The sequence below is a fragment of the Artemia sp. Qi Xiang Cuo genome, chromosome 21 (assembly GCF_049724085.1).
Source record: "Artemia sp. Qi Xiang Cuo chromosome 21, ASM4972408v1, whole genome shotgun sequence".
NCBI classification, from domain to species: domain Eukaryota; kingdom Metazoa; phylum Arthropoda; class Branchiopoda; order Anostraca; family Artemiidae; genus Artemia; species Artemia sp. Qi Xiang Cuo.
In genome coordinates, this window is record NC_142814.1 from 51,428,620 (window position 1) to 51,500,708 (window position 72,089).

Sequence of the window (72,089 nt, forward strand, 5' to 3'; positions counted from 1 at the left end):
AATTCAAGAAATAATGAAAAATTATCAGTCTAAGTAGCAAATTCTTTCTTTAATTCAAATTTTGTATAAACAAAAAAAAAACAAAACAGAAATTTCGTTCAAGGAATTATGACAAAACTCTAAGCAAGTAACAAACTTTAGTGTTTTCACGAGATAGATATACGATGTAGAAATTAAATTAATGAAATTATGAAAAAATTATGAGTAAGTAACCATTTCTTTTTTGAAGTCAACTTTTGGATACACAATACGGAAATTTCATTCAAGAAACTATGAAAATATTTGTATGTAAGTAACAAACTCTTTATGAGTTTCACCTCTTGGATATACAGTACAGATACTTCATTCAAGAAATTATGAAAAAATCACTAGTAAGTAGCTTTTTTTCTCTTTATAACAAAAAATTTTCAATTATCTACGCGATAAATAAATTTAATTCAATAAATTATTAAAAAATTCTCAGTAAATAACAATTTCTTTCTTGAAGTCAACTCATGGATACACACAATAAGGAAATTTCATTCAAGAAATTATAAAAAATATTTGTAAGTAAGTAACAAGCTCTTTATTGATTTCACCTCTTGAATATACAGTACAGATACTTCATTCAAGAAACGAGAGTAAACACGTTTTGAAACTAAATGCTATTTGTATGCCTTTCCTTGGCACCTTTCCAAACGAGCGGGGATTCTCCACTGGTTCCTACACATTGCAAGAAGTGAGCAGTACGAAAACTCCACGTTTTCAACCAGACTGGTTTTTTAGGGACCAATCAGGAGAGATATGCAAAGTCGACATAGCTTTATTTCATTTTTTTTAAGGTTACTTTAGACGAGGTTACGTGCGCGCCCGAACCCTCGTCGAACTGTACCATAAAAAAAATTAAATAAAGCTATGTCGAATTTGCATATCTCTCCCGATTGGTCCCTAAAAAAACCAGGCTGGTTGAAAACGTGGAGTTTTCGTGCTGCTCACTTTTTGCAATGTGTAGGAACCAGTGGGGAATCCCCGCTCGTTTGGAAAGGTGCCAAGGAAAGGCATACAAATAGCATGTAGTTTCAAAACGTGTTTAATAACGTTTCTTGAATGAAGTATCTGTACTGTATATTCAAGAGGTGAAATCAATAAAGAGCTTGTTACTTACTTACAAATATTTTTTATAATTTCTTGAATGAAATTTAATGATTGTGTGTATCCATGAGTTGACTTCAATAAATAAATTGTTACTTACTGAGAATTTTTTCATAATTTCTTGAATTAAATTTCTATATCGCGTAGCTAAGTGAAAATTGTTTGTGATAAAGAGAAAAAAAGCTACTTACTTGCGATTTTTTCATAATTTCTTGAATGAAGTATCTGTACTGCATATCCAAGAGGTGAAACTAATAAACAGTTTGTTACTTACATACAAATATTTTTCATAATTTCTTGAATTAAATTTACGTATTGTGTATCAAATAGTTGACTTCAAGAAATAAATGGTTACTTACTGAGAATTTTTTCATAATTTCATGAATTTTATTTCTACATCGTATATCTAACTCGTGAAAACAATAAAGTTTGTTACTTACTAAGAATTTTGTCATAATTTCTTGAACGAAATGTCTTTTTTGTTTTTTTTTTGTTTATACAACAGGTGAATTCAAGAAAGAATTTGTTACTTAGACTGAGAATTTTTCATAATTTCTTGAATTTTATTTCTACGTCGTATATCTAACTCGTGAAAACAATAAAGTTTGTTAGTTAATTAGAATTTTCTCATTATTTCTTGAACTAAATGTTTTTTTTTTGTTTATACAACAGGTGAATTCAAGAAAGAATTTGCTACTTAGACTGAGAATTTTTTCATAATTTCTTGAATTTAATTTCTACGTCGTATATCTAACTTGTGAAAACAATAAAGTTTGTTACTTACTTAGAATTTTGTCATAGTTTCTTGAACGAAATGTCTTTTTTGTTTGTCCCACAGGTAAATTCAAGAAAGAATTTGCTACTTAGTTACAATTTTTTTCATAATTTCTTGAATGAAATTTCCATATTGCATATCCAAGAGTTGACTTCAAGAAAGAAATTGTTACTTACTGAGAATTTTTTCATAATTTCTTGAATTAAATTTCTACATCATTTAGCTAAGTGAAAATTGTTTGTGATAAAGAGAAAAAAAAAGTTACTTACTTGCGATTTTTTCATAATTTCTTGAATGAAGTATCTGTACTGTATATCCAGGAGGTGAAATCAATAAAGAGTTTGTTACTTACTTACAAATATTTTCATAATTTCTTGAATGAAATTTCCATATTGTGTATCCAAGAGAATTTGCTGCTTACTTAAAATTTTTGATAATTCCTTAAATGAAATTTCTGCATTGTGTGTCCATGAGGTAACATGAGTGTGTTACCTATTTACAATTCTATCATAATTTTTTGAATGAAATTTCAGTATTGTGTATCCAATAGGTGAAAACAATAAAGACTTTATTACTTACTTGCGATTTTATTATGATTTCTTGAATTAAATATCTGTATTGTGTCCAGGAAGCGAATTCAAGAAAGCTATTGTTACTTACTTACAATTTCTTCATAATTTAATGAAATGAATAAAACTATTCTAAATAATAAAGACTGGTTAAGCTTAAAGATATTTATTGCTTAAACGTGTTAACATATTTTTGAAAGAATTTGCTACTTACTTACAATTTTTGATAATTTATTAAATTTAATTTATGAATTGTGTATCCAGGAGGTAACTTCAAGAAAGAGTTTGTTGCTTACTTAGAGTTTCGTCATAATTTCTTGAATGAAATGTCTTTTTTTTTATTTATCCAGGAGGCGAATTCAAGAAAGAATTTGTTCCCATGTGTCTGACAATAGATGTATACAAATTCCTTTTCTTACATCTCCGACGTTTTATTAGACATTCTAAACGTTTGATATGCTAGCTTACTCTAAAAATAATGAACACATAACAATGTAATGCATAATATATTTTTAATGAAATATTGCTATGTAGAATATTAATACAAAAATATATTATGATACATTATTAATATCAATGATTAACTTTGGACATTTTGAATCTGCTCCATAAAATAGGTCACCATGTTCTTTCTTGATATTATAGCTATTGTCTTCTCTTAGTTCGTAATCAGTAGAATAATCATTATTCCATTTTGAGTCATAGACAATTTTTACTGGTGTCTCATCAACAGGCTCAATATGCTTTTTGTCTTTGGTATTATTTGGTTCAATGACTGTTTGATCAATGGCAGTAACGTTTGCTGCTGCTTTGTTTTTCATCGATTCATCTTTATATTCCATAGTGATATTTTCTGACAATGCCCTTTTTATTTGTCGGGCAATTTCACTGTCTATTATCATAATATTTTTACACAGGTAACAGTTTCGGCACGTAGACAAGATATGGTTTACGATATTAGTAGAAGAGTATGCCTTTCTTTTATTGATCTTCCGTTGAATGCTAATACCCGAAAGGTGACGATTGGATGTATCAGTAGGTAATATGTTACCTACAACAGTAGCAAGGAGTTGTCCTCTATCATCAATGATTATTTTTATGTTGGCATTCTCTTTGAGTGCAATCATCTCTGGAGATCTCAATCTCGCATAACCACCAACATAAGAGTTGAATTTTTTCGGTATTCCAAAGAAATTTAATTCCTTACTGTCATGACATTGCATGCATACATTTCCAATAGTGCTACCACCTGTACTTGTTTAGAGTTTAAATACTTCTCTTTGTCAGCATTCAATGCTACAATAACCTTGTTATGTAAACACACTTTATTAAAATGCTCCATCTTCACTTTTTTTTTATAGATATGACTTATGTGTTTATCGTTCCACTGCGTAAAAAATACTGATTTAATACATGTAATAGATTAGGTAGTGTCAATAACCGGTCAGAGAATACCAGTGGGAAAGTCAAATCGTGTGTCTGACCAATCACAGAGCGCAATTGTTAGAACTGTGATCATATTTTGACATTTTAAGTTATGTACAAAAAGAAAAAAAATAAATAAAGTTTAAAAATTTATAATTTTTAAAAATTTTTTAATTAAAAACTTTTATGATATAGTGATTATTTACTGAACATAAGAAAAATCACACGGAATCAGGCAACTGAGTCTCTCAATCCCCGTAAAGCTCTTTTAAAAGATACAAAAACTACTTATTTAACACAAAAATTTCATTTTTAATGACCAGCAAGTAAAGAAAAATCACACGGAATTAGGCAACTGAGTCTCTCAATCTCCGTAAAGCTCTTTTAAAAGATAGAAAAACTACTTATTTAACACAAAAATTTCGTTTTTAATGACCAACAAGTAAAGAAAAAACACAAGGAATTAGGCAACTGAGTCTCTCAATCCCCGTAAAGCTCTTTTTAAAGATACAAAAACTTCTTATTTAACACAAAAATTTCGTTTTTAATGACCACCAAGTAAAGAAAAATCACACGGAATTAGGCAACTGAGTCTCTCAATCCCCGTAAATCTATTTTAAAAGATAGAAAAACTACTTATTTAAATCAAAAAATTATTTATTAATGAAAATCAATTAAATTAAATACAAAATGAATTATTCAACTGAGTCTATCAATCACATTAAAGCTCATTTAAAATTTAGAAAAACTACTTATATAACATAAAAATTTCGTTTTTAATGACCAACAAGTAAAGAAAAATCACACGGAATTAGGCAACTGAGTCTCTCAATCCCCGTAAAGATCTTTTAAAAGATACAAAAAATCATTATATAACACAAAGAACCCCCATGTAACTGAACCCCTGTATAACTGAAACCCTGTACAACTGAACCTCCGTTCTAAATTTCATTACTTTTAATATCTAGCCACCAAATGCTCCAAGCCTCAGAAGAAAAAGGGATTTTGAAAACAGGGAGCCCGATTTTCGAAAAAAGGGATACCCCCGTGCAACTGAATCCCCTTGTAACTGAACCCGTGTACAACCGAAACCCCCCGTGCAACTGTATCCCCTTTAACTGAACCCTCGTGCAAGTCACCCCTCTATGCAACCCATCCCCCTCAGAACACTTTTCAGCCATTTCTTTTTAAATTGACAATATTTTTCAAACGTTACTTATGTATTATACAGATCACATCGGCAAGGTAAAGCTAGGTCAAGTCACAATGTCATTCTATCGTTACTTTTCAATTAAGCTATTGAATACTTTCTAGCAATGTCTCTTGTAAACGTCAAATCTATTAAGTATCTGAGCTTATTCTTTGTATTGTTGATGCAAGCATCTCATTCTTTAATTACCCGTGAGGCATTCTTAACCTTCGCAATACCTTTACGTAAATATCTTTTCGCAAAAAAAATTTGCAAATCTCTTAAACTAAAAAAGTAATTACCATTTTCAAAAAACATTAGTCCTTCTATTAATGAATCCGTGAAACGAAACCAGTCGTATAGCATCACACACAATCACGCTCCTAGTTCAAAAAATGGAACGCATTTCGGGTTCGTAGCAAAAGTTTTAAAAACCTATTATCCAAGTTTAAAAAAAAAAAACCTACTAATCAACTTACAGGTGAATGACCACGGATTTAAACTAAAAAATATTCAAATCCTAATCACCAATCAAGTTATACTCGTTCCTCTTGGCAGGCAAATGACCCTGGTAACCCCAATTCGTTTAAAGTACACACACATATCCATGCCTTAGGCGTAGGGTTCAAATATATAGATGCCTGGCCCGTGGTAAGGCATATTACGCAATCACTGGCCGGAGTGCATTCAAAAAATGAGTGTCACATTAGAAAACCTGTCTTCTAAGGCATGTACCGTTCATAGTAATAGGTAACTGGACCGTGGTAAGGCATATTACGCAATCACTGGCTGGACTGTGCATTGCCTTACTACTCTAATAAACACTCACCGCAGCATCAAGCCGCCTGAGGCCAAACAGATCCGGACGCTCCTTCATCCCAATCTATTCAAAGCCTCCCTCTTTACAACCTCCCAGGAAGTTTTTTGCGAATTCTTCCCACCAAATTCGGGAGCGAACTGCTTTTTGTTTGACCCTGAATGGACGGCTCTATATGGATTCTAGGGCATAGATGTTTGGCCCTGGAATGTGTCTTAGCAGGATTGCTGTTGACCGATTGACTGGTTTTCACTTAATCTTGTTGCCAAAAATCCCCATTTTAATTTTTCAACAAATTCAATCATTTTTACGGATAGCAAAAAAGCAGTTTGGCTGCAGAATTAACCTAATAAAGATAGTATGAAATGTCAAAATGATACATCTTGAGATATTGTCATCCAGGTCTTTAAAGATTGGTTCAAATTCACAAAAACGTAGGGGGAGGGCAAAATATCTAGGAGAGGTTTCAAATCTAGGAGAGGGGGCATTTTGGTTGTTTTTTTTCGGATTTTCCAAGAAAAATATCAAGAAAAGGGGATTTTAAATTATATATATATTAAAAAAAAGTATTTTTCACAATCTAGGGTGGGGGGGGGAATACCCCCCCCACCTTCTAGACTTCTTTCTGTCATTGTTTGTGTAATTTTGGTCTTTTTCGGCAACTGCAGCCCAGAGCGACATTTCTAAATTAAAGCTGTTGTAGAATAGAAGAATGGAGTAAATAACAAAAAAGGGAGAATATATACATATAAAAAACAGAATCATTTAATCCAAACAGCTGTGGTAGACACATAAAAAAATGCAGTAAGTGATGCCCTTTTTACAATTACGCACGAAACCATTTCTTTTTATCTTCTTATAAACACTTGTAAAGAAAACGAACAAAAGCAGTGGCGCTAATTGGAGTTGATAGGGTGCATTAAACCCCTCCCTTTAGCTTGAGAACAAAGGTTAAAACAGATACACCCGGCTCAAGTTTAGCATTTTTTCTTTTGTTCAAATATACAAATTTTTGGCACATAACCTCTTTGGTATTTCTACTGTCGAATTGTCGTCAACACTTATGTCTACAATTATTGAATAAATGCATCTATTATTTATAGGTTGCGAGAATAAGGATTCACAGTGTAATAGCCTGGTGAATTTTAGACTTGACCGGATGTAAAGAGAAATACCACCAGAGGACTTGGTTAATTTTCTTTTAATATGAATAGCTTGAAAGCCAGGGAGGGAAAATTCATTAGTATCATCAATTTCTGAAAGCCACGTCTCCGTTATTCCAATTACGTCGAAAGGGCAGTAACCGTTAATTAAAATTAAATCTTTAAAATTTGTATAAGTGTCCACTAAAATGACTTTTGTCAATAAGCGTAAACCCTGTTTATCTTCAGGGCCGAGGAAATTTGTCTCCACGCAAGTGGTTACTCAACGATTATAAATACTAAGGCAACGCAATGACGTAGTTTCGCGAGTGTTAGTAAAGTCTTTGTCCTTGGATCTGAGTGGGTTATGTCATCTTTAGAGTTATATCTATTGGATCTTTCGGCTATTTTGAGAAACTGATCTATCTTGCCGTTTTGACACGATTCTACGGTATTGGGGCAAAAAAGGCACAAGATGAGGGTTTGATTGCCCTCTGATGATTTTTGCCTCTTAAGAGGCACTACAACTTTCTATTTCCAATCGAGTAAGCCCAAGTTTCTATGACCACTCCTTCCATATGAAGTGACACGGAGAAAAATACATGGAAGGTACTTTCGCACTTTACTAAGTCAACGCTAACGCGTTCTAATGTGTTATGGTAGTTTACTCTGGCCAAAATCAATAACCTAACTCAATCTATGTTGTTATTATGTAAAAAAGCAAGTTTTTTTAAACTGAAAGTAAGGAGCGACAATAAAATTAAAAATGAACTGAAATTATTCCACATATAAAAGGGCTGTCTCCTCCTCAACACCTTGCTCTTTAGGCTAAGGTTTTTTACTGTTTTAAAAAGTAGAGTTGCGAGAAAGAGTCAAACTTTACCGTAAAGAGCGAGGTGCTGAGGAGGCGACAGGCCCTTTTATATACGAAATAATATCTGTTTGTTTTAAGTTGTAATGTCGCTGCTTACTTTCGATTAAAAAAAACTTTTTTTACTTAATATATACATTATATCGAAATTATTTTCTGGTCTTGAAAAGGCATGGATTTTATCAGCAATTTATAGAAGGACTGATCGTATGAACTTTGGAGGGGGGTGTTTGGATTGTTAATCAGAAATTCTAGTGTCCTTTTTAAGATTCAAAGTGATCAGAGGAGGGATACTCCTCCCACTCCTCGTATTTGCCCGAAATGTATCTGATAAAAAGTTTTTATGGCTGTTTGTTGTAGTGAAAACTTTGAAAAAGACTCATTCAATTGGAAATTGAAAGGGATAGTGCCAGTTTTAATAGTCAAGAGTGATTTGAGGGCAACACGCATCTCCCAAGCCCATCAATTCCCAAAATATGCCTAATCATAATTTAGTGATAGTTATTTTGTTCAGCGTAGTTGAAAGGTTTGGAAATAATGTCTTTGAGGAACACAGCCCCCTCCACAGGCATCAGCGCAAGGGATGTAGGTTATGCCAAAAGGACATATAAGGTTCTTTTGGATAGGGTGGTAGTATAAACTCCGGAGGGGGCTCATTGTATAGGAAATCCGATGTTCTAGAGCTCTTTTTAAGAATCAAAGTAATTGGGAGCAACCACTCCCCCCCCTTTTTTTATATTTTTCCAAATGTACTTGATAGAAATTTCGAGTTAGCCATTTGTTAGAAAATGAACAAAAAAGATGAAAAAAATTATGTCTATAAAAGACGAACAGGAATTAACTTAAAAAACTTTTTCCACAAAACAAGCTCTTAAAAGAAAAGCAAAGAGCCCCTTTTATCAAAAAATGAGCAGAAATACGGTCAAATAATCTTGCAAGCATAAAACTACCGCAAACTCACTATCAATAAATAAATGAAAATTAAAACAAACAGAAATTACAATAAATAGCCGAATCAACTCAGAACGAGTAAAAATTAACGAAAGCAGGGCTGATAACCCCCATGTCTTCTCAAGACTAGAACACAATTTGCGCTTAACTGACAACAAAACACGTTTGCAATATTTTCACTTTTCTTACTTTCATAAATAAAAAAATTATCAAAACATTAAGGAATAAATGTCAATATATGTCAATTAAAGTAACAATCCGCGGTCATTTGTTTTTTCTGTTATTTTTTTTTTAGTAAGGTCCAAATTTTGTTCTAGTCTTTAAGGGCTTATCAGCCCTACTTTTGTTAATTCTTGATCGTTTTTTAGTTTGTTTCGGCTATTTATTGTAATCTCTGTTCGTTTTGAGTCTCATTTATTTATTGATCGTGAGTTGGTGGTAGTTTTATGCTTGCAAGATTTGTTGACCTTATTTCTGCTCATATTTTGCTAAATGGAGTTCTGTTGTGTGAATTTAAAACTTAGGGGGATTGTTGTGAGGGATTTTGCACTAATCAAAAGAAGATATCTGCGTCTTAATGCTACTGCTTCTACTCTTACTACTGCTGCTATCACTATTTTTACTACTTCTATTACCACTGCTGCCACTAAAGCTTAGGCTACGACAAGTTTTTCTAGTTGAAGTATCCTGGTTTAAAAAATTATAAAAAAACAACAACAATATATTGTGTCCACATCGCTCTTATTTTAGGCAGCGCATTTACGCTACCTATGATGCTACGGAAAATAAAACTACATAACACTATGGAATAATAATACTAAAAATAAAACTAGAATAAATGGAATTACTGAATGCCATAATCGAAGGTATCAATTAAAAGTCAAATATAAACATCAAACAAGTCTTCTGGTTGAATACAAAAAACCTATTGAAACACTTCCTAAGTAGATTATCAGAAACTACTGAATTAAGACAAAAACGGAAACGAATTCCCAAATATTAGAGTTCTAGCTTCAAACCGAAACTTATGCAAAAAAAACAAAAAAAAAAAGGGCAAGTAAACAGAACGTGGCTACAAACTTCGCTTTCACTGCAAACATATTTCCTACTTCTAGTCTTTCCAATTTTATTACAATAATTTAATCGTGTATTTAAAATAAATAATTTAATCGACAATGTCGAGTTATAATTTAATTTAGCTAGTACGTAATATTCATTTTAAAAGCAGCTATTAAATAGTCTTTTGATGGGAAGAATTATATAGGCCAGGAACTCACTATTAATTGAAACTTCATTCCACTTACTATAGAGAGTGCTTTTCAATTTACATTTATCAAAGGGAAAGGGAGCTGAGATATTTTCTCGTTTAAAATTAAAAAATATTTTTTACAATCTCATCTGTGTATATACTGCTTGAATTTGCCCTATTAGATATTGTGATGACTTGTGTAGAAAGTTCTGCTCTTTTTATGTAATGATTAATTTTCAATTCATTAGAATTGACTCCTGGACCGTTCCTTTAGACATGCGCAAGGAGTGTCCCGATTGGTAAATTGCTACAAAAGAAAGTGAAAATACTGACCCTCGTATCGACCATACTTGTAAAGAAAAATTTTCTTTGGCATATGAGCTTTAAGCTCCCATAAATAGTTTTATATGTTTGACTCATTCTCTAAGGAAGTTTGAAATGATTGTTTTGTTTTTTATTATATTTGACGTTATTTAACCGCTTTGAAAGATGTTTATAAGCGTATTTTGGTCAATAGCATAAGCGGTAAAGCGTAAACTCTAGTTTCCGACCCTTCAAGATTTATATATCATGGATTTAATCATAGGCGGCGCAATCGCGCTGCCTAAGTAAAGAACTATGTTGGCACAATGTATTATTTTTTTTCTTTCTTTATTCCATACAAGGGCACTTCGTATCGAAGGAGCTGTTGTAGAAACTTGGAAAAGGCCAAATTCCATTGGAAATTGGAACGGCTAGTGCCCTTTTTAATAGTCAAAAGTGATTGGAAGGCAACTAAAACCCCTTCCGCACCCACCATTTCCCTAAACAGATCCAATCAAAATTTTGAGATAGCCATTTTGTTCAGCGTAGTTGATTTCCAAACAGAAATTATATTTTTGAGGAGGATACTCCCCCACAGCCTTCACGGCAAGGGTTTTATGTTATGCCCTGGGGGCATACAAGAACTATGTTGGCATAATGTATTATTTCTAGTTTTTTTCCTTTAGACCATGGCTAATTGTTTCAAAGAAGTTGTCGTAGAAACTTTGAAAAGGGCTCATTCAATTAGAAATTGGAGTGGTTTGTACCCTTTTTAATAGTCAAAAGTGATCGGAAGGCAGCTAACACCCTTTCCAGCCCACCATTTCCTGAAACACTTTCAATCAAAACTTTGAGATAGCCATTTTGTTCCGCGCAGTTGATTTCCAGATAGAAATTATGTTTTTGAGGACGACAACCCCTCCAAATTCCTCAGGGCAAGGCTTGTAAATTAAGCCCTGGGGGAATATAAGGTTTTTATAGAAAGTGTTGTCGTACAAACTTCAAGAAGAGCTCATTCAATTGGAAATTGAAATGACTAGTGCCCTTTTTAATAGTCAAAAGTGATTGGAAGGCAGCTAACACCCCTTCCATGCCCATCACTTCCAAAAACACATCCAATCAAAATTTTTAGATAGCCATTTTGTTGACACGTAGTTGAAATTTCTGGGAATTAGACCTCTGAGCAGGACATTCCCCCACAGTCTTCAGTGCAAGGGTTATAAGTTAGGCCCTGGGGTTATATAAGGTTTTCATTGAAAGCTTTGTCGTAGAAACTTGAAAAAAGGCTCATTCGATTGGAAATTAAAAGGACTAGTGCCATTTTTATTAGTCAAAAGTTATTAGAGGGCAACTAACCCCCCTCTCACGTCCACCATTTATCCAAAAACATCCAATCAAAATTCTGAGATAGCCATTTTGTTCAACGCAGTTGTAAGTTCCAGAAATTAGGTCTTTGAGGATGACCACCCCTCTCCCTCAGAGCCCTGAGGGCAAAGGTTACAAGTTACGCCCTGGGGGCATAAAAGGTTCTTATTGAAAGCTTTGTCATAGAAACATGAAAAAAGGTGCATTTGATTGGAAATTCAAAGGGTTAGAGCCCTTTTTAATAGTCGAAAGTGATTGGATAACAACTAACCCCCCTCTCACTCCCATCTTTCCCCCAAACATATCCAATCAAGCTTTTTAGAAGGGTTGCAAGTTATGCCCTTGGGGCAAATAAGATTTTTATAGAAAGCGTTGTCGTAGAAACTTCAAAAAGAGCTTATTCGATTGGAAATTGAAATGGCTAGTTGCCTTTTTAATAGTCGAAAGTAATTTGGGGGCCCCCCTCTCACGCGCCACCATTTCCTCAAACACACACCATCAAAATTTTGAGATAACCATTTTTTCTACGTAGTTGAAAAAACCCTTGCATGCCTTGGTTGTAAGTTATGCCCTGGGGGGCATATGTGGTTTCTATAGAAAGAGTTGTCGTAGAAACTTCAAAAAGGGCTTAGTCGATTTGGAATTTGAAATGGCCATAGCCCTTTTTAATAGTCGAAAGTGATTGAAGAGCAACTCACCCCCTTTTTGCGCCCACCATTTTCCCAAACTCATCCAATCAAAATTTTGAGACATTCATTTTGTTCACCGTAGTTGAAAGTTCTGGAAATTAGGTCTTTGAGGGTGACACCCTCCCCTTCCCCACAACCCTCAGGGTAAAGGTTATAAGTTATGCCCTGGGGACATATAAGCCTTTTATAGAAAGTCTTGTCGTAGAACTTCAAAAGGACTCATTTGTTGGAAATTGAAAGGGCTAGTGCCCTTTTTAATAGTCGAAAGTGATTGAAGGGCAAGTAACCCCCCTCCCAGACCTACCATTTCCTAAGCACATCCAATCAAACGTTTGAGATAGCCGTTTTGTTTAACGTAGTTGAAAGTTCTAGAAATTAGGTCTTTGAGGATTCCCACCCCCTCACAGCCCTCAGGGCAAGGGTTGTGAGTTATGCCCTGGGGGTATATTAGGTGCTTATAGAAAGTGTTTTCGTAGAAAGCCAAAGAAGGCTCATTCGATTGGAAATTGAAAGGCCTAGGGTCTTTTTTAATTGTCGAAAGTGATTGGAAGGCTTAACATTTTTATAGTAAAGAATGATCTGGGTACAATGTATTTTTATTTATTTTTTTTTAGACCACGGCACTTTGTATCGAAGAGTTGTCGCAGGAACTTCGAAAAGAGCTCATTCGAATGAAAATAGAAAGGTCTAATGCCGTTTTTAATAGTCGAAAGTGATTGAAGGGTAACTAGTCCCCCTACCACGCCCACCCTCCCAATTGCCCATTATGTTTAAAAACTAAATGTTGCCTTAAGATTAAATCAAAATGCACTTTGTTTTAATGCTAATTCCTAATAAGCATCTCAGTAGTATCCCAAGAACGACTGACGGTACTATGTTCAAACTTTATGGGCTACTTTTGCTCTTGAAATGTAACCAAATCAAAATAGTGTAAGTGTATCCAAGCTACCAAAGAAGGTAAACAGATTTTTTTGCGAATGGTATCAAATTTTCTATTTTAGGCCAACTAGAGGAGGTATGGAACTAAATTAAACATTACTATTTTTGTTCAGATTTTTAAAAGGGTGTAAGTTGATAAAAATTGCTAAACTAATTTCTCCAGCATACAAACAACAGGCCAAATTATAAAGTCTTAAAAAAAGATTTAAAGTATTATACTCTTTTTCCCCTAAAAGATTAAGTCAATAAAAAACGAACAGAAATTAATAAAAAAAAACTTTTTCCACAAATGTTTTTCAATGAAAAGTAAAGAACTCCATTAATTGTACCATGAGTAAGATGTGATGTATTTGAAATACCAAAATAAAGTTCCTTTCTAAAGATAATTCCGATTTCTTATAATTAAGCTAAATCTAGTTGCAAAAATGAAAAGTCCTTGATCAGCAAAGAGAAAAAGTGCAGTCACTTTCGCATGAAGTTTACATGGCAAAAAACTGTGTGAACGCCTGAATCATCTGAAAAATCTTAAAGAAATTATTGGACGAGGATTCGCGTCCTTGGGCCACGTAAGCCAATGGCAGGCCAATCCCTATAGCGCAGGACGAAAGAACTGCGTTTGGGAGTAGGGTAAATGTGTTTTTTAATTTTAATATGAAGTGAGATCTGAAACGATTAGTACGAAATTATTTTGGTCACCGTTATTGTCATAGAAGTGACCTGTTGCTGTACAACTAGGCATGTAAGTTCAATAAATCTATTGTCTTTTTTATCTGTGTTTATTTCATTTATATGTCTGCGTCTAGTCCAATAATAGGTAACTAGTTCGTAAGTCTCCAAGGTAAATGCTCCCAAAGGAATCTGATCTCCAGATAGTCCAAGAAGAAGAGGCCACGTTTTTTCATCCCTGCAAACACCAAAAGTTGTCATCGCCACAGCTTAGAAGAATGTTTCTAACCCCTGCTAGCCTATAAGTATTCGCGTCTCTGAAGCAAGATCTAATTGTGCCAGGGAAACAAAGCTTTGAGGTTTCAAAATTTATAGTTCAATAATTCTTAATTCCTCGTAACTTTTGATGGACTAAATTAAATGAAATAATTCAAAGATATTCAAAACCAGCATTAAAATACAATTTGATTAATATGTATATTAGAGAAATTACGGCATCTGGTTCAAGTATAAGAAATAAGAAATAGGGAAATAAACCTATGCCATTCATATCTGACTTATTGAGAAAGCCGGGTATTGTTTTTGATTAATAAGAATACGTTTGATTCAAATACTAATTTTTCTACCACAACCCAAAGAGTATAATAACAAAAATCCATCGCTACAAATGGCGCGTGTCGGAAATTGGAGGAAAACTGCGAACTAGTTAGGCTATTTAAACTTTGTAATTTGAATTTAATTGTTGGAGAGATACAGACGTAAGTAAATTGATTAGGCCTATAACCGCTAGGCTACGATAGGAAACCCCTTATATCTCATAGGAGATAATAGAGTACCCCAAAATAGGTTAAGTAAAATAATAAATTTATATTAAGTTGATATAAACGCAAAAAAAAAATATTGAAATATTGTATATAGAAACAGAAATGGCTTTGTCAAAACAGGAAGGTAAATGGACTTCGCTTTTAGCGGCGCTCGAATTAGCAAAACTTCGAGCATCTTTGCTTGAACTTTGGCTATTAGAAATAAATTTGTATCCCCTCAAAGAGTTGGGTACAATAGAAAAAATGGAGAAAAGGCTCAATGAAGAATTGTAAAATGAAAAAAAAATAGTATTCAGTTTTTAACAAGTAGAAGCAAGTGTATAATTAGTAGTTTTTTTAGTGTTAGAAATAAATGCAATGTAGTAGTGCCGTATATTGCTGAATAATAAAGTATTTGTACCGTGAATTGAAAGAATTAAATAAAAGATAATACGTAAAGAAAAACAAAACCTAGCTGGACCGATGAACGTTGGTAGAAACAGAAGAATTTTAGGCAGAATAGTAGCAAATGGGGTCTGTTATATTCCACCCTTGTTTCTTTTACTTTCAGATAAATTACCTATTTTAGTTTCTTTAATTAAATTTTTGACCCTTTTGGAAGAGTAAAAGTAAGGTATTTTATACAAGCTGTGTAGTATTTTCCGTAACCCAGGCAGGGTAGGAATAGAGCTACAAGGCACTGTCATTATTATATTGACAGGGAGGGTTATTACCTCCAAGGAGAGAGTAGAAATTTTCTAGCCATAACTCAAGGCGGGTACATTTGGCTTTAGAAAGTGGTCATTTGACCACTCGATCGCGTTACCATACCCTGGGACAGGGTATACTGTAAATAGGGTAGTACCAAACCCGATATTTGCAAAACCGCTGGGGTAGGAGCGGGAATCTCACTAACATTAGGGCCGACAAGGGGTTCTCCCATTCGAGCAAGTGGCATAGCAATCTTTTTGCGTCATTCGAGTAAGTGGCATAACAATCTTTTGTGTCATTTTTTGCCTTTAAAAGTAGTGACCCCGCACATACACCCCAATAAGTGGTGCCAGCGGTAGCTAGCACTACGAACATTGGCGGCAGCGGCATAAGCACACATGCTAGAAAGCTTAGCAAAAGTTGCCGAAGGAAGCAAAAAAAAAAGAAGGGTTATTACCCAGCTGTGACTGGAACTCTGCATGAGGCGAGAAATTTGGTGAAAGAAACCGGTAATCACAGAAAATCAAGGTATGGGGATAGGTATTAAAAGGGTCTCCTTTACCTACACAGAGGACCTTCATCTGAATAATGGTGATAGAGAAAATTCAATTCAGAATTAGCTCCGCAAAATGAGTGAACAAGAAAATTTGAATTTTGAACCATGGCCGCCTTAGAGCCATGTAGATGTAAAACAAGCCAGTGTTCATGCTTGTTTGCAAAGAATAATTAAAAATACATGAATGTATTTTTTGGGTCGAGTGCCATTTGTATTGCTGGGGTCGACTCCCCTCGCACACGTTAGGTCCCCTAGTGGATTAATATCCGCGTTATTTGTGCTTATTAATTTTATGGGTTATTTGAAATGATGGCAAATATCAGACTTAACTTATTGTTTTTTTTATAAACAGATACCATTCAACACAATTAAGAAAGGTCGTCAAAAGTCTGTCAATTGCTCTTAAAAACTGCTTATTTGAAAATGTCAATTTTCTTTTTATGTTGTTCTATTTATTTAAGAGCGAGAGAGGATGGGCATATGTAGGTTTTATTTTTGTAGCTAGACATAAGACATACCTTAGTACTTCTGTTTAATTAAATCTACGTTCAGTGTTTTGTTACAACAAGCATCCTTGATTGCTATACTTTGCGCACCTTAGACTAAATTAGTCTATGTTACTAAGGATTTGATTAAGTTTTAGATGTCTTATTTTTGTTAGTGTTATTTCTATGCTCTTTCAAAGGATAATAGAAAAGTTGGAATAGAAAATAACCAAAAGTAGGAAGTTCGTGGTCTACTGAGGACGACAACTGGTATTGGACCAGTTTTTGTGGGACGCCCGGGGAGGAACTAAAGGCCCTTTATTTTTTTTTTTAATTTTTTTTAAACGACCGTAGGAAGGGATATTTCTCAGTCCTTCAAGTGTAAGAAATTATTATTTTTATGCCAATCAGGGCCAGTCAAAACAATACTTAAAGGTTGAATAGAAACTTCTGTGAGCTAGTTAAGTTTTTGTTTTTTGATTCAGAATGCTTTGAAAGAGAAACAGAGAGTTTACTTTCCTATAGCTCCGAGAAAAAAAAAGAAGAGAGAAAAGCTTTTTAATTTCATTATATTATATCAATGACGTATGCTGTCCTACAGCTGTGTTAAACATGAGTTCCAAAGAGAAACAGAGACATTAATGTCTTTAGCTCCTTGACGAAAAAATTTAATTTCATTAGTTTATATCTAGGACTTATACAATAACAAAGAGATCACTGTTCTATAGTTCTGCGACAAGAATGTTCTTTAATATCTTTGGTTTATCTATGGCATATATTTTGCTATAATTATTGTGGAATTTTTTCGCAAGTCAGTCACTTTATATCTTACATATACTGACTCAGGTCTCCCTCGGATTTTCCATGAAAAATCGACCCATGTCCTAACCAAGATGGATATTATCAAAAAAAAAAAAAGAAATTTACATTAAATAAGCGTCTAATTATATGAAATATTTTATATTAGTGCAGATTATAATTATTTTAGGCCTACCAGTGTAATTACGCCCCGAAAGTTTGCTTATTCATGTGTTTATTACTCGAGAAATATAATGTTTCTTACTCGAGCAATATATGTACTAATAGCAAACAATTGGTAACTATAGCCAGACAATCTATGGTACGTTTATATGTAGAATCTCACGGCAGACGTGAAATTATATCTCAATAATAATATGGAAAATTTTAAAACCATTTGATCAGTTAAGATATATAACTTGGAACTCTGTGTATGTCCAATGGCGACTAAGTAAAACCCACAAGGAATTCCCTATTAATGTGAAGGTGTTTCTCGCTTAACGGATTCTAATAAGACTTTAATATAATATTTATTTATTTAGTGCCGAAAGATTTGCTCAAACAATAGCTTTCTAAAAAGATATTGATGTCAGCCCTTCATTATAATTATGTGCTATGCCAAGCATTAACGTGAATCTTCGGAGTTACGCTTGGAAATCACGCACCTAATGGCCCAATTGGAATGGTACCAACGAGGCACTAATTTTGACTTCCAAGTAAGGGCAAATCCCGAGACTAAAGACCTCGGCATACCAAACGTTAAACAAGGAGACACATGGAAAAGTCTAAGCCAAGGAATAGGGACGACATCGGAAAACAAGTAGGTATAGAGGTGTCCACTAGTCCTTGTTATGTCTTGTTCCCTCATCGTAGTATCGTTTGCGTAAAACTGTGCGGTTATGACGCTGCACATGCGTTTCTTATACAGCACGGACTTGCGTGAACAATGCAGGCAAAAAAAAATATCGTAAAATTAGACCTCAAACTTAATAATGTAGGGTAAATTATGTTTATTTAATATCGATATTTTCGTTATCAAAACAAATTTGAAGAAATTTCTGTTTTAGATTTTCATTGTGAGTGCTAATATTAGTGTATTTATTTAATTCTGTCTCATAGCTAAAAAATTATAACCCAATTAATGCGTGAATTATTGTATGTGTATTTACTTCAAAGAATATTTGATTCTGCCGCGTTGTTTTTATTACAGGAAAGTAAATGGAGACTTTGTTCATTGAGTATTACAATAAACTGCCCAGTACAGATACGACCCAGTAACATCTATTTTATCATATCTCAACCAACGAAGAGTACTCACCATAACTCCAGGCAAGTTTCATCCAAACTTCGTCTACGAAAACAACAGTTACCTTCGACCGTCGTTTCTTCGACCATGAACCATATTACATATCAGGTAACACTCTATTTGAACCTCAGTATCAAGTGCTTTAACGAACTATATAATCACTTAAATGCCGAGAACCCCATCGATCAGTACAAGATAACAATATTTAACGATATTTGAAGTTAAATAATATTTAAATTTGAAGATATTCGAAGACGAAATTAAAGAAAATTTGAAGTTTAATTCTGAGAACTCCATCGATCAGCACATGATAAACGATATTTGAAGTTAAAAGATACTTAAAGACATTTGAAGATATTTGAAGACGAAATTAAAGACAATTTGAAGTTTAATTCTGAGAACTCCATCGATCAGCACACGATAAACGATATTCGAAGTTAAATGACACTTAAAGACATTTGAAGATATTTGAAGCAGAAAGTAAAGACAATTTGAACTATAACTATGAGAACACCATTGAGCAGTACAAGATAAACTATATTTAACGATATTTGAAGTTAGATGATAGTTGGAGAGGTTCGAAGTTGAATTTAAAGACAATATATTAAGAGAGTCACTATAATATGACGACAACCCGTTTCAAAAGGCACTAATGAACAATTTTACGCGAGAATACATTCTCTATATGCCTCAAAAATCCTTAAAATGATATGCTGAGAAGAAAAACACCAACACCTCTAGTGGGAAGAATCATTTCCCAGTTGACTATTAGAACGATGTTTAAAGGTCATTTCCCAGTTGACTACTAGGGAAAACTTACCATGTAAAGACAACTAGACTCAAACTGTTCCATGAAGAAACCATAACGTAAGTGCTTCGAAATTTTTGCCAGGACAAAAGGAGTGAAGGACAGTAATTTACAACTGAAGGGTGTATTACACTAAGGACTCGAAAGGTGACGAATAGATGTGAAGCTACATGTGTTACTTCCCAACAGCTTTGACAATCCAAAAATTCCAATAGTGAAAGTGTTTTAATGTCATCAGTGAATATGATGAACCAAATATTTTATGTTATAAATAATTCATTTATTTACAAAAATTATAATCAGGTGTAATATTATCATTTTATTAACTTAACTTTGTTTATATTGTATTTAGTACTTCATATAGAAAAAAAAAAAAAACTTATGTAAAAGTAGAACATTCCCAACCTTATTGGAAAGTTAAATTAATCAGTTTTTGATATAGAAAAAAAAAATATTTAGTATATTAGCTAACCTAGAACCAAAAGTAATATTATTATGGGAAATGAATCTTAGATAGTGGCTTAGAATAAAATCAGAAAAACAATTGAAAATTTTTGAAACTCATAATGGGCAGTTACTAATGACGGGGCGTCATTATTTCATGGGAAGGGTGATATATACCATGAGTAAGATGTGATGTAGTTGAAATACCAAAATAAAGTTCCTTTCTAAAGATAATTCCGATTTCTTATAATTAAGCTAAATCTAGTTGCAAAAATGAAAAGTCCTTAATCAGCAAAGAGAAAAAGTGCAGTCACTTTCGTAGGAAGTTTACATGGCAAAAAACCGTGTGAACGCCTGACTCATCTGAAATATCTTAAAGAAATTATTGGACGAGGATTCGCGTCCTTGGGCCACGTGAGCCAATGGCAAGCCAATCCTTACAGCGCAGGACGAAAGAACTGCGTTTGGGAGTAGGGTAAATGTGTTTTTTAATTTTAATATGAAGTGAGAGCTGAAACGATTAGTACGAAATTATTTTGGTCACCGTTATTGTCATTGAAGTGACCCGTTCCTGTGCAACTAAGCATGTAAGTTCAATAAATCTATTGTCTTTTTTATCTGTGTTTATTTCATTTATATGTCTGCGTCTAGTCCATTAATAGGTAATTAGTTCGTAAGTATCCAAGGTAAATGCTCCCAAAGGAATCTGATCTCCAGATAGTTCGAGAAGAAGAGGCCACGCTTTTTCATCCCTACAAGCACCAAAAGTTGTCATCGCCACAGCTTAGAAAGAGTTTCTAACCCCTGCTAGCCTATAAGTATTCGCGTCTCTGAAGCAAGATCTAATTGTGCCAGGGAAACAAAGCTCTGAGACGTCAAAATTTATAGTTCAATAATTCTTAATTCCTCGTAACTTTTGATGGACTAAATTAAATGAAATAATTCAAAGATATTCAAAACCAGCATTAAAATACAATTTGATTAATATGTATATTAGAGAAATTACGGCATCTGGTTCAAGTATAAGAAATAAGAAATAGGGAAATAAACCTATGCCATTCATATCTGACTTATTGAGAAAACCGGGTTTTGTTTTGATTAATAAGAATACGTTTGATTCAAATACTAATTTTTCTATCACAACCCATATCAATAACAACAATCTTCCATCGCTACATAATCCAAAAATGAACAAAAAATCAAATCAAACAATCTACCAAGCGTGAAACTACCACAAATCAGCATCGATAAATAGATGAAACTCAAAACGAACAGAGGTCACAATAAATAACCGAGTCAACTCAAAACGAGCAGCAAATAAGATGAGTAGGTTTTAAAACCCCTATGCCTTTCCAAGGCCAGAACATAATTTGCACTTTACTGAAAATATACAACTGAATGTCAGCGGGGTGAAAGATCCTGCTACTGAGCTGAGAACTAAAATGAAATCAACCATGCAACTATTAATAAACTCCAGTTGACTATTTGTGTCCATTATTCTTTGTTTTGAAAATTTCGCACAATAAATTTTCATTTCAACAAAGTTTTCTCACCGCAATCGTTTGTCCACTCATGATGAAATATGTTCCTGAAATCAGCTACGTGTGCCGAGCCCTTCAACCCGGCAAGATCTAATTTCCCTTGAATTTTGAACCCCACCCAAAACAAACATAGCGAAAATGCACTGATGGTGCATTTTCGCTTTCCTTGGTGCGCTGTCTAATGTCAGACGCCTGGCCACACTGTTTGGCACCTGTAAGTTGTATCGTTTTCATTATCAACTAAATTCAATATCCTGTGTGGACCATTCTAGTCCAAGCTGGTCTACAAATTCTGGAACTGGACCTGAGGATTTCTTCTGTGGTAAAATAGTTTGAATAGTATGTGTAGGCTAACTAGGTAAAAAATTTGGGTATAATTCTAGAGTAGCTACTTTTTCTATCTTGGAATGGGTTAAGGTTGGAAAAATGAATCCAGGGTCTAAAACATACCCTGGGAAGGTATTGCTAGGTTTTCATAATAACCTTGTTCTGATTTTTCTAAAATTCTACTGTAGCTAATTTTGGCCATCTTTGAAAGGGGTTAGGTTAGGAAAACTTTCAGTGATGGGTCAATAGGCTTAAGTAGCCTATGTCCCAGAAAGGTATTTTGGAGTACCTAGCTGCATCTAATTGTCTCTTTAGAGGGCAATAACCTTTAAAAATCACTGTGTTATAAAAGTTAAACCTTGCAAAATAGGCTAGATCTGCCTAGGCTAAATGAAGTACAGCAAAATTGGGTAAATTTTTTGCAAATCATTTTATTGACTTACAAATAAAGTGAATATGATGCCTTTTTTTATGCTCTACAAGTATAATGATCACTTCTGTTGGAAATTCAAATTTAAGCCCTTTTTGAGCACTTGAAAATGATAAAAATCTATAAGGTATAAAAAAGTTTAAAAGATTTGTTTTAAACTTACTGTTTCATAATAAATCTATTTTTTAATCCACAAGCACTGACTTTCCATTATTAAGTTGTAAAAATAAATTTTGCAATATTATGCTGTTTTCTTCTTCCTTATTGCTGAATGTTCAAGAATGCCTGTTCAACAAAATAGGCTATCAAAATAATAAAGCTGACAGAAGAAGGTGTAGGCTAGTTAAGAAAAAGTGAATACACCATTCAATGCCTTTTTTATGCTGATTGCAAATATAATAATAATTTCAATTGGAAATGAATTTCAGCCCCCCTTAACCTAACCCCCACCCCCATATGTGCAAATATATATCTTGAATTGACATATATTTTGGGGGAGGGGGGCTAAAATTCAATACAATAGAAAAAAAGCATTTAAACATAAACACAAAAATGTAGTTTAGTGCAAATGGCAGTAATTTCAATTTGCTGTAAGATCCTTTTTATTCCATCTTCAAACCTAAATCATAGAGAACATTTATAGTCCAAGCAGAAAGCAATTATCCTAAGGTTACCAAGAAGATTTTTCTTAGCACCAACAGTGTCTAACAAGCATCATCCAAAAACAGAAGAGCTTAGACCCATAATTCTCAATGTGGGGCACATGCCACACCAATGGGAAAAGACAATATTATGGTGGGTTGTGGGCAGGATGTACATTCTACAGCTCAATAAACTTTATTACCTTAATTTTAGGGAAAAATTTCATGTGAGTGACTTCTGACTTTGTAAAAAAGGTTTTGTATTCTGACAATATTTTTCATTTGTATAAAATATGCCTAGACAATGACCCAAAATAAGCTACCAAGCTAATGACCTATTTAAGCTTGCTTTGAGTGAATAATTAGTTATTCACACAATCTTCAAGTGAAGATTGCTGTTTTAGACATCCCAACAACCTTATATCATTCTGTTATTTCTTAGAGTTAACAAATGTGGAATTATGTAAATTTTGTGAAATAACATTTCACAAAGCAACATTGATAAAGTATTGTAGAGCATATATCTGTATGGAAAAATCCCTAAAATTGATAAAGTATCATACAGCAACATCAATATTGATAGTTTATTAGTTTAGCAGAATAAATCCAGCATTGACCTTAGTGTCAATCCAAAGCATGAATTAAGATTAAAAACAAATTGTTGTTTAAATTTTTTCTGACGTTTGTATTTTTGACCTTGCTTTTGCAACAGACTTTATTTTTAAATTAGTAGCTAATTTTAACCCCCAGGTCGGTAGAAATAGGGACAGACGCCATCCCAACCTAGGTAAATTTGGTATAGGAAAAGAAAACAGTAATGGCAACAGACTTTTACAATTTTGAAGGTATAACAATCTAGTTATAACCAATGCAGTGTTTGGTCATAAAATGGCCCATAAGTTGAAATGATAAGAACAAAACTTATTGATTATGTTATAGAAAATTGAAGACAGGCGTGATCATTACAAGATACTAGGGTATATAGGAGTGCTCTTATTGATGTTAAAACTAAAGATCACCATCTAGTAGTATCTATGGTTAATTTAAAGCTGAAATTTTGGAAGGGTAACTACCTCCCAGAAAATTACAATGTTGGTTGACTCCAGGGTGAGAGTTTGAGAGAAACTTTCCAGGAACAGTTGAATACAAAACTTGAGAGTTTCAAATTTTACAATGTGGGAAATGGTTGGAATAATTTTAGAAAAACGATTTCTGAAGTAGCCAATGGTGTCTTAGGAAAGAAAGTTAGGACTGCAGGTGGGAATATTAGTGAAAAAGCTTTATGTTTAATAGAGAGGAGAAGGGGCTTGTATAAGACTTATCTGAGTGATAGATTATATGAAAATAAAAGGAATGTAAAGAAAACGGAGAATGCATTAAAATATGAGCTAAGGAGGGGTGAAGTGGAGGCTACAGATAAAATTGCTGAGGATCTGGAAGATCCAGCTAGTTGGCATAATAGTAAAATATGGTACTGGCATGCTAATAAATTGGGAGAGTAGTCAAGCTGGACTTGTCCCATTTAAAAATAGGAACAGGGCCACAGTTAGTGATAAGGAAAGAGTTACCAAGAGATGGGCAGAACATTTTGAGAGTGGGCTAAGCCAAGATAGAGTTGCAGGAAAAGATATAGTGCAAAGTGAAAAATTTTGTGATACCTTGGAAGTGAAGAAAGATTTGTTTTGTGAGGAAGAATTAGCAACAGTACTAAAAGGATAAAAAATAAAATTTTAGGAAAACCTTAATTAAACCACTGTATAAGAAAGGTGATAAGAATGAATGGGGTAAGTATCAAGGCTGGTCAATGCTGGATTTATTCTGCTAAACTATTGTTATTGATGTTGCTTTATGATACTTTATCAATTTTAGGGATTTTTCCATACAGATATATGCTCTGCAATACTTCATCAATGTTGCTTTGTGAAATATTATTTCACAAAATTTACATAATTCCACATTTGTTAACTCTAAGAAATAACAGAATGATATAAGGTTGTTGGGACATCTAAAACAGCAATCTTCACTTGAAGATTGTGTGAATAACAAATTATTCACTCAAAGCAAGCTTAAATAGGTCATTAGCTTGGTAGCTTATTTTGGGTTGTTGTTTTACAACAACCTAATGTCTAATGTTGTAAATTTACATTAGATATGGCTGAAAAAGCAGTTGATAAAACTCCATTGCACTATCAACTGCCCCCCCCCCTTAGACAATATGCTGCCTATGCCCATGGTCTCAGCTATATATGCTTATTTAGATTAGATAAAACAAAAAATTGTGAAGAAAATGAGGACAATTAACAGCCAGTGAAAAAATTGAAAAATTATGCAAATATTTTGGTAAAGACCTCTGCTTGACCAATCTCAGTGCAGAATAAAACTGATAAAAATATAAAAACAAAACCTTAAAATAAAAACACCAAACTAAAATTGGACAAGCCTCTTAGTAATGGTGAAAGGGTTACCCTTTCACTGTTACTGTTACACTGTTACACAAGTATTTTGAAGTATCTTCCTCCACTCCTTCTCTCTTTAGGGAGTCCTGACCTTTAAAAATATGTGTGTTATAAAAGTGAAACTTTGAAAAATAGATCTTCTGCTTAAATTAATTACAAAAAAAAAATTGTTTTCAGCTTCACAACATTGCTCAATTCCAATTTATAAGGTTTTAAAGATATGTAAATATATTTCCTAAATTTTGAGAAAAAACCTTGATATGATATAGTTTAAAATTCTATTCAAACAACAGGAATTGGATTTTCAGAACTTAAGCCAGAGAAAAGAAACTGATAACTGAAAATTAACATAAAATGGTGTTTTGTCAAAATTTCTGTTGGTTTTTATATAAAAAATTCTATATAATCAATTCCAAACAGAACTCAATTATGAAGTAAAACATGGAACAATGGCAGAGAATGAGAAACAGCTCTAAATGTTAAAATGAGTGGTAATGGGTTTGATAAAATAATTGCTTTTTACTTACAAAAGGCCTGTTAATGCATAAATGTATATTTAGTAAATTAATAGTATTACATTTACCTGCATAGTTTGATCTTTAAGTGAATACTCTTTTTTAATCCATATATTTCTTACTCATTGAATCATTACAGTTTAATCATTATTAAACTTTTAATTTACACTGATAACCTACACTTAAGTGTCATATTATGACATTTAATTACCTGTCATGTAGGCGAATTTTATGACCCCCTAGAGGGAGAAGAAGTGGAAGTAGGTACTTCAAAATCCCTTTCAAACATACTTTAGCCTGTAGACCCATCCTTGAAACCTAACCGCTTTCCAAGATATCCAAAAGTATAATTTTACCTTATCAGTTCTCTACTTAGCATAGCATTGTATGAGACAATTAGAGGGGGCTAGGGATGAATTGTCAAAAATATAAACCAAATCATGAAAACAAGTGTAAAATTAACAATCAAAATTATGCCTCTTTTTGTTCTAGTATGTTTCCTTCTGAAGAGGCCCAATTCTGCCACTGTACCTTTTGATCCAGCAGAAGCATTGAAATCTGATAGAAGAATGGGTAAAATTCTAGTTTAGCTACTTTTTGCTATTAATTAAAAATAACTGTCCAAAAAATAAGTTTTTCAAAGAAAAGTAAAGGCCGTTTTTAACTTAACCTAATAATAATAATAATAATAACCTAACCTGCATCAGGAATGGTCATTATTATGTTCATTAGTCTTAATGGTAAAATGTTTGTATTAAAAAAAATTGGCAGATATTTTTAAAAAGAACCAAAAACCCCTTAAAAATAATGTCTGGCTTGCCCTAATGCCATTTTGAATGTTTCAGGATCTTTTGAAAAATCCATGCAAATTTAATGTCAAAATAATATTTCACCCCTAAGACTATGGGCAATAACAATTACTATTCCTGACTCATTTGTAAATGGCAATGTTTCTCACCAGACTAAATTTGTTTTAAATTTTTAGCTCTTATGGACTGTTTTACCTTTTGGGGTCCCATTAAGGGGTCAAAATGTAATCTCCCCCAGAAGCAGTTAGGCTATTGAATTGTAAAAAAAAGCATAAAAAAAGTATCAAGTTATGTATTGACTTTCATCCTAGCTAAAGTATACTGTTAATTACAAATTCACTGATTCTTTTCTTGGCCCTAGATAATTAGGCAACCAGGACAATATTTGGCAATCCTTCATCTGCAGAATTTATCTTAGCCATCTCAACCTTTCTCTCATTAAAGCCTTGGAAAGCTTATAGCTTAGAAACATAGCCTTAGATTGAACAGTCTATTTTTCGTATAGCTTACTGTTTGAGATACAGTCAGTCAGTTAACTATTTGTAGGTAAATTCTCTAGAAAACATCTAGCAAATCCTCCTCCATCTTTCGGAGTGCCCATGCCTCAGAACCATACTTGACTACTGTTGTCACTTTAGTTTCAAATATTTTAATCTTAGTTTGCAGACTTATCTTTCTATTCTTCTAAACCATTCTATCTTATTCTCTTACATAGCACTCATTACTTTAATGTATTTATCTGGTATACCATACAAGGAAAGGACCTTATTACATCATACTAAGTTATTTGCTTCCCACAGAAACCAAGCAAATGCCTTTATAGTACTCACTTTTATCACCTCCTAGCTCATTTGTCACAATATCAGCACCTAGGGCCTTATTGTTTTTCATTCTTTTAGCATTATCATTAATTCTTCCTTGCAAAGCCTTCACATCTAAAGTGTCACAAACTTTCATTTTTTATCTATACCTTTTCCTGTAAATCTTATCACAGTTTAGGACAATCTTAATTTGAGATTGTAAATAATTTCAAAAATCAATGGAAAAATCAGAACATCAGATTTTTCTGGTAAAATTTGTTTCTATTTCATTGTTTGAGTGTTTGTTGAGTCATATAGGACAATGTTTTTGGCTTTGGGACTATTTTAACTGACTATTTTATGTTTCTTTTGCATCTCAACTAACCAACTTTGAAGGAAACATTATAAAGTTAGGAAAACTGCTTTTATTTCTTCATTGGAAGAGGGGTTAGGGGTAAGTAAAGCAAAGCAACTCTTGCAAAAGGTGTGCAAGAATTTAATAGTGTTTCCTTTAGAAGTGGCTATTCATCAGAATGGGATGATTTCGGGATAGCTAATATAAAACAGCAAATTTTTCCTTAAAGAGAAAATCCGGAGCCATACATTGTATAACCTTGAAAACCTGGAGCCATACATATTAAATTGTTCATGACAATGAGGAGGCTAGTGTTAACTATTTTGTGTTTATTATATGTTTGGATTAGCCAGTCTGATGACTGGGCCAAAGTTATGTGTATACAGGAAGCTTAAATTAGTCAACTTATTAGCAAATGTCAGGGCAATACATAGATGCAGTGTTAAATTAGCTAACTAGTGGGGAATTAAAATATCACCTATGTATATGAGCTGAGGATAAGGTCCTTTCAGTCCAAAATTATTCTTACATTATAATCCACTTAGTTCAAGAACTTATAGATACAAGTTCATAGTCTTTTAGGAATAATATTTTTTGCCTACCATTTTGGTAATCCAATTCCATCTTGCACACAGGTGTCCTCTTGGGATGACAACTTTCCCCTCTCCATATCATGCTGTGACATTTGGAGGGGATTTGCTTATGTTAAGTTTTTTGTTGATTATTGATGTTAAAGTAAACAATTATTGCTCACTTTGAAATTAGACCCCATAAAATTCAAGATAAATTGGTATCAACACTCGGTTGTCCCCTATTTCGTGAAAATTTATAACAAGTATTTTTTTTTTTTTACCAAACCACACTTGGTATTATATTACCATAAAACCACATCCTCAAAGCCTATAAACTCCTATATATTAGCCTATACAAACCCTATATATTCTGTAACAAGAATATATTTTTTATTTTGGTAAAAACTAAGCAGTAAACATACAAGATTTTTTTTATTGGACAGCTCAAAGTTTATCAACCTATTCCACATCAGGACAAGTGGATATTGATGTATATATGTGTCATGTAATATATGTATATATGTTACCATGAATTTCTGAAATCTGGTTAATGTCGAGATTCACAGGTGAGTATCCGAAATTCCCTTTTCTCTGCTTGGATTCAATTAGCTTTGTGAATCAGCTTTTTCAGTCTTATGCAAGCTTTGATAGTTAAAAGTTAAAGTTAGGTTAAATTAGGTTGTAAAGCTCAGAAATGGGTTAATAACCTAATCCAACTTAGCTTAATATAGCCTGTCACCATCAAACCTTGCATAAAACTGAAAAAGTTGACCGGTAACGCTGACTAAATCCAAGGAGAAAAAAGGTATTTGGACATTCACTGGTGAATTCATTAACCAGATTTCAGACATTCACAGTAACATATACATAGGCTACATACGTCCTCTATTTATATTTGTTCACATTGCTTTTTTTTTTAAGACGAGCTTATCTAAATTAGCCTTGTGCTGGAATGTATATCTAAATAAACCTAAGTGAAAATCTTATCACACTAAAGATAATTTCACAACCCAGAAAAACAATAGCTGTGATTTGAAAGCGATAAAATTCAGCAAAAATTAATTCCTTTGGCCGTGCAGAGGGTGGACTCTAGACCACCCTCAACCCTCTTTAGCCCGCCTTAGGCAACCTCACCCTCTTTAGCCCTATATATTAGCTTTAGATTGCTAAATAAATTGAAATTTGATTTTAATAGTTTTTAGATTTTCTGAAGGATTTTTCAACCATAGCCCCTAGGGGCGCATCCAGGATCTTGTTCAAGGGGAGGGGTACAAAAAACTATGCATTAAAAGTTGCTTATGTACTTTTTGTTACTTTTTTATGAGTTGGAATTTTTTTTACAGGGGAGTGGAGTTCCAGCCTGGTACCCCCTCCCGCCCCTGGATGGGGTACAAAAAAATACGAAACGCGTCAAAAAGTTGTTTTCATGCTTTGTGTCACTTTTTTACGAATCGGAATTTCTTTGGGGGAGGGGGTTCAAACCCAGCACCTACTCCCCCAGATATGGTTTTGTAATCTCCCCCTCCCCCGTGGAACAAGCTCTGTTCTTTAAAAAGAACGTTAGCAGCTGTGATTTGGAACAGAAGCGAACGAAATATTCGCTCATATGCAAATTTCTTTCAGTGGGTGATTCATAGTTCACAAGAGGAATATCGTCTGAGTTCTACTCCACAGAAGAGAATCGTGGAACTTAAATCAGTATTAGTAAAAAAAAGCTGAATATCTCATTCTGAATCTGGATGATTTTTTTTCTGGATTAATGCACTTTATCATGAAAAAAGGATGAACAGTTAGTTGTCTGGGTATGATTGAATGACAGTGTAGGGCTGTCTGGGTATGACTATATGACAGCCTGGGTCTGATTTTTTGAACTACTCTATATCATCTGTGCAAATTTTTTCACCGAGTGCTCGGTTAGATGCTAATTTGAGTTCGCGTTTAAGAGTCAGGAAGTGTGAAATTGCTATCTGCTCTTTAAAAGCACGGGATTTTGGCTATATATCTTTTTGGGTGGCTACATATCTATATACGATTTTGCGAAAACTTACTATCTGCAAAAATATTTAATCTATCACAATTTTGGGCCTTTGTAGTACATAATTAAGTTTATATCTTTAAATTGTAGTATCTGGGCAGAGCCTAGGCCGTACCCATTTTTTTTTCGGAGGGGGTTTTACTCAAAGATTTTTTTCGGGGGGGGGGGGGGGTACGCAAAAAAAAACCTAAAAAAACGCATACAAAATTTGAGTCAAACAAAAGGGTTTCCCCCCCCCCCCCCGGGCATGGCCTTGGGCATAGCACACCGATCTCAGTTATATAATAGCCTCACAATTTCTCACCTAATTGCTCTTGTATACTGTCTGCATAAATATGAATCAAACACTCTAGTTCTTCTTTATGTTGACACTTTACATGAAACGAACGAGGCTTTGAGCAGTTTTAGTGGATCATTTATCAACTTATTGAGTTGAAAAAATTGATATTTTTTGGGGAATAGAGCAGTTTATCAGGCAATTTTTCTAGACAACATAGAAATTGCTTCTAAGAAGCTGCTGCAGAAGAGACAAGTTTTGAATGTGTGTCCTGTGTGTCCTATGTATCCAGCTCATGAAAAATATTCACTTTTGGTTACAATTCAGTTGGTAATTAGATTAATTTAGTTCTGCCAACTGGGTAATTTATCCACAGTATTGAAACTGGTCTCTACGATATTTTAATGAACTCGATAATTTGCGGAAAAAGGTCATCTTAAATTTCTAATTTTGTGTCTTCTTTCAGCTGATATATACGTTTTACTTCAGAACAAAAAATCCGAAAAGATAGATGCTACCGAAAATCCAGTTACTTCCAAAAAGACAGATGAAAAAAAAAAGAGTTAAGGCTTGTGCTCATTATCCCCTTCTACTGCTTGTCTACTCACGTCATTGTTTCATAATCTCATTTCTGTGCTCAAGAATATTTACATGCTAAGTGTTTACAGAAAAAAATAGTGTTGTCATAAAACTAGATGTAAAAGGCTTAAGATTGTTTTCTTCCTCTACTCTCTGTCCACTCATGTAGTGGTATTGTAACGTCCCTTGTCTCCCTAGCAGGGTTGCCACTAGTAGAACGAAAGTGCTATTTTAGCACTATTTTATTATGTGTAGTACTGTAGCACACGCTTAGGGCTGCTAAAACTAGCACGAAAATGCTATTTTAGCACTCTTACAGTCAATTTTTTACTATAACACCGTAAATCGCTGTATAGCACGCAAATTTGGGCAATTGTAGCACCATAGGAACTGGCCGCGATGCCAACCCTGCTCCCTAAGACCATTTATATGCTTACTGTGTCGATAAAAAGGACTGGGTTAACAACCCTGAATGGGTTAATTAAACAGGATTTAAAAGGTAAGGCCTTCCACAGATTTCTCCAGGTACCCATTTAGAGCTGGGTGGGCTCTAGCTAAGCTTGCAGTCACACCACTGACCCGCGTCTCAAACCAAATAACTGGCCACGCCAGGTATCGAACCCGTGCCCCTTGGACAAAGAATTCTCAACCCAGTGCACGTACACTTAGCCAGGACAGCTCTAAAGAAGTATATAGCTGAAGAAAGAATACAAATGTCAGGGATATTTAGTGGATTGTTTCGTGGGTCGGCTTGGGCGTTCTATCCCCTGACATAAAGATCCCGCGGTTACACCTTTTAGGCTTAGAAGGACACGGCTATAGTTATGGAGAAGGTGTTGTGCGCCGTTTTTAATGGAGCTTCCATTTGCAGTCCGCTCTCAATTAAGCTTGTATTTGCTCAATTCATTTTCTTCTGTCTATTTTTATTTATTTGTGTATTTATTTATTTTTAATGTGTTATATTCCTTTCTCTCACTCTCAAAATTAATCGAGAAAATGAGCTTTTCATATTAAACTTGTTGTTGCCGGATCTTGATCTGGGCGCCAATTACCGAAAGTTTAGGGGGAGGGGTGCTAAAGATTTTCTTTCGTTCTTTTTAGCATGGAGCTACAAAAAAAACTAGGGGGGCGTCACCCATGATCGTGACACATTAAAAGATAGTTTTTGTGGAGACTACTAGTCCTTGATTGACATGATTTAGTTTCTACGCTCCCCTCAAAATTTAGAATTTGTAACATATCGCCAATCATCCTAGCTTTCAGCTGTATCAAAACCTATCACCAGATACAGCTTTTATAGTATGTGGTGCTTTATTTATTTGACTGAAATTTTTATGTTTTATAATTTATTTTATTTTAAAGGTACTGTGAAGGTGGAATCAAGTGGATATCCAAACGAGCCTACATCTGGTATACCCAGTCTGCCCGGTGTTGGTTTGAATGGCGCTGCCGCCGCCTATTACAGCGGCCTTCCCGTACCTGTTCCCAGTGTCCAGCCTGCTCACAATTCGGCCCAACAAGCTGGACCCCCACATAGCAAAATTGGTAAGTTGGAAAGTCCATAAAGGCCTATTCACGATGAAATTCAGCTCTATTCAAAAGTGTGCTCACTCTTGTCCTTAGTGAGATGTACCGATGAAGCTCCCATCCCTTTTTCACAGAACGGATTAATAGATGGGTTCATTTTCCTTGTCAACCATTTCTTTCTGATTGCAATTCAGTATTCTGCCCCTACAAGCTGGACCTCTTATACTACTACAACTACTGTCATCAGAATTAAATATGCTGGCCTCCCCTTGTGATGTTTGGACATAGTCCTATGCTATATATGTTAATCTTGGTTCAATATTCTTTTTCTGAACAGAACACCATAATAACAGAAGGGCCAAACCATTGAGTTTCCTATTCAACTACCTTTCCAAATACAAGAAGGACTACCATGACAATTAGGTCCCACACCCTTAGCCATCCTCACTGGCTTGCCGTCCGGGATTTCATGAGGTCCTGGCGAGATTATTTAACACCTGACGGTGCAGCCTCCTGAGTAGTGAGGTCAGGGTCGTGCTTCTCTATTTATTGGCGACCTCGGACACGGATAGCACCGAGTTTCATCCCCTGTATCATTTTCACTTGCTACTCTTTGTCTAACATAGTTGTTGCATAGTGAATTGATGCTCTGCTTGGCAATGAGGGGCCCATGGTTCGATCCCCACCACAGAAAAATTGGCTGATAAACTTGCTACTTGCTCCTGTAAAAAAAAAAACAACCAGTAACTGAAACGTCAATTTGACGCTCTATGCGCCAGCAATGGCTCCAGGAGGATCTTTTTCCTTTTTTACTCTGTGACGTCATTTTTTTTGTGACGTCATTTGTCTGCTCGAGGCCATTTATGCGAAAATTATATTAATAAAAAAGTTTTCTGTTGTACGGCAGTGCCGAAATTCCCCAATTTTGATATTGATTTTGACTCAATGTCTCAATTCCTCCATTTAAGAATTTCTTAAAACTCGAGAAAGTATCTTTCTTTTTGTGGATGCCCTCCTCTTGTATTAAGGTTATGTTTCGTATTATACCTTTCCGCAGTAAAAGATATCTTCTCTTTCAAACAAATGTGTGAGGCTCTCTCCAAAATAGAAAAATTACACTTAAATGCATTCTTTTTCAGGAGGGGGGGGGGAGGAGAATTCATTTGGACATTCTGGTCTAAACGAAGGACAAACAGTTCCCTAATTTTCAAAGTATACATTCGATATTGAAGCTTAATTTTTGGTAAAAAAAAAAGAAAACAACATTAGGCCTAATGTTAAGAAACAAAGTAAATAATCGTGCTAACTCGCGTTTGTGAAGGTTCTGCTTAATAACAGTGGGGCTGAATAATGTCAGAGAAATAAAGAAAAAAGGATTTTTACTTCAATAAAAACTTTGAGAGCAGTTATGCTGACTAATGCCAAGGAAATTTACTTTTTTTAATATCAAGGGAATGTACTTTGTTTTCTTTTAACTTGAAAAGATAATGAAAAGGAATGAAAAGAAAATTTAAAAGGTATTTTTCTACATTTCAATTTGAAAAAAAAAAACTGTTAAGGTTAATGACAGTTACGTTGACTAATGTCATGGTTATTTTAAAAAGTTTTTTTTTTACCCTTTCACTACGAGAAAAAAAATGAAAAAAGCAACAGTTTGGCTTAAAACGGTAATTTTGAGCATTTAAAGAAAATTTCAAAGGTGAATTTTCGCCTTTTTACTTGAAAAAAAAATCTTTTTACTTAATAATGCTACTATTGACTAATGTTCAGGAAATAAAACATTTCACTTTTTATAATCATGCTTATCAAATATTCGTCTCCTTTTATGCTCCTTTAGGATTTTTGGTTGGCGCTGTTTAGCCCTCATCTCTATTCTTGCTCTTAATCACTGAATGGTCGAGGTGCATCCGACATGGTCTGCTATCTTCTTCTTCTTTGGTTTAGGTTATGGACTTTTAGGTTGATACTATTTACCCGCTTAAAGATTTTTAATCAGTAGATCCGTGGACTTGTTTGCGACTTCTATTATTTTCTATCATTAAGTAAAGTCTTCATTATTTTTGGCTCAGGTTATGGGCTTTTAAGTTGATGGTTATGGTTATGGGCTATTATCCTCTTTCTTTTTTTGAAGTTGCATGCAACTTCCATTATCGGCTATTCTTGTATTTCTTCTTCTTCTTTGGCTTAGGTGTTGGGCTTTTAGGTTGGTTCTATTTAGTCTTCCTTCAAAGATAGGTATTCTATCTTCAAGTAATTTCTTTTCATTTTCTGGTTTAGGCTATGGACTTTCTGATTGATACTATTTAGCCCCTTTCTTTTTTCCTGGTGATGATCAGTGGATGCTGGAGTTGCATGCAGCTTCTACTATCTTCTCTGCTTGTGTTTTCTTCTCCTTCTTTGACTTAGGTCGTGGGTTTTTAGGTTGGCACTATTTAGGTTTAGCAATTCTCCGAGGGATGATGCTGGAGTAAAAACAAAGCTGGCATTTCATTCCTTTTTGGGGAGGAGAGTTTCCTTTAAACCAATCACAGGGAAGATCCCGCCTACCTGTGTGAAACTAGGCCTCTAACTTTGAAATAATTCTTACAAATCCTTGAACTGACAGCTTTAAGAATTAATTTTATTTGGTTTATAGGTCAAGATCAGCTTTTGGAATCAGCTAAAGCACGTTTTGAGCTACAGATAGAAAATATGCGAAAAGATTATAAGCGTGAACTGACAACCAAAGACGACGAGGTGGAAGACGTTCGTTGCTCTGCGCAAAAAAAAGTGAAAGGTAAGACAAGACAAACTCAGCACTCAAAGAAACCTATTACAGCTAATTTCAAAGTCTTATTGAATAACCACAATTATTGCGCTCTATTGAATGTTCTTATGGCAGAATAATTAATTTCTTTAAGGGAAAAAAATCCTGCAACCCCAAAAAAAACTTGAAAACATAATAAGAGGATCTTTAGTTTCTCCTGATAGATAAATACACCAAATATTTTTTATCTGAAAAAGGAGGAATTGTAGCTAATTGAGGTAAAATAAGAAAATAATAGTTATCGTAAGTTGCAAGAAGAGCTCTGGGAAAAAAATCCAATAATTAGAATTCATGCTCGGGTTTATATATTCAATACAATGCTTCGACTACCCCTGAATTTTTGGGGTTTAACCAAATTTCCCGTAAAAGAAAATTGGATTTTCCAAAATCTTCCTGAAAATTAACTTTTGTTAACGATAATTTTCAGGAAGATATTGTAGAATCCGGTTTTCTTTTGGAGAAATCCTGGGAAACCCCAAAAAATCCGTACACAAAAGTAGAATGGATCTGGATGTTGATTTAGAGGATTGGCCAGGCCAAAGCGAAGGTCCACCCCTATGCAAAGTTTGTTGTACAGAACGAATATTTTATTAGTTAGTCTACATTGAGACCTCAATGTAGAATAACTAATAATGTCTTAATGTAGACTAACGAATAAAACATTCGTTCTGTACAACAAACTTTGCATAGGGGTGGACCTTCGCTTGGGCATATAGCCTATTAGAAATTGTATTTATTTGTCCACTGTGTCAAAATGTTTGAAATCAAGCTTTTTTACAGTCTGACTGAGAACTTATACTAGATAAGAGCAGTGATTTGGGGTTTATTTAGACCCCCCCTCCCAACGTAAAATGTTACACACACACACACCCCCCACCAACTACCAGAAAAAATCCCCCCTGAAAAGTTCTGTATACGTCCCAATAACCAATACTATATGTAAACATTGGGCAAAATTCATAACTTGTAGACCTACCCCCCGGGACTGTGGGGGATTAAGTCATCCTCAAAGACATAGTTATTGTATTTTTCGACCATGCTAAACAAAATTTATATCTCAAAATTTTGATCGGGTGACATTGGGAAAAAAATGAGCGCGGGAGGGGGCCTAGTTGCCCTCCATTTTTTGTGGTCACTTAAAAATGGAACTAGGACTTTTAATTTCCGTTCTAATGAGCCCTCTCGCGATATTCTAGGACCACTGGGTTGATACGGTCACCCCTGGAAAAAAAAAATAAACACGCATCCGTGATCTTTCTTCTGGCAAAAAAATACAAAATTTCACATTTTTGCAGATAGGAGCTTGAAACAACTATAGTTGGGTTCTCTTATACGCTGAATCTGATGGTGGGATTTTCATTAAAGTTCTATGAATTTTATGGGATGTCTCGCCCTTTTTTCAAAAATAAGGCAAATTTTCTCAGGCGCGTAAATTTTAATGGGTAAGACTAAAATTGATGAAACTTATATATTTGAAATCACCATAAAAATCTGATTCTTTTGATTTATCTATTGGTATCTATTTAATCCTCTACTTTTTTCTGTTATTAATCAGTGTATGGCGGAATTGTCTGCGGCCTTTACTGTCTTCGTGTACTATCTTCGGAGGAATCCTTTGCGAAACTGTGTCTTCCTTTAAAGAACATCCTGAGCAGGGTCGTATCCAGGATGTTTTTTTCTGGAGGGGGGATGGTTTATAAAAGGATTTCTTCTAAAGAGCAACTTTAAAAAACGCGTAAAACATTTGTTTGTATTCATTTTTGTTACTTTTTTACGATTCAGACAAATATTTCGTGGGGGGGGGGGGGTTCAAACCTCCGGACTCCTCCCCCCTTTGGATCACGCCGTGAGTTTGGGGTGAGTGGCTGACCTTTTATGTTTTGGGGTTATTGTTTTGATTTATTATATCTGTTATTTTATTGTTCGTTGTCAGCTTCTTAATTCTTCAAATTTTTCCTTCTTTAATTTAATTATTTTCGAGATTTAAAGATTTGTTGCTGGTTAATTATATTAGCGTGTTTTTTATTGTATTATAGTGATTTATTGTATTCATTGACTTTTTTCCAGATAATCTAAAACGACGAAATAAGAAACGCCCATGCAATCCTGTCAGAATATTCAATTTTTTTTTCCAGTACCAAATCATACATCAACGTTGGAGACGGACACGCATATGATGCTGAAAATAAAACGAACTAGACCGACGAACATAAGGACGGATAAAACAGAACGGTTTTTTACATGGGGGTTTCCGAGATGTGGTACACGGTGTAGGGAAAGGGGGGGGATATGGAACCCAGGTTGGCAGGGTGTTACATAGTAAAATATCTATTAAAGATAGTTTTTTGTTTATTTCCACGGGGCAAAATGTGGCATTAATTGTGGACTAATTTTTGTGAATAAATGTATTTATCTATCTATAGAGTTAAACATTAGACTAGAGCAACTACCTATTAGACTAGAAAAGCTTAGACTAGAGCCACTCTAGCAGATTAAATGGCACGCTTGACTTGTAGTCCTTCGAGACGGGATCTCGAGTCCTGGTGTCACCTGGTGCCTACCAGCCTCAGCCACCGTGAATATGGGGAGCTTATGTCTCCTGGAGCATATGGGGAGCCTGGCAGAGAAGGATATTCTCTGACGATAGGACCTTAATAGTCAAGAAGAGTCGTTAATCTATAAATAGATATAAGTAAACTAAATTGTATATTTCGCTTTTTATCTGATGTAACTTTAAAGTAGAATTTTTTATATCTCTTGCATTGCACCTATAATAATTGTAAATATTATACATAAATAAGATGTATTATTATATATAAGTAAGATGATAATTATAATTCAAAAATAAATTTACGTAAAAAAAATAACTATATCTTAATTAATAAGACATAATAATTGTAAATATTATATATAAATAAGATGTATTATTATATATAATTAAGATAATAATTATAATAAAAAAATAAGTTTACGTAAAAAAAATAATATTAGGCCTATATCCTTATAATAGACAGAAAAGACAACGTGTGCAGGTTCATTGTACGAAGGGGTATTTTTCTAGAATTATTATCATTAGAAAAGACATATTTTAACGGGTACAACACCTATTGAGAAAAGAGTTGTTTGAGTTGAAAAATTAAAATAGTAATTAGAATTATATTGATATATGATTACAACATTTACAATTAGAATAGAAATATATAATATAATCTCGTACATTTAGCCATTTCAATCAGTCCAATTATGATTACAATTAGTTACAATTATAATATTAATAACTAGAATATAATTACGTTACAATATATAATATACCTACGTACCTCTGTAAATTGAACCATTTCCATCAGTCCGAGTCTGATAACTGCTGATTTTGTATTGTCGCCATAGCCAAGACCGTCAGAAAACCCAGCAGCGCAAGCAACAATATTCTAAACATAAAAACAAAAAATTAAAGCAATTAAATATTAATTGAACTAGTTACCGTTAAATTATTTGTAACAAAGCATTCCAAAACAAATTGCTTTCAGATTTTTTCCCAAAAGACTAGTATAACATTAAGTTTTACAAAATGAGTATTATTATATTAGTATTTATAACATTACTATTACATATACTAATCATTATATTATCTATATAGACCATCCTAGTAAAGTTTTCATTTGGATTTCATTATATTGTCATATTTCGTACATATTATATTTCATATTTTCGTACATTATATTGTCATATTTCGTTATGTACATAAAATAAATACAATGAATTCATGTAAGGCATGACCTCAAGACATTTTATGACGTTATGTCTCTTATATAACCACGTCAGTTTTTAAATTTAGTCACTTATTCATCTAACACAATCAGTTATTTATCCAAGACAATGTCTAAAAGAAGACCAAAAAACGAAAATTTGCAGATGCAGTTGCAAAACGCAAGAAGATGTGAAAATCGACAACCTGGACCATCAGTTGCGACAAAAACCAAACGGACAGCTAAAGAAAAGTCCATTGCTAAAGTATTTGGAGTAATCGAAATCCAAAAATATGTCGAAAATAAAAATGAGCAACAAAAACACGCGCGGTTAGAAGATAAACAAAAACGAGAATTAGAGCGTATGAAAAATAAAAATGAACAGAAAAGACCCGCGGGGGTAGAAAATCAACAAAAACGAGAATTAATGCTTTCGAAAAATGAAAATGAACAGCAAAGACAAACGTGGTTAGAAGATAAACGAAAACGAGAATTAGAGCGTATGAAAAATGAAAAAAAAAAACAGATAAGAGACATGCCATATTTCAATATTTCATGTACATTATTTCATGTATATCCATGACAATATTTCATGTACATTATTATATTATTACATTTTTAGTGACCAAGTTTGTGGAAAGACAGGGACAGAAAAAAAAAATCTAGCATATACTCCGTTGCAAGGATAACAGCCCTCACCCCTAGCATACTTCCATAAAGGACAACTCTATGCTCAATATTCGTGGGGGGGGGGTGATCGTATCAAACCAGTAGTCATAGAAAGCTGGAGAACAGCTGATTACAGTAGAAAACTGATATACGAGGCCTGTAAAATAACAAAGCTAGACAAGTGCTCGATTTTTGCTACATTCCACTCTACTTCAATTTCTTATTTTAATGATGATTCAAATTAAAGTATTTTTCAAAACCTATAGGAAGCAATCTTCCACTACCCTTCCTCAAGTTGACAACTGCCACCCTTATGGTTTTTCATCGCTAAAAAAAATTTGAAATATCTAAGTTTTCAAAGTTTTAGATTTTGTTTTGATTCGCTTGTTTATTTTAGAGGTTTGATTTATTTGTTTATAAACAAAAATTAAAAATAAAGTAGTCTTTTACTGAAGTTTTACGAGCGCTTTGCTGAAAGCATTACAGAGCGCAACAAGTATAGCGAAGTGGCAAGATTTTTTATTTACCGATTGGCGTTCGAAAAGTTTGAATTGACATTATATTGTTTAAATAATATGGTTATTTAAGCCATCTCAAAGTACAAGTAAAACAGTGGAACAAAGAAAAAAACCTTTAAATAGTAAAAATCCGAATATTTCGACTCCACGTCCGGGAGCCTTTATCAACGGAAAAGTTTTGATCCACTGTTTTATTTAAATTATACCCGCTATTTTTCACTCTTAAATTCTTATTTACATTTTAGAGTAAAGAATAAAAAGTATAAAGCGAAAAAAGGGGTAAAGAGTAAAACAGAGTAAAGATTAAAAAAGAGTAAAGAGTAAAAAGGGGGACAATTTAAATAAAACAGTAGGACAAAACTGTTTTATATAAATTATACCCGGTTTTTCTCTCTTGAATTCAGTAAATGGAAAAGCAGTGTGGTCTAAGAAATTATTTAAATGTAAATAAGCGACGGGTGCTTGAGGGTAAAACATAACCTATTATAAAAAGATAAATGATACATATCAACCAGGGGCATCAATGGTATATAGGGCATTAGCAGATTATTGTCAAAATTTCAATTGCTGGGTCTTTCTTACGTGGACAGGTAGCAAGCCAGTCATCCAACCCTTGCAGAAGTCAGAATCGAACCCCAAGCCCCACATTGCCGAGCGGAGCATCAATCCACTATTCTACGACAAATTACAACCTATCATATGTGGGACTACTTTAATATTACCCTTTAAGCCCATTTTGATATTGCCCGTTAGGCCCACTTTAATATTGCCCTTTAGGCCCACATTAATATTATCCTTTAGGCCCACTTTAATATTGCCTTTTAGGCCCACTTTAATATTACCCTATAGGTCCACTTTAATATTGCCCTTTATACCCACTTTTAATATTACCCTATAGGCCCACTTTTAATATTGCCGTTTAGGCCCACTTTAATATTGCCCTTTTGGCCCACTTTAATATTCTCCTTTAGGCCCACTTTAATATTGCCTTATAGTTCTACTTCAATGTTATCCTATATGTCCACTTTACTGTTGCCCTTTAGGCCTACTTTCATTAGAATTTTTTTTTAAATCGTTTTCCATATAATATTCAGGCTTATCCAAAGTATTAGACACGGGGTGCACCCCTGAAACCCCGTTCGCTTTGCGCTAAATTTTGACAAATATCCGTAATTTAAAAATGGGCATATTTCGGTCTATTTGGTTAAAATAATAAAATAAGCACTAGCGTTTAAATTCAAAACTCTTAGAGTGCTTAGAGATTTAACAACTAAAATTGACTGTTAGAAACTATTCCACTGTTTAGCGAAATAGGGGAGGAGCTTCCTTCTTATCCAAATTTGTGATTACTTACTAGTAGCCTACTCATTGAACAACAAGATTATTTTTACATTTTCTCATAATAACCTGGAATGAACTTGTAATGGTTGGATCAAAATCTCTATGAATGCAATCATTATGATGTAAAGCACACTTCCAAGAGTAAAAGTAATTAAAAACACAAGTTTTAATTCAGAGATCACCCAATGGCTCACACCTTCCCTCTCTTCAATATGTCTGAATCCTGTGGCTTTTATTATTATTTTTTTTTATTACATCTACGTTTTATTTTTTTTTAATAAACAAAACAAAATCGAGTTTTACTTTAAAAATTTCTGGTCAGGAGTCGTGATTTTAGTTATTTTTCGAATTATTTCTTTCAATGTGCTTGTGTGTGTGTGTGTGTGTGTGTGAAAAACAAAAGATTTATATTTTATATTATGTTTATAATAATTATAATATTATATTTTAATATGCTGCAATAATGGGTTGACTGAAAAATATTCATTCTAATCTTGCAAATAGGGAAAATTTATCTTTTATAGATAATTTGTAAATCAATTTATTTAGATGTATAAATAAATAAATCTTAAATGCACAATAATATATATATATATATATATATATATATATATATATATATATATATATATATATATATATATATATATATATATATATATATATATATATATATATATATATATATATATATATATATATATATATATATATATATATATATATATATATATATATATATATATATATATATATATATATATATATATATATATACACAAATATATTAATACATAAATAAATTTATTCTATAAATTTCTAAAATCGTATGTTATATATTTATTGAAGCTTTTATATCGCAGTTATATATTGAAGCTTCTAAATTGAAAAATCTATTGGTATAACCCCCTCGACCGAACAATAATTCTTTTGCATATTTCGCATATTAGGTCTAGTTGTGTAGCCCTGCTGTATGTGCAGTACTGGGTGTCAGCATCTTTTCCTTTGTTTTTAATCCACATTTTAAAGTGACATAATACATGAAGATATCGAACGAATAAAGGAAGAAAACTAAACAAGCAAAAAAGAGAAAGCTAAAAATAACTAAAAAACAAACAAAAATCTCAACTGAAAAAAAAATGATAAGGCGGTGATGCGAAGAAATACGGACGCAAGCTCTGTTTGAAAGCTGTTGGCGCAGTGTTTTCTGAGGTTTACTGTAATATCAAAACTAGAAACTTTCCCATAAACGGTTTACTGTCCATTATCAAAAGAACAAAAGAAATTTACAAACTTAAAATAACTAATCCGGATTCGTTTAATTTTTTTTCTTAAGAAGGGGAAAGATTCTTGAACCAAATATGATGCGGGAGAAGATCGGACGCTTGAAAGCTTTCTCTGAGTACTTCCAGCTATACTTAAATATTGAAAAGTGAATTTTTTTTTTTTTTTGTAAAAGAACCCAATTTAGTCTGTCCAAGATGGAAGAAAGTGCAAAACTTACAACATCAAAAATAATTAATCCAGACTCTGTTTTTATTCTCAAGGACAGAATTTTCAGAAGCAAAGACGATGCAGAGAAATACGGACATATATTTTGAAATCTTTCTGTCCAGTACTTCCAGTTATACTATAATGTCAGGAACTATTTTTTTCTTTTTTTTACAATGATCCATTTTTTCGTCCAAGGTGGAAGAAAGGACGAACATTTACAAAATCTAAAATAATTATTCTAGGTTCTTTCTAATATTTATTTCTTAAGAACACAGCATTGTACGTTTGTTACAGAAATGCGACATATCACAGCGCCACAAACGGACGTGGTCAGAGGAGTGAAGGTCTCTTAAATTCCCACATGTGTGACCAGCCATCGCTGAAAATTCTTCATTGCGCACGCGCGAAACAGGAGCCAAGGAAAAATTTGTAACACACGATATGCCCCAAACTCTTCAATAGAAATAGGAACGTACATGACTGAATATGTATGCCAAGGCTGTGCTCAAAAAGGTGAAAAATACCAGAAGCAAAAAGAACAGAATGATCATAGGAAGTTATTTTGAGCTTGGCCAACACATTTTTGTTGGAATTCCTTCTAATAGCAACAATCTTAGTGTATCATAATTTTTTATTTTAACAATTTTATTAACATAAACAAAACGTAATACAACAATAAGTCACAATAAAGCAGAAAAAATAATAACGACAATATATACAGAAAAAATAACGACAATAAAGCAGAAAAATAATAACGACAATAAAGCAGAAAAAATAACGACAATAAGTCACAATAAAGCAGAAAAAATGCTTGAAAAAGCAAATGTATATCATTCATTACAGTTTTTCTTAGGAATTATATAAAAAGGCGGGGTAACAACAGTAAAAATAAATAAAAACAAAAAAGAGGGGAAATCCTAAAAACATAGGAAAAAAATCAATGCAAATCAGATAATAAAAAAAAATTGAAATGAGGACACCAGGACCAAAGTTCTCTCGAACCTGTAATATTACCAAATTCCTGAAAAGGCTTTATAATATCTTTAAATGGCTTTTAAACAATAATATATTTAAATAATAATTATTATAGCAATTTATCAAAAATAATCTTTAAGGGTTTGTTGTATATAGTTTTCTCTTCGTCAGTTAAAATGCAATAGCGAGCAGAAGGGTAAGGGTTCACCATATATATTTTGATTGGAATACTCGACTACTCCCTGGCTGTGATAATTAGATTGCGCAATGACCGATCAAAATAGGAAGATTATTTTAAATCCGTTACTGAACTTTGTCATGAGATCTATGCTTGATGGTGCGAAAATTGATCTGATTATCGGAAAAGCTGTGAGTTTGTTTGATCGTGGTACTATTATCAGTGCTAAAGACTTTCTGTATAAGGAGCTGAATAACCAGCCTGAAGAAATAGCCCATCGCCTTATGTTCAGTGTTGCCAAATTTTGAAGAAAACGTCCCTCGCCGATCGCCCAATCTTTCAAATTGATTACAGTGTTGCCAAATTTTGTCTCCTTTAACCTAAAGGAATATTAAAAATACTTTAACACAATTGACTCACAGCAGAGGAGATTCTAAGGGGTCAGACACTACTATTTGAGACTAAACCTTATCTGCTTGACTAGTAGCTCATTTTAAATCCCATTTTTTGCTGATTCATAATATATACGTCTTACCGCGTTTAAAAGTCTTGAATTCAATTTATTTCCCAAATAAAGTTTTTTTATGAAATTCAAAATCCTTGTCTTACAAAAAAGCGGGCGATGGCGTTGCTTTGGCTTATTATTTCATATACAATGTTTTTATGAAATAAAAAACAATTTACCATAACATTACCATAAAATTCTATATTTCCTTCATTGCTACAACTCTGTTTGACTTTTTCATTTAACCAAGGCAATTTTCTTATCGCCCTAGTCTTAAAATTCAAGCCATAAGGTCAAATAATGAGAAAAAGGTTCCTATTCTTGTCAAAACATGAAGTGCTAATCATAAGACAGATAAGAAGTTACAAATGAGCTGTCACTCGCCAGAAATTGGAGCACAATCATAATTGGCTCGCAGCAGAGGAGATTCTAAGGGGTGAGACACTACTTTTTGGGACTAAACCTTATCTGCTTGACTAGTAGCTCATTTTAAAGCCCATTTTTTGCTGATTCATAATAAATACGTCTTACCGTGTTTAAAAGTCTTGAATTCAATTTAGTTCCCAAATAAAGTTTTTTTTTATGAAATTCAATTCTGTATATGAAAGGGGCTGTCCCCTCCACAACACCCCGCTCTTTACACTAAAGTTTCTTATTGTTTAAAGAGTTGTGACAAACGGTCAAACTTTAGCGTAAAGAGTTGGGTGTTGAGGAGGAGACAGCCCCTTTCATATACCGAATAATTTCTATTCGTTTTAAGTTTTAATGTCTCTCCTTACTTTCAGTTAAAAAAAACTTGTTTTTTATTTAATTTCTGAATGTTTTTGAATTAATACAGGTTTTGAATTTGACTCACAGTACATGAACAATCAAAATGAAATTTGCATATAAATTTTGAAAAACTCAAACAACACAGAAATTAGTTGATAGTTAGCCATATTTCTGTACTTGAAAATTTCTCTTTATAATTACTTTTTAACTTACTAAGAAATTCCTACTTTACAGGAAGGGCTGAAGATAGTGTCGGAGGTAGGACTTATTATACACTTGTAACAAACAGAATATTAAACCCCTTTTTGAATAGACTCTATTACATGAACTATATTAAACATGGGTGCCCATAGGCTGAATTTTAGGGCGGGGGGGAGGAGGTTACTGCACTTTCAGTCTAATCCGCATTTCCAGTGCTGTATAATTGAAATCTCAACACAAAATATCATAGCAGCATGATAGCACTGCCTAATTAAAGAGCGATGTTGGCGAAATATATGTTCTTTTTAGACCACGGCACTTTAATAGAAAGAAATGTCAAAGGAACTTCAAAATAGCTCATGGAGGGCAACCAGCTCCCCCTCCCCCACGGCAATCACTTCCCCAAACGCATCCAATTAAATTTTGAGATAGTCATTTTGTTCAGTGTAGCTTAAAGGTCCGGAAATTATGACTTTGAGAATGACGACCCCCCCCCCCCCCCCCCAAAAAAAAACCCTCAGAGAAAGGGGTTTTAAGTTATGCCCTGTGGGTATATAACGTTTTTTATAGAAAGGCTGGTCGTATAAACCTCAGAGGGGACTCATTTGATTGGTAATCAGAAGTTCTACTGGCCTTTTTAACAGTCAAAACTAATTCGAGGCCATCCAGCCCCCCCCCCATACACCAATCATTTCCCCGAACACATTTAATCATAATTTTTTAGATAGCCATTTTGTTCAGTGTAGTTGAAAGGTCCAGAAATTATGTCTTTGAGAATATTTCCCCCCCCCCCCATGTAGCCCTCAGGTCAAGGGTTGTAAGTTACACCCTGGGGGCATATAATGCTTTTTATAGAAATGGTGGTCGCATAAACTTCAAAGATTGGCTCATTGGATTGGCGATCAGAAGTTATAGTGCTCTTTTTAAGAGTTAAAGTGATCAGACGGCAAATAGCCCCCCCCACCCACACACGTCGCATTTTCCCGAAACGCTAGAAATTTTAAGATGGCCATTTGTTGTGGTAGAAACTTCGAAAAGGGCTCTGTCGGTTGGTAATTAAAAGGGGTAGTGCCTTCAGTACATTTGGAAATTTGTTGGTACAATCAGATTTCCCGGTGCATTTAGGTTTTACTTGCTCCCTTTTTATTCCAATATCTGCTGCAAATTTTAGTTTATTGAAAACTTTTTCATTGTTATGGCAAATTTTAAACCTGCTGTTTCGATGGTACAAATTACTTTATTGCGGAGCAATTTTAACTGGAAAGTTGGTACAGTTTATTCCAAAGTGTTGGCAACACTGCAGTTGAGTCTTTGTCAAATTAGCAGGTGGTACACAGAGTTAAAGGTGAAATTTGTATTAAAAAAGTTTAAAAAAAAAACGCCGGGAATTTTGGCTCCACTTCCACGAAAAAAAACCCTCCCCATGGAATTATCCTCTGGACAATTCAATCCAGGCAAAAACTTACCCTGGTCAATTACCCTAAACATGTCCACACGTAAAATTGAATCGGTAAAGAAAAAGCAAGACATATAAAGTAATTTCGTATAATAGGAACATTGACAAATTCCCCCAGCGTAAAAATTTCCCCTGAAAAGTTCACCCCCTGGAAATATCCCTCCATGAAGATTTCTCCCCGTGTAAAATCTCCCCCAGCAGAAAGTTCGTGCTCCCCTCTCCACCCTAAATATGTATGCATACTTATAAATTACAAATACCATACGTGAACAATCGGCAAATGTTATAATTTAAAAGCGAGTCCCCGGGGGATGTGGGGGGTCATGTTATCTCCAAATACATAGTTATTGGGTCTTTCAACTATGCTGAACAAAATAGCTATCTAAAAATTTTATCCGACAATTTTGGGAAAAAAGTGGCATGGGAGGGGGCCTAGTTGCCCTTCAATTTTTTGGGTCACTTAGAAAGGCACTAAAACTTTATTTCTGTTAGAATGAGCCCTCTTCCGATGTTCCAGACCCACTGAGTCGATACCATCACCCCTGGGAAAAAACAAACAACTGAACACGTATCCCTGATCTTTCTTCTGGTGAAAATTACGAAATTTCACATTTTTGTAAAAAGGAGCTTGGAAACTCGTCAACTGGGTTCTTTGATACGCTGAACCCGATGATGTGATTTTCATTAAAATCTTATGACTTCTAGGGGGTCTGTCCCCCTTTTTCAAAAATCAGTCAAATTTTATCAGGCTCGTAGCTTTTGATGGGTATGACTAAACTTACTGAAACTTGTATATTTGGAATTATCATAATAAGCCAATTCTTTTGATATATCAATTTGAGTTAAAATTATGCTTTTCAGAGATTCGATTACTATTGAGCCTTATCGCTCCTTAGTTACAGTTCGTCACCATGAACTGTTGGATCAATTAAAAAAAAGTTATCAAAACGAAGTTTTTCAAAGAAAAGTAAAGAGCTTCAGTAAACCAAAATTAGTAGAAATAAAGTAAAATAGTCTTCTAGGTATGACACTACCTCGAATCACCATCAATAAATAAATGAACCCCCCCCCCAAAGAAAAAGAAATTACAATAAATAACCGAGTCAAACTCAAAAGGAGCAAAAATTAACATGAGTTGGGCTGAGAACTCCCATGCCTTCTCAAGACCAGAAAATAATATGCAATTTTATGAAGACAAAATATATTTGATAGGTATTCACTTCTTTGACCTTAATGAATAAAAATTATCAAAGCTATAAGGAATAAATATCAGTATATGTACATTAAGCTTACAATCCACGGTCATTTTATATATATATTAAATAAAAAAAACAAGTTTTTTAAACTGAAAGTAAGGAGCAACATTAAAACTTAAAACGAACAGAAATTATTCCGTATATGAAAGGGACTGTCCCCTCCTCAAAGCCCCGCTCTTTACGCTAAAGTTTTTTATTGTTTTAGAAAATAAAGTTGTGCGACAGAGTCAAACTTTACCGTAAAGAGCGGGGCTTCGAGGAGGGGACAGTCCCTTTCATATACGGAATAATTTCTGTTAGTTTTAAGTTTTATGTCGCTCCTTACTTTCAGTTTAAAAAAATTGTTTTTTTTATTTAATTTCTGATCGTTTTTTAGTTAATGCAGCTTTTATTTGCATAAAAATTTTACTTTTCTTTTGCTAAATGGATGTCTTTACAAATTAACTTACGTAACTAACTTCTATATTCGTATATTTTTCTTCTGGCAAAAAATACAAAGTTGCAGATTTTTGCAGATATGAGCTTGAAACCTATGTAATAGGGTTTTCTGATACGCTGAATCTGACGGTGTGATTTTCATTAAAATTCTTTCACTTGTAGGGGATGTTTCCCCCTCTTTAAAAAATCGAGTAAATTTTCTCAGGCTCGTAGCCTTTGATGAGCAATACTAAACTTAATAAAATTTATATATTTAGGATCAGCATTATAAATACATTATTTTGATACATTTATTGACATCAAAATTTTGTTTTTAAATGTTTCGATTACTATTGAGCCGTATCGCTTGTTTTTTTATTGTTTTTTTTATTACGTATATGTTATTACTTATATGAAGGGGTTCTCCCGTTAGTCAATACCACGCTATTTACGTTAAAAGTTAAAAAAAAATTTGATTCACAAACCCCTGAATCACAATAGCCTTTTAATTAGAATAGATAGGTCTTTTGAAAGCACTAAAAAAAAAAACTGTAGCGTCAAAAGCGTGGTATTGACTTGGGGGAGAACCCCCTCAAATACGTTATAATTACTGTTCGTTTTAAGTTCTAATATTCCTTCTTACATTTCAGTTGAAAAAACTTGTTTTTTTTATTTAATTTCTGATCGTTTTTTAAATAATGCTTGGAAATCCGGCGCCCCCTTCATAGAAATATCCCTTACCCCAAAGAAACATCCTCCACGGCACTATTCTCCAGAGTAACCCCCTCCTCTAGCCCCCCCTCCAGAATAAATCCTTCCTGAAACTGGTTGTATACGTCCCAATCACCAATAAATGCTGCGGGCAAGTCCGGCGCCCCCTTCCGGGCACGGTACCGTCCCCCAGGAACACTTCCGGCAGGGCCCGAGCCGGCCAGCTTGCGCCCGACCCGCGCCGGCCCCCCCCTACCAGAAACAAGCTCCTCGGAAAAAGTCTGTCTACGTCCCAATAACCAATACTATATGTTAACATTGAGTAAAGTTCATAACTTTTAGCCCTCCCCCTGGGGATTTTGGGGGATCAAGTCATCTTAAAAGACATTTTTATCATATTTTTGACCATGCTGAACAAAATGGCTATCTCAAAATTTTGATCGGGAGACTTTGGGAAAAAAATGAGCGTGGGAGGGGGTTGCCCTCCATTTTTTTTGGTCACTTAAAAAGGGCACTAGAACTTTTAATTTCCAATCCAATGAGCCCTCCCACGATATTCTAGGACCACTGGGTCGATACGATCACCCCTGGGAAAAAAAAAAAAAAAAAAAAACAAAAAAACAAATAAAAACGCATCCGTGATCTTTCTTCTGGCAAAAAATGTAAAATTCCAAATTTTTGTAGATAGGAGCTTGAAACCTCTACAGTAGGGTTCTCTGATACGCTGAATATGATGGTTTGATTTTCATTAAGGTTCTATAACTTTTAGGGGGTCTTTCCCCCTTTTTTAAAAATCAGCCAAATTTTCTCAGGCGCGTAACTTTTGATTAGTAGCACTAAACTTGATAAAAGTTATATATTTGAAATCAGCATTGAAATCTGATTCTTTTGATGTATCTATTGGTATCAAAAACCCGTTTTCTAGAGTTTCGGTTACCATTGAGCCGGGTCGCTCCTTACTTACAGTTCGTTACCACGAACTGTTTGATATATATATATATATATATATATATATATATATATATATATATATATATATATATATATATATATATATATATATATATATATATATATATATATATATATATATATATATATATATATATATATATATATATATATATATATATATATATATATATATATATATATATATATATATATATATATATATATATATATATATATATATATATATATATATATATATATATATATATATATATATATATATATATATATATATATATATATATATATATATATATATATATATATATATATATATATATATATATATATATATATATATATATATATATATATATATATATATATATATATATATATATATATATATATATATATATATATATATATATATATATATATATATATATATATATATATATATATATATATATATATATATATATATATATATATATATATATTTAAAAAAAAAGGCATATTGCTCCCTAAAATAGGGCCTTTGGTATCCAGACTGATGCTCGTTTTGATTTAAACAATATTATTATTATTACTATCCGCGAGAAAATCAATTATGCTTTTGTAAGTATCTTTCATTGGTTGCATTATAATTGGCTTTGAATAGGCATATAAAATTTTGTAACGAGGCTGATTTTGGTGATAATTATTCTCCTTTTTTGTCATTCCCAGCTGTAAATGACTGGAACAATAAATAGCTTAGGGTGTGGCAGTTTGACAGCTGTTCGCAAATATGAAATTTTATTGAAAGATTAGGTCAATTGAGGTTAGTTTTTGAATGGGCGTTACTTTGTTTGGATAGTTGCTGCAAGGTAATACTTGTATTTTTCGAACAATCTGGATCTTATTCTTTGTGTGAAAATTAAATAAAAAACAGGCTTTTTTAAGTGAAAGTAAGGAGCAACATTAAAACGAACAGAAATTATTCTGTATATGAAAGGGGCTGTCCCCTCCTCAACACCCCGCTCTTTACGCTAAAGTTTCTTATTGTTTAAAGAGTTGTGACAGAGTCAAACTTTAGCGTAAAGAGTTGGGTGTTGAGGAGGAGACGGCCCCTTTCAATTACCAAATTATTTCTGTTCGTTTTAAGTTTTAATGTCGCTCCTTACTTTCAGTTAAAAAAAACTTGTTTTTTATTTAATTTCTGAATGTTTTTGAATTAATGCAGGTTTTGAATTTGACTCACTGGACATGAACAATCAAAATGAAATTTGCATATAAATTTTGAAAAACTCAAACAACACAGAAATTAGTTGATAGTTAGCCATATTTCTGTACTTGAAAATTTCTCTTTATAATTACTTTTTAACTTACTAAGAAATTCCTACTTTACAGGAAGGACTGAAGATAGTGTCGGAGGTAGGACTTATTATACACTTGCAACAAACAGAATGTTAAACCCCTTTTTGAATAGACTCTATTCCTTAACCTATGTTAAACATGGGTGCCCATAGGCTGAATTTTAGGGGGGATTACCGTACTTTCAGTCTAATCCGCATTTCCAGTGCTGTATAATTGAAATCTCAACACAAAATATCATAGCAGCATGATAGCACTGCCTTATTATAGAGCCATGTTGGCACAATATATATTTTTTTTTTTTAGACCAGGGCACTTTAATAGAAAGAATTGTCATAGGAACTTCAGAAGAGCTCATGGAGGGCAACCATCTCCCCCTCCCCACGGCAATCACTTCCCCAAACACATCCAATCAAATTTTGAGATAGTTATTTTGTTCAGTGTAGTTTAAAGCTCCGTAAATTATTACTTTGAGAATGACGACCCCCCCCCCCAAAAAAAAAAAAACCTCAGAGCAAGGGTTTTAATTTATGCCCTGTGGGTATATAACGTTTTTTATAGAAAGGGTGGTCGTAAAAACCTCAGAGGGGACTCATTTGATTGGTAATCAGAAGTTCTACTGGCCTTTTTAACAGTCGAAAGTGATTGGAGGTCTTCCAGCCCCCCCATACACCAATTATTTCCCTAAACACATTCAATCATAATTTTTGAGATAGCCATTTTGTTCAGTGCAGTTGAAAGGTCCAGAAATTATCTTTGAGAAAAACTCCCCCCCCCCCCATATAGCCCTCAGGTCAAGGGTTGTAAGTTACTCCCTGGGGGCATATAAGGTTTTTTATAGAAATGGTGGTCGTATAAACTTCAAAGAGGCCTCATTGGATTCGTAATCAGAATTTATATTGCTCTTTTCAAGAGTCAAAGCCATCAGAAGGCAAATTGCCCCCCCCCCCCCCACACACATGTCGCATTTTCCCGAAACGCTAGAAATTTTAAGATGGCCATTTGTCGTCGTAGAAACTTCGAAAAGGGCTCTGTCGGTTGGTAATTGAAATGGCTAGTGCCTTCTTTAATAGTCAAAAGTGATTGGAGGGCAACCACCACCCCCCCTCCCCATATCCATCATTTCCCCAAACACTTCCAGTCAAAATTTCGCGATAGTTATTTAGTTTGGCATAGTTTAAAAGTCCAAAAATTATGTCTTTGAGGATGAGAACCCCCTCACAGTCCTCAGGGCAAAGGTTGTAAGGTATGCCCCGAGGGCATTTAAGGTTTTTAATAGAAACGGTGGTTGTGCAAACTTCGGAGGGGGCTCATTGGATCGGAAATCAGAAGTTGAAGAGCCATTTCTACGAGTCAAATTTATAGGAGGGCAGCTGTACCCCCTCTCCCCACGTCATATTTTCCCCCAATGCATCCGATGAAAATTTTAAGATAACCATTTGTTCAAAAATAGTCCAAAGATCTCATAACACGGCCTTTGGGGTTGACACGACCCCCAGCGTATGGGGATAAGGGCTTTAAGCTATGCCCCGGGGGGATGTAAGGTTTTTATGAAGAGGTGGTCTTGTGAACTTTAGAGGAGGCTCATTTGATTGAAAATGCATAGTTTTAGTTCCATTTTAAGAGTCAAGCGTGATGGAGAGAAAATAGCCCCCCCCCCTCTATCCCTGATATCCTCTTTTCCTCAAACACATCCAATCGAAATTGTGAGACAGCCGTTTTGTAGCCAATAGTCCAAAGAGAATATAACAATGTCTTCAGTAATCACATATCATCATTCAGTAATCACATATAAGAAATATTTAGGTGGACGTTGAACTAAATCAAAACAAACTATGAGTATGTAAACTTTCAAACAGTCAAACAGGTGACAAAGCAATATCTCAAGAACAACATATATTATTAAGTTAGATCTTTAAGAGTAAGTTGTGGGGGATTTTGAATTAGCCAGAAGGCACTATGTGTATATTTTTCGTACTACAACTACAGTTCCTCTAACTAATGACGCTAAGAGTATTAAGGTGAAACTTCTAGAAAGTGTAGGGGGCGTTCCAATTAAACGAAAAAACTGTATGCATGCAGGTTTTCAAAAAGGCATATAATATCATAGGCAGCACCACTCTATAATAGCTAGAAATATCATTGAAACATTTAAAGAAACTAATTCGATTCAAAATTAAAAGTTCTAGGGTCCGTTCTACGAATGAAAAGAGATTAGAGGGCAATCAACCCGTCTCTACAGCCGATTTATTTCCCAAACACATCTAGTCAAAGTTTTGAGACAACTATATTGTTCAGAATAGTTGAACGGTCCAGCAACTATGTCTTTAGGGATATTGGGCATGTCAAACCCCCCATAATTATGCCAAACTGAGGATTCTTATAAAAAAAACGAATAGAAATAAAATATTTTTTTTTCATGAAAATGACTTTGTTAATAAAAAACGAACAGAAATTCATCTAAAAAAAAATTTCCACAAAATAAGCTTTTCAAAGAAAGTAAATAGCTCTATTAAGACAAAAATGGGCAGAAATGAAGTCAAGTAATCCAATCATAAAACTACCGCAAATCACTATCAATAAATGAATGAAACTCAAAATGAACTGAAATTAGAATAAATTGCCGAGTCAAACTCGAAAAGAGCAGAAACTATTATTAGTAGGGCTGATAACCCCCATGCCTTCTCAAGACCAGAACATAATTTGCGCTTTACTGAAAACCAAATATGTTTAAAAGTTTTCACTTTTTTACTCCCATGCCTTCTCAAGACCAGAACATAATTTGCGCTTTACTGAAAACCAAATATGTTTAAAAGTTTTCACTTTTTTACTTAAATAAGTAAAAAAAAAAATGTTTACTTTTTTACCCCCCATGTTTACTTTTTTTTCACTTTTTTACCCCCATGCCTTCTCAAGACCAGAACATAATTTGCGCTTTACTGAAAACCAAATATGTTTAAAAGTTTTCACTTTTTTACTTAAATAAGTAAAAAAAATGTTTACTTACTTCTCTTTACTTTTCTTTGAAATCTTATTGTGTGGAAAGTTTTTTTTTTAATTAATACAAATATATAACACCATCATTCAGCTAGGGGGGGGGGGTCTGGCCCCCCGTGCCCCCTAATGGGTGCCCATTAACTTAAAATTTTTAATCCTTGCTCTTTAAAGTTGGTTTTTGTTCTATATCAAGTTTTACTCCTGTGAGAAATGTTTTGTTCATGAGCTGACCATTGTCTGTTCCCAGATCAATGTCTGAATTTATCTACAACTGGAATTTAGGAAGAGAGACAGACGGCTTTAGTGGAAATTGTAAGAAAATAACCCACATTTTCTTTGTTTCATTTAACAGATGAGGCAGAATTTCCAACGCGGTACAATTGTACCGTTTTTGGTACAATTTATAGGTCCTGGCACAGTGCAGTACATTTGGAAATTTGTTGGTACAATCAGATTTCCCGGTACATTTAGGTTTTACTTGCTCCTTTTTTACTCCAATATCTGCTCCAAATTTTAGTTTATTGAAAACTTTTTCATTGTTATGGCAAATTTTTAACCTGCTGTTTCGATGGTACAAACTACTTTATTGCGGAGCAATTTTAACCGGAAAGTTGGTACAGTTTATTCCAAAGTGTTGGAAACACTGCAGTTGAGTCATTTTCAAATTATGAGGTGGTACACAGAGGTAATGGTTAAATTTGTAGTAAAAAAGGTGAAAAAAAACGCCGGGATGTTTGGCTCCACTTCCACGAAAAAAAACCCTCCCCATGGAATTATCCTCTGGACAAATCAATCCAGGTAAAAACTTACTCTGGTCAATTACCCTAAACATCTCCACACGTAAAATTGAATCGGTAAAGAGAAAGCAAGACATATAAAGTAATTTCGTATAGTAGGAACACTGGCAAATTCCCCCAGCGTAAACATTTCCCGTGAAAAGTTCATCCCCTGGAAATATCCCTCCATGAAGATTTTTCCCCGTGTAAAATCACTGTAGCTTCTAAGATTCTAATCTTGGTTTGCAGACTTATCTTCCTATTCTTCCAGACTTTTTTTAACTGTGAAAAAACACCCTGAGCCTTGGCTATTCTATTTTTAACATCTTCACTGCTCCCACCATCTTTACTAATAAAAATAAAAAAAACAAGTTTTTTAAACTGAAAGTAAGGAACGACATTAAAACTTAAAACGAACAGAAATTATTCCGTATATGAAAGGGGCTGTCCCCTCCTCAACGCCTCGCTCTTTACGCTAAAGTTTTTTATTGTTTTAAAAAATAAAGTTGTGAGACAGAGTCAAACTTAAGCGTAAAGAGCAAGGCGTTTAGGAGGGGACAGCCCCTTGCATATACGGAATAATTTCTGTTCGTTTTAAGTTTTAATGTCGTTCCTTACTTTCAGTTTAAAAAACTTGTTTTTTTTATTTAATTTCTGATCGTTTTTTAGTTAATGCAGCTTTTATTTGCATACAAATTTTACTTTTCTTTTGCTAAATGGATGTCTTTACAAATTAACTTACGTAACTAACTTCTATATTCGTATATTTTTCTTCTGGCAAAAAATACAAAGTTGCAGATTTTTGCAGATATGAGTAGATTGCTAACTACCATTTTGCCAAGGCCCCTGTACAAACAGGTTCTTCTAGTAGGTAAACAGGTCATCACACTCTTTCAAGGAATATACATGTTTTTTTTTTATTATGACATCTATTTTTTGTGTGTCAGTTGATTAGAGAAAGTTCGCGGTTTGTCCAATATAATAACCTGATTAGTCAGTTTTCTAAAAAAAATTGTCATACTACAATGTACTTAATTTAAAAAAAACTCGATATAATTGTGATGCTATAATACTGGTTTCGCTTCATGGGTTCATTAATAGAAGGACTCATGTTTATGAAAAGGGTAATTGCTTCTTTAGTTTACGAGATTTGCGAATTTTTTGCGAAAAGATATTTGCGTAGACGCTTACAAGGGACATTGCTAGAAAGTATTCAATAGATTAATTTAAAATTAAATTTTTATTTAATTTTTTTCTTTCAATTTATATAACTCGACTTTTTTTTCTTTTTATATATTATTAAACTTTATAAAATTTTTTAATTTATAAAATTTATTTTCTTATATTTTTTTTGATGGTGTGGGTTGGAATAGAGGGGTGAGGGGCACGAGGGTTTCGGTTAACCCCGGGTACAGGCAACCGGGGGGGTCCGGGGCCCGAGTGGTATCCCTTTTTTTTTTTTTCTTAAATAGGGGTACATTTTTTAAAAATACATTTTTCTTCGTTTGGGTTTATACGTTTGGTAATCTATAATAAAATTAATTAAAATAATAAAGGAGGGTAAGTTTTACAGGGGTTTAATTTATACAGGGTTTCAGTTACATGGGGTTTATTTGTGTTAAATAAGTAGTTTTTGTATCTTTTAAAAGATCTTTACGGGGATTGAGAGACTCAGTTGCCTAATTCCGTGTGATTTTTCTTTACTTGATGGTCATTAAAATCTAAATTTTTGTGTTAAATAAGTAGTTTTTGTATATTTTAAAAGATCTTTCCGGGGATTGAGAGACTCAGTTGCCTAATTCCGTGTGATTTTTCTTTACTTGATGGTCATTAAAAACGAAATGTTTTTGTTAAATAAGTAGTTTTTTTATCTTTTAAAACAGCTTTACGGGGATTGAGAGACTCAGTTGCCTAATTCCGTGTGATTTTTCTTGACTTGATGGTCATTAAAATCGAAATTTTAGTGTTAATTAAGTAGTTTTTGTATCTTTTAAAAGATCTTTACGGGGATTGAGAGACTCAGTTGCCTAATTCCGTGTGATTTTTCTTTACTTGATGGTCATTAAAAACGAAATTTTTGTGTTAAATAAGTAGTTTTTGTATCTTTTAAAAGAGCTTTACGGGGATTGAGAGACTCAGTTTCCTAATTCAGTGTGATTTTTCTTTACTTGATGGTCATTAAAACCGAAATTTTGGTGTTAAATAAGTAGTTGTTGTATCTTTTAAATGATCTTTACGGTGATTGAGAGACTCAGTTGCCTAATTCCGTGTGATTTGTCTTTACTTGATGGTCAATAAAAACGATATTTTTGTGTTAAAGAAGAACTTTTTGTATCTATTAAAATAGCTTTACGGGGATTCAGAGAGCCACTTTCCTAAATCCTTGTTATTTTTCTTTACTGGATTGTCAATAAAAACGTTATTTTTGTGTTAAATAAGTAGTTTTTATTTCTTTTTAAATAGCTGTACTGTGATTGAGATACTAAGTTTAATAATTTCGTGTTATTTTCCTTTACGTGGTTATCATTAATAAAGAAATTTTTGTGTGCTACAATTAGATTTTTTATATTTTAAATTAGATTTACGGGGATTGAGAGACTCAGTTGCCTAATTCTGTGTGATTTTTCTTAAAGATATTTATTGCTTAAACGTATTAACATATTTTTGAAAGAATTTGCTACTTACTTACAATTTTTGATAATTTCTTAAATGAAATTTCTGCATTGTGTATCCATGAGGTAACTTCAAGACAGAGTTTGTAGCTTACTTAGAGTTTCGTCATAATTTCTTGAATGAAATGTCTTTTTTATTTATCCAGGAGGTGAATTCAAGAAAAAATTTGTCACAATGTGTCTGACAATAGATGTATGCAAAGTACTTTTCTTACATCTCAGACGTTTTATTAGACATTCTAAAATTTTGATATTCTATCTTACTCTAAAAATAATGAACACATAACAATGTAATGAATAATATATTTTTAATGAAATAATGCTATGTAGAATATTAATACAATAAATATATTATGATACATTATTAATATCAACAATTAACTTTGGACATTTTTAATCTGTTACATAAAATAGTTCACCATTTTCTCTCTTTATATTATAGCTATTGTCTTCTCTTAGTTAGTAATCAGTAGAATAATCATTATTCCATTTTGAGTCATACACAATTTTTACTGGTGTCTCATCAAAAGGCTCAATATGCTTTTCGTCTTTGGTATTATTTGGTTCAATGACTGTTTGACCAATGTCAGTAACGTTTGCTGGTGCTTTGTTTTTCATCGATTCATCTTTATATTCCATCGTGATATTTTCTGACAATGCCCTTTTTATTTTTCTGGCAATTTCACTGTCTATTATCACATTATTTTTACACAGGTAACAGTTTCGGCACGTAGACAAAATATGGTTTACGATATTAGTAGAAGAGTAGGCCTTTCTTTTATTGATCTTCCGTTGAATGCTAATACCTGAAAGGTGACGATTGGATGTATCAGTAGGTATGGTGTTACCTGCAACAGTAGCAAGGAGTTGTCCTCTATCATCAATGATTATTTTTATGTTGGCATTCTCTTTGAGTGCAATCATCTCTGGAGATCTCAATCTCGCATAACCACCAACATAAGAGTTGAATTTTTTCGTTATTTAACAAAAAAATTTAGTTTTTAATGACAATCAAGTAAAAAAAAATCACACGGAATTAGGCAACTGAGTCTCTCAATCCCCGTAAAGGTCTTTTAAAAGATACAAAAACTACTTATTTAACACAAATAACACCCAATTAAATGACCCCCAGTATAACTGACACCCCTGGACACCTGAACCTCCGTGCTAAAGTTCATTACGTTTAATATCTAGTCACCAAATGCTCCAAGCCTCAGAAGAAAAAGGGATTTTGAAAACAGGGAGCCCGATTTACGAAAAAAAAAGGGATACCCCCCTTGCAACTGAACCCCCCTTGTAACTGAACCCGTGTATAACCGAAACCCTCCGTGCAACTGTATCCTCTTTAACTGAACCCTCGTGCAACTCACCCCTCTATGCAACCCAAACCCCCTCATAACACTTTTCAGCCATTTCTTTTTAAATTGACAATATTTTTCAAACGTTACTTACGTATTATACAGACCACATCGGCGAGGTAAAGCTAGGTCAAGTCACAATGTCATTCTATCGTTACTTTTCAATTAAGCTATTAAATACTTTCTATCAATTTAACTTGTAAGTGTCTATGCAAATATCTTGTCGCAAAAAAATTCGCAAATCTCGTAAACTAAAGAAGTAATTACCCTGGTCATAAACATTAGTCCTTCTATTAATGAACCCATGAAGCGAAACCAGTATTATAGCATCAGAATTATATAGAGTTTTTTTTAAATTAAGTACATTGTAGCATGACAAGTTTTTTTAGAAAACTGACTAATCAAGTTATTATATTGGACAAACCGCGAACTTTCTCTAATCAACTGACACACAAAAAATAAATGTCATAATAAAAAAAAAACATGTATATTACTTGAAAGAGTGTGATGACCTGTTTACCTACTAGAAGAACCTGTTTGGTACGGGGGCCTTGGCAAAATGGTAGTTAGCAATCTACTAATATGAGCTTGAAACCTATGTAATAGGGTTTTCTGATACGCTGAATCTGACGGTGTGATTTTCATTAAAATTCTTTCACTTGTAGGGGATGTTTCCCCCTCTTTAAAAAATCAGGTAAATTTTCTCAGGCTCGTAGCCTTTGATGAGTAATACTAAACTTAATAAAATTTATATATTTAGGATCAGCATTATAAACAAATTCTTTTGTTACATTTATTGACATCAAAATTTCGTTTTTAAAAGTTTCGATTACTATTGAGCCGTATCGCTTGTTTTTTTACTGTTTTTTTTATATTACTTATATGAGGGGGTTCTGACCTTAGTCAATACCAAGCTTTTTACGTTAAAAGTTAAAAAAAAATTTGATTCACAAACCCCTGAATCACAAAGGCCTTTTAATTAGAATAGATAGCTATTTTGAAAGCACTAAAAAAAAAAACTGTAGCGTAAAAAGCTATGTATTGACTTGGAGGAGAGCCCCCTCAAATACGTTCTAATTTTTGTTCGTTTTAAGTTCTAATATTCCTTCTTACATTTCAGTTGAAAAAACTTGTTTTTTTTTTATTTAACTTCTGATCGTTTCTTAAATAATGCTTGGAAATCCGGCGCCCCCTTAATATAAATGTCCCTTCCCCCCAATAAAAATCCTCCACGGAATTATTGTCAATATAACCCCCCTCCTCTAGCCCCCCCCCCCCCTCCAGAAGACATCCTTCCTGAAAATGGTTGTATACGTCCCAATAACCAATAAATAATGCTGGCAAGTCCGGTGCCCCCTTCATGGCAATTTCCCTTCCCCCATGAAAACTTCCTTCATGGAAAGATCCTTCCATAGAGCCCCCGCCCCTCGCCTTCAACCACCTCCCCCCAAAAAAAAAATAATAAAAATAAATTATAATTAAAAAAAAAAAAACAAAAAATAAAAAATTTATTAAATTTAATAAATTTAATAACACCCCCAGGGGACTGTGGGGGATCAAGTCATCCTAAAAGACATTTTTATCATATTTTCGACCATGCTGAACAAAATGGCTATCTCAAAATTTTGATCGGGTGACTTTGGGAAAAAAATGAGCGTGGGAGGGGGCCTAGTTGCCCTCCATTTTTTTTGGTCACTTAAAAGGGCACTAGAACTTGTAATTTCCGTTCCAATGAGCCCTCCCACGATATTCTAGGACCACTGGGTCGATACGATCACCCCTGGGAAAAAAAACAAAAAAACAAACAAACAAATAAACACGCATCCGTGATCTTTCTTCTGGCAAAAATGGAAAATTCCGCAATTTTGTAGATAGGAGCTTGAAACCTCTACAGTAGGGTTCTCTTAAACGTTGAATATGATGGTGTGATTTTCATCAAGGTTCTATAAATTTTTGGGGGTCTTTCCCCCTTTTTTCTAAAATTAGCCAAATTTACTCAGGTACGCAACTTTTGATAGGTTGGACTAAACTTGATGAAAGTTATATATTTGAAATCAGCATTGAAATCTGATTCTTTTGATATATCTATTGGTATCAAAAATCCGTTTTCTAGAGTTTTGGTTACCATTGAGCCGGGTCGCTCCTTACTTACAGTTCGTTACCACGAACTCTTTGATATCTAGATGTACTGTACGTAAAAGCAAAGGTTTCTTTGATTCTTCTCAAAGCATAAGACGTATTTATTTTCTTTAATGTATTTGATTGTACAGATTTCTGACGCCTGAAACTGGACAAAAATTTGTTGCTTGCTCTGATTGTTCTAAACTTAAAAGAAATTACGACTGGACCAAAGGATGTCTCCTTGGTAAAAAAAAAACAAGTTTTTTTCAACTGAAAGTAAGGAACAACGTTAAAACTTAAAACGAACAGAAATTATTCCGTATATGAAAGGAGCTGTCCCCTCCTCAGCACCTCGCTCTTTACGCTAAAGTATTTTATTGTTTAAAAAAAAAAGAGTTGTGAGAGAGAGTTGAACTTTAGCGTAAAGAGCGAGGCGTTGAGGAGGGGACAGCCCCTTTCATATACGGAATAATTTCTGTTCGTTTTAAGTTTTAATGTCGCTCCTTACTTTATTCAATTTTGATTTAACTATAAATTATAGGTAACTGTTTTAAATAACTAGATTCTAAAACAATATTTGTTGTACTGTTTTGTCTTTACATCGAACAGTTTAATGTAACGAACTGTAAGTAAGGAGTAAGGGTGGTCAATAGTAGTCAAAACTGTAAAAAATAGAATCTTAATAGTAATATACACATCAAAAGAATCAAATTTTGGTGTTTGTTAAAAATATATAGAATTCTTGGAGTGTATACGGATGCGCGTTTATTTGTTGTTTTTTTTCAGGGGTGATCGTATCGAACCAGTTATCCTAGAACATCAGGAGAGGGCTCATTTTATCGGAAATCAAAAGTTCTAATGCCCTTTTTGAGTGACGGAAAATATCGCAGGGTAGCTAGCCCCCCTCCCTTTTTTGCCCAAAATTGTATGGTCAAATTTTGAGATAGCCATATTTTCTGCATGGTCGAAAGATCTAATATGTCCTTGAGGAAGAACTGAGCCCCCAAAGCCCCCGGGGCAAGGGACGAAAGTTATAAACTTTGCCCATTGACTACAAATAGTATTGGCTTTTGGGAAGTATAAAGATATTTTCGGGGGGGGGGGGAGGGCAATTTTCTGCAGGGGGTGAGTTGGTCGAAGGAACTTTCCATGGAGGAGGTGTCGTGGGGGGAAGGAAATATTCCATGGGAGGGAGACCTGGATTTCCCAGCATTAATTAAAAAACTCAGAAACTAAATATTAAAAATAATATCGTCTCGAGATGAGCCAATGTAGAAAGTCGCTTCAGAAAAACTAGCTCTCAAGAAAGCCCGACAAACGTGCCCCCCACAAGGGAAGTTTATTCCCTAAAATTTTTTCTATTCTTTCTCTATTCTCTGATTGAAAACGCAGGTTTTGAGTCTTGGTTTACAGTGTGAAATGATTTTTAACTATAATTCAATACTTAAAAAACTGGACAGGGGGAGTAATTGGAAACCGGTTTGTAATTGTGAGCAATTTCTACAGTATGTGGATCAAACTTATAAGCATATTGTAACGGGAGATTTGTCCATTATAAAGCGTCGTGATCTTCAAAATATATGAAAATGGGTGCTAAGTTCCGTCTTTCTTACCGCATAAGGCCAGCAGATATTCTTAAGAGATTAAAGAATTATTTAAACTTATTTATTGATAATTGGTGCAAGAAGGAGAAAATTACTGAAGATAGATTTCAGAATTGGATAAATTTGATTTTGACTAGTGTAAGAAATAACATGTATAGAACTAATTCAACAGATTATGTGGAAAAGTCAATATTTTATAATGCCAATATGAAACAAGCAATTGCTAATATACAGAATGAATTTATAATTGTACCAGTTGATAAAGCTAGCAATAATTTTGCCATAATTTGTCAGAACCTCTATTGTGATATTTTATCAAAAGAGTTACAAACAACAAATATATACGAAAAGGCCCATCTGGAGGAGAATAGATTAATTGAAAATATAGAAGACATACTTGGGAAAAAAGTCAACATTTAACTAAATGACAATGATAAACAGTTTCCTTTTATATATTGGACGATACAATTTCATGAGAATCCACCAAACCCAAGTTTTATTGCTGGGGCAGCTATGAGTTAATCCGAACGTGAGGTTCCTGACCTCTTTTGATTTTTAGGAGAAATCAATCCATGCCCCTTTTGCCCGAGGAAAGATCATCGATGTGTGTTTTTTTCCCAGTGGTGATCGTATCGAACCAATTGCTCATTCGAAAGGAAATCAAAAAGCCCTTTTTAAGTGAACAAAAATATTGGAGGGCAGCAAGTCCCCTCCCATGCCCCTTTTGCCAGAGGAAAGATCATCGATGTGTGTTTTTTTCCCAGTGGTGATCGTATCGAACCAATGGCTCATTCGAAAGGAAATCAAAAAGCCCTTTTAAAGTGACCAAAATTAATGGAGAGCAGCAAGTCCCCTCCCATGCCCCTTTTTCCCTAAGTCGTCCGAGTCGCCCGAGGAAAGATCATCGATGTGTGTTTTTTTCCCAGTGGTGATCGTATCGAACCAATGGCTCATTCGAAAGGAAATCAAAAAGCCCTTTTAAAGTGACCAAAATTAATGGAGGGCAGCAAGTCCCCTCCCATGCCCCTTTTTCCCTAAGTCGTCCGAGTCGCCCGAGGAAAGATCATCGATGTGTGTTTTTTTCCCAGTGGTGATCGTACCGAACCAATGGCTCATTCGAAAGGAAATCAAAAAGCCCTTTTAAAGTGACCAAAATTAATTGAGGGCAGCAAGTCCCCTCCCATGCCCCATTTTCCCTAAGTCGTCCGAGTCGCTCGAGGAAAGATCATCGATGTGTGTTTTTTCCCCAGTGGTGATCGCATCGAACCAATGGCTCATTTTAAAGGAAATCAAAAAGCCCTTTTTAAGTGACCAAAATTATTGGAGGGCAACTAGACCCCCTCCCACACTCCTTTTACCCTATAGACATCGGATCAATTTTTGTTGGTGAGCACTTTTTATGTATGTGTATTTTTGGCGTTAAAGCACTGGATTGCCCTTTATCTTCATAAATTCAAAAGGATATTCACTGAAAATCTATCATAAGCAGCACAATAGCGCTGTCTAGGTAAAGAGCGAAGTGGGCACAATGTATATTTTTTTCATCGCATCTTTGCCTGGAAAGGGTCTTTCCTATTTTAGTTTCAGAGTTTGTTTTGAGGTTTGGTTTTTATATTATCCTTTGGATTTTTATCTGTATTCTTTTTAATTATTTGCACTGAAGACCAGGGGCGTCCTGAGGCTCATTTTATTGGGGGGGCGATCTTCGTAAATTTTACCGAATGGCTACCTGATTTATGCCAAATTTTCTGCAGAAATCAATACTCTTGATAAATTTTTGCTGATCTTCCAAAACTTCTGCCGAAATTTTCACCTTTAGCAAAAATTTTACCAAATTCCAAAAAAGTTGGAGGGGGGGGGGCGCCCCTCCCCACTCGGGATGCCCCTGCTGAAGACAGTCAAGCACAGATTTTAAAAAATGTTTGCATAGTCCTCTTCGTTTTTTTTTCACTGGCTGTTATAACCCTTGTTTCGCTCTTCTTTACTATTCTGTCGTTTAATCACTAGTACTACTAAAGTTGGAAATATAAGATGGAAATTTCAGGGAATATTGGGTGGATGTTGAACTAAATAAAAAAACATCATGTGCATGAAGTTTGTCAAAAGGATTTATCAGCAATATCCCACGAACTGTTTAGGATATTAAGTTGAAACTTCTTGCAGCAAAAAAAGACTTTCCTGCGGCAAATATTCACAACAAGCACTTTCATGTACTTCTCTAGGGATTTCTCTATAGTCCCCCTCCCTGTACAAAAGCATGCTCTTGCCCTTTTATATCCTGTCTATCGTCCAAGTGCCTCAGTCGTTTCAACCCCGTACCTGTAGATCCAAATTGTCGAGTGTGTACTGGCTAACAGATAAGTACCGTTGGATTTTTTACTCTAACACTTTAAAAATAATCATTCAAACACAATGAAAGTTGGAATGGGAAAAAATTATTTTTCACAAGACCCCAAGAACAGACAAGCTTACTGATGATTTGAGTATTCAGGAATTAAAAGCCTTAACACAATAATGTTCAAGAGCGGGGGGGTTGGGGGGCGGCAGGCCCCCAACATTAACACCAGAAACGAACAGCTAACAGATAGTCAAGAAATAAAAATTAATAAACTGTAAAAAAAAGTGCAGAGATTATTTTAAAAAAAATACGTTTTATAAAGAGTTAAAGAGGCTGAGTTACAAGGTCGAATCTTAAAACGTACAGGGATTAGGAGGCACAGTTGGGGGGCTACCACCCCCCAAACTCCCCGCTTTCGCAGCCTTTAAATAAAAAAAAAGTTTTTTGCATAATAGTTAGTAATACTTAATCCACTTATCACCTCCCAGTAGTTTTATTTCTACTATACCAACCTCCACTTCCCCTTGTGGACTGAGGTCATGTATTCCAAAAGCTACGTCATTTTTCACAAGTGACAGTAGGCCACCACCTGCTGTATGGACTCTGTCCCAATGGGCAATAGTGTATCCTTTGAAATCATGGACAATATTTTCCTGTTTTAAGAAAGTCTCTTGAATTAGGAAAATATCAGGACTATGCCTGACTAAAATATTTTGGAGTTCTTTTCTTTTGGCTTGGTTGAATCCCCGGATATTTAGTTGGAATGCTGAAAGGGAGCTAGTCATTTGTGGGTGAGGGGGCTAACCTGGGTCTCTGTAGCTTATTACTACTACCTTCTGAGCTAGGTATAGCCTCCTTTCCTGTTCGTTTCCTTTCAGCAGCCCTGGGGCTGGTGGTTTGTGGAGGTTTGTTACTGGTTGTAGGGCTTGATTCAACTCTATTTAGGTTTTCAGCAATTTTGGTCAGGCTAAGGGCTGCATTTTGAAGACCAACTGGCAGTATCTTACAGACTAGTTTGCAAAGCGATGTTATTGCTCAGCCAGATCAGAGATCTGCTTTGTAACACCTTCAAACATGGTCATATATTTCTTGTTCAGGTCCTCAACTGGATGGTGGTTAGGTGTCAAAGGAGAGGAGGAATCTTAATGGGCCATAGGGACATGTTTAGTTTGTGTTGGAAGTCCCTTCTTCAGGACCTCGGCAGTAGTCCTTATGGGGACATTATAAGTGAAGGATAGGTTACAATTGCTTTCTTCTCCATGAATACTGGGCATTCTCTAGCATTAGCACCATGGTTACCACTGTAGTTAGGGCACTTGAGTGCCTGATCTTGCTTAATTGTTTTAAATTGGGGGCATTCATAGAAACTTCAAAAAAGGCTCATTTGATTGGAAATTGAAATGGCTAGTGCGCTTTTGAATAGTCGAAAGCGATTGGAGGGCAACTAACACCCTTTCCACGCCCACCATTTCCCAAACACATCCAATAAAAATTTTCAGATAGCCTAACATAGTTGAAAGGTCCGGAAATTATATCTTTGAGCAGTACACTCCCCCCACAGTCTTCGATGGCAAATTCAAAAGGCTATTGCCCATTTTATTAGTTGAAAGTAATTGGAGGACAACTAACCCCCCTCTCACGCCCACCATTCCCCCCAAGAAAAGCAATCAAAATTTTGAAATATTCATTTTCTTCAACGTGATTGAACGTTCTGGAAATTCCGGATTTGAGGGTGATAAACCCCTTAGAGCCCCCTTGAGTAGGGTTTCGAGTTGTATCCTTCGGGACTATGAGGTTTTATAGAAATCGCTGTAGTGGAAACTTTAACAAAAAGTCCTTTGATTGGAAATAGAAAGGGCTAGTGCCCTTTTTAATAGTCGAAAGTGATTGGGGAGCAACTAACCCCCTTCCAACACCCATCATTTCCCCAGACACATCTAATCAAAATTCTAAGATAGGTGTTTTGTTCAACGTAATTGAAATTCTGTAAATTATGTCTTTGAGGATGACAACCTCCTCCCCCCCCAAACCCCACTGGGTAAGGGTTGTAAGTTATGCCTGGGAGAATAACATGTTTTTTATACAAAGTATTTTCATAAAAACTTCAAAAAGGGCTCATTCGTTGGAAATTCAAAGAGCTATTGGCCTTTTAGTAGTTGAAAGTGATTGAAGGGCAACTATCCCCCCTTTCACACCCACCATTTACCCAAATACATCCAATTAAAATTTTGAGATAGACATTTTGCTCAACGTAATTGAAAGGTCCGAAAATTATGTTTTTGAGGATGACACTCACCTTACAGCCCTCAGCGCAAGGGTTGTAAGTTATGCCCTGGGGTCATATAAGTTTTTTCTATAGAAAATATTGTCATAGAAACTTCAAAAAGATCTCATTCAGATCGAAATTGAAAGGGGCAGTACCCTTTTCAATAGGCTAGTCGAAACTTATTGGAGGGCACCTAACCTCTCTCTCACGCCCACCATATCCCCAAACACATCCAATCAAAATTTTGAGATAGCCATTTTTTTCAACATAGTATAAAGTTCTGGATATTATGTCTTTCAGGATGATAACTCCCCCCCCCCACACCCCTCAGGGCAAGGGTTTCAAGTATGCCCTGGGGGCATTTAAGGTTCTTGTAGAAAGCATGGTCATATGAACTTTGGAGGGGCTCATTGGATTGGTAATCAGACGCTCTAGGGCTCTTTTTAATAGTCGAAAGTAATCGAAGGGAAAAGCATCCCCCACACGCCCATCATTTCCGGTCAATATTTTGACTTTTATTTGGTTAAATGGCTTTCTTGAAACTTGTTTAATTTTATTTACGAACGTTTTTATTAGTAATAAATATACGTAACTTACGAATTAACTTACGTAACGAACTTCTATATTCATAGGTTTTTAATACGTATGTAAGGGGGTTTGCCCTATAGTCAACACCTTGCTCTTTAAGCTAAAGTTCGAATTTTGTTCCAATTTTTTAAAAATGACCGATTAATCACAAAGGCCGTTAATTAGAATAAATAGCTCTTATGAAAGTATTAAAAAACCTTTGGCTTAAAGAGCGAGGTATTGACTAGGGGGTGAACCCAATCATATATGTAATATTTTCTGTTCGTTTAAAGTTTTGATGTTGCTGCTGTTGCATTTGAAAAACTTGTTGATTTATATTTAATTTCTTATCTTTTTTTAAATAATGCTGGGAAGTCCTGCGTCCACTTCATAGCAATGTCTCTTCCCCCATGAAAGCTTCCTTCATTAAAAGATCCTCCCATATAACCCCCGACCCATCCCCCCCCCACTACCAGGAAAGATCTCCCCTGAAAACGTCTGTAAACTTCCCAATAACCAATACATTATGTTAACATTGGGTAAAGTTCATAACTTTCAGCCCTCCCCCCGGGAACTTCGGAGGATTAAGTCATCCTAAAAAACATACTTATAATATTTTCGAACATGTTGAACAAAATGGCTATCTGAAAATTTTGATCAGGTGACTTTGAGAAAAAAATGAGCGTGGGAGGGGGCCTAGTTGCCCTCCATTTTTTCGGTCACTTAAAAAGGGCACTAGAAATTTTAATTTTCATTCTAATGAGCCCTCCCGCGATATTCTAGGACCACTGGGTCGATACGATCACCCCTGGAAAAAAACAAACAAATAAACACGCACCCGTGATCTTTCTCCTGGCAAAAGATACAAAATTCCACATTTTTGTAGATGGGAGCTTGAAACCTCTATAGTAGGGTTTTCTGATACGCAAAATATGATGGTGGGATTTTTATTAAGGTTCTATAACTTTTAGGGGGTCTTTCCCTCTTTTTTCGAAAATTAGCCAAATTTTCTAAGGCGCGTAACTTTTGATGGTTAGAACTAAACTTGATGAAACTTATATATTTGAAATCAGCATTAAAATCTTACTCTTTTGATGTATCTATTGGTATCAAAATCCAGTTTTTTAGAGTTTCGATTACCATTGAGCCGGGTCGCCCCTTACTTACAGTTTGTTACCACGAACTGTTTGATTTCTGAACGAATTTTTCCGAATTCATTCCAACTTCATTCGGACAACAAATACAGGTTAACTATGCAAATGTCATAAAAATTATGAAAAAATCTAATGTGACTGGTTGTAATACTTTTATGGTTTCTAATCGGAGGAAAGGAAGTCATAAAAAAGCCCGGAATAAAGAATATTTTAATAACAGATTACCAAAAAAAAACTGAGATTTATAAAGAAAATTTTCGTGCTGAAAAATCTGGCACTGGGTCTTCTTGACATTAGGGCCCCGTGATCCTTCTTTAGTCGTCTCCGACTCCCTTTTTAAATATCTTTAGCTCTGATTTCCTTCATATTCTTTTCAGTTTTTTGCATCTGGGTCTTTGCACATGCACCATAGACGATGAGCCCATAGTCAATATGGGGTCTTATATGTGATTTATAAAACTGGAGTAAGGTTTTCTCTTTACAACCCCAGGGTGTGGAAAGAATTTTTTTTAGTATATTTGCTTTTCTATAGCATTTTCTTATTGTGTTTGAAATGTGGAGATGGAAATTAAGTTTTTGGTCAAGCATTAGACCTAGGTAATTAATATTATTATCTTCTGGAATAGTTGTTTTATTTAGAGTTAGTTTTGCATTAACATGGTTTCGCTTCCGGTGAAATTGGATTATTTTTGACTTGGTGGGTGCAATGGGTAAATCTGAATTTTGAGAGAAATTTTCAAACTGGAAAAGTGACTTTTGCAGATTTGACTGTGCTATCTGAAAAGTGTTGCCAGATGACCATAGCACCAGATCATCAGCATATTGTAGATTTGTGTGGGGTAGGTTCATGTCCCAGAGGATTGTTGTCCGTTTCTACGAAGAAATGGTGTTCCATCAGGTAGTATTTGGAGCTTTCAATTCCCATTTGAGAGCAAAACCTTCTTTTTCCACGGTCGAGTAACGTGTTTCCGAAGTGCATGCGTGCCATCCCAGCCAGTACTAATCTAAACGGCTCTTTCATTTTTTTCTTTAAATATTTATTGAATTTGTTTATCCTTTTTTTGTATTGTAGTCTAGTTGCTTTCTGTTGCTTAGTTTGAAGTTTCTACTGTTTCCTAACCTTCTCCTCTTTTCTTCCTGCTTATCGGTTTCTATTTTTTCTCTATGTCTTTATCTCTCCTCTTTTTTCTATTTCTCTCTATCTACCCTCCCCTCTCTCCCTTTCTCTTTCGCTGATTTTTCCTGTGTTTCCAGCTCCTTCTTTCTCTCTCCTTGTAAATATTTTTGCTCCTCTTGCTGGATTTTCGTCTCTTGCTTTATTTTTTTGAATTTGATGTGATGGGTGCTATTTGCATTTCTATCTCTATTTGCTTTGAGCTGTGAGAGAGAGTTGCTTTTGAGCTGTGCGGGGAGGCGATAGCTCCGACCTGGAAAAGAGTCCACCACGAACAATAATAACCGAAAGTTTAAATGCGGATTTTGTAAAAAATAAAAATAAAGTTTCTTGTGAGAAAAAATCGCCATTTGGCGCTGACTCAGGAATGATAACTGTTTTTTCAGTTGATCTTAACAGCAAAAGTTAAGTTCGAAACGAACTTAAGGGAATTTAAAAAATAGCTTGAAACTCCTCAAAATGGCGGTTGCCGAAATTATGCGCTTTATTGTATGTCTGAGCGTGACTTGTTTCATTGGATTTCCACCAGTGTTGCAGAGCTGGTGCAAATATGCAGATTTGGTAGGTTTCTGTTGAGTTTTTGAATCTAAAGATTGCATGCGTCTTGTTGTATGTCTGACAGGCATTCAAGTTCAACGGTGCGAAAGAAGACTATACATTTATGAAGTTAAAGTGTACAAGTGAGAAACGCCACAAGGTGAGCTCTGTCTGATTGAAAAGAACATTTTAAAATTTTCCGAGAATAGTTTCTACAAAAAAAAATCGTTCCTTTGAATACCTGTCTAACAAACAATACCAATGATGTATTCGTACCAGTGCATAAGCAAAAAGCTGTTAGTTAGTTCAAACATA

At 34.3% G+C, this 72,089-nt stretch overlaps 1 protein-coding gene across 1 annotated transcript; it reads left to right on the plus strand.

Moving 5' to 3' along the window:
• The first annotated feature begins 21,805 nt into the window (after positions 1 to 21,805).
• Positions 21,806 to 38,303, plus strand: LOC148939692 (uncharacterized). The gene is made up of 5 exons (XM_089106950.1): positions 21,806 to 21,855; positions 26,395 to 26,475; positions 32,692 to 32,874; positions 35,492 to 35,632; positions 38,179 to 38,303. Exons 2-5 carry the CDS (start codon positions 26,472 to 26,474, stop codon positions 38,301 to 38,303), a joined length of 453 nt encoding a protein of 150 aa, XP_088963076.1. The 5' UTR covers positions 21,806 to 21,855; positions 26,395 to 26,471.
• The last annotated feature ends 33,786 nt before the right edge of the window (positions 38,304 to 72,089 follow it).

Coding starts and splice junctions, on each gene's coding strand:
- LOC148939692 (XM_089106950.1), top strand. Junction 32,875..35,491: donor ACCCCCACATAGCAAAATTG/GTAAGTTGGAAA, acceptor TTTGGTTTATAG/GTCAAGATCAGCTTTTGGAA. Junction 35,633..38,178: donor TGCGCAAAAAAAAGTGAAAG/GTAAGACAAGAC, acceptor CTTGACTTGTAG/TCCTTCGAGACGGGATCTCG.